The 53,415-nt window shown below is 42.7% G+C and overlaps 3 protein-coding genes across 3 annotated transcripts in view; 1 reads left to right on the forward strand and 2 right to left on the reverse strand.

Moving 5' to 3' along the window:
- Nucleotides 1–15,032: 15,032 nt before the first annotated feature.
- Nucleotides 15,033–17,919, forward strand: LOC112138385. Its single transcript, XM_024260945.2, has 3 exons — nt 15,033–15,144; nt 16,005–16,270; nt 16,350–17,919. Exons 1-3 carry the CDS (start codon nt 15,111–15,113, stop codon nt 16,533–16,535), a joined length of 486 nt encoding a protein of 161 aa, XP_024116713.2. The 5' UTR covers nt 15,033–15,110; the 3' UTR covers nt 16,536–17,919.
- Nucleotides 17,920–18,777: 858 nt separating this feature from the next.
- On the reverse strand, nt 18,778–34,362 carry cpsf3 (cleavage and polyadenylation specific factor 3). Its single transcript, XM_024260960.2, has 18 exons — nt 34,192–34,362; nt 30,470–30,533; nt 30,298–30,395; nt 30,093–30,221; nt 29,740–29,917; nt 29,559–29,648; nt 28,737–28,887; nt 28,461–28,636; nt 26,123–26,281; nt 24,695–24,841; nt 24,093–24,245; nt 23,921–24,029; nt 23,536–23,634; nt 23,358–23,452; nt 23,075–23,162; nt 22,930–22,996; nt 19,163–19,259; nt 18,778–18,961 (listed from the first exon to the last, which is right to left on the reverse strand). Exons 1-18 carry the CDS (start codon nt 34,353–34,355, stop codon nt 18,872–18,874), a joined length of 2,154 nt encoding a protein of 717 aa, XP_024116728.1. The 5' UTR covers nt 34,356–34,362; the 3' UTR covers nt 18,778–18,871.
- Nucleotides 34,363–42,568: 8,206 nt separating this feature from the next.
- asap2b (ArfGAP with SH3 domain, ankyrin repeat and PH domain 2b) overlaps nt 42,569–53,415 on the reverse strand; it is a gene marked incomplete in the record, with an annotated part of 115,929 nt that continues 105,082 nt past the window's right edge. The window contains 8 exon segments of the mRNA XM_024260961.2: nt 42,569–42,884; nt 42,968–43,087; nt 43,167–43,231; nt 50,623–50,681; nt 50,932–51,184; nt 51,257–51,599; nt 51,695–51,802; nt 52,096–52,163. Of these exon segments, the coding sequence (XP_024116729.1) occupies nt 42,810–42,884; nt 42,968–43,087; nt 43,167–43,231; nt 50,623–50,681; nt 50,932–51,184; nt 51,257–51,599; nt 51,695–51,802; nt 52,096–52,163 (1,091 nt within the window).

Below are 53,415 nucleotides of genomic sequence, written 5' to 3' on the forward strand. Positions count from 1 at the left end.
CTTTTTGCAACCCAGTGGTACTTCCTATATGGAACACGGAAGTAGGGGGGCTTGCTTTGTCCAGTTATTCTTATAAAGTCTATGGGTGCCGGTCGTGGAGAGGACCCTGCCGGGCCCAGGATCCCCGAGATTTAAGATCTAGCGGGGGATCAAACTACATCAGACCCTGGGGGTGTCCAGGTCTCTGTGGTTTGGGTTCTGGTCTTTGCTCTTGAGAACTAGTCCTAGAACTAGTCCTCTCCAAAACTCCATCAGTGGGTGTGCCTGGTCAGGCCTTGTTAACAACATTCTTCCGGGACCCCCTATTCTCTTGGGCATTTCTTTTCTGGGCGGGGGTGCCCCTGGACCTCCCGAGGCGGGGGTGGGCGGTTGTCTGAAGCGAGGGGGCATGTCTCCCTTTGAGGGCCCTGGCTCGTACCTGGGGTGTGGGGGTGCTCTGTACTGCTGGGTGGTGGTGGGCTGCTTGTCTGGGGTTGGGGGGCTCTCCGAGGGTGGGGCCTCACGCTGGCCCCCCTGGTGTAGTGGGGGGGGGCTGGGGCCTGCACTCTTTGTGTTCCTGGTTCCTGTGCCTTCCTGCTCTCGGGTGTGGGGGGCCTCTGCGGCAGCCCTGCGTGCCCTGGTCTGGGTGCTTGGCAGAATTCCCCAGCGGGCGAATTCCCTCCACGGCCTCATTGCGGGTGTGGGGGGGTCCTCGCTGCTGCTGCTGCCCCGGCGGAGGGTCTTGGTGTGGGGATGGCATTCCATCACCATCCACCTCAGCAAAACATAAACACTCACCTGAGCACAGGTGTCAGCTCACCTTAGCACTAACCGTTTGTTGACAGAATGGAAGGCTTTGCGTGTGTGGGTGTATATGCAGAAGTCTGTGCGTGAACTGTAGTTGTATTGTGTACATTTAGACTAGTTTATATGTCGAGACTATTTTAACCAACAGGTATGTTTGTAACTACTGAATGTGTGTGGAGAGGCCACGGCCATTTTAGATTTATGACCCCCCGTTACCTTCTTCTAATTTCTCTCAACACCCCTCTTTCACCTTCCTGTTGTGCCCTATATGAAATTAACAAGCATTAGTAATGTGGCATTTGGCTGCTTAAAAAGACATTTATACGCAGCCTACACATGAGTAACAAGTAAAATAAGCTGCTCCTGAAGAAATTGATTATCGTTTGTTAATCCTTAATAAAATATTTTTTAACAATTGCAAACTTCTATAACTCGAAAAATGCGCTGCCTCAGGCGGCAGCAAGTAGTTGCAGCTCCTGGCGTTTTGCCATATTTTCTGACTTTTCAAGTGTATTTTTGCTTCTTTACATCTTTTTTTTGTGCTACTTTTGGCTCACTGCATCCACGCCGAGAAGACACCTTCGATCAGCTCCTGGCTCTAAAACCACCATCCTCCGCAATCGGAGTGAAGCCTCAACTGCCGGAGGAGCTTTGGAAAAGATGCCGTGGATGCAGGGCAAGAGTTAAACGGCGCATGAAGAAGCAGCGTTTTAAACCCTGTGTTCCCGCGATCATCATGGGGAACATCAGGTCCCTGGCCAATAAGATGGACGAGCTGAAGGCGCTCACACGGACCCAGCGGGAGTACCGGGAGGCCAGTATAATCTGTTTCACTGAAACAAGGCTCAATGGACTGTTACCGGACTCTAACCTTTCTATCGCGGGATTCCACACTGTGCGAGCGGACCGAGACACCACCGCGAGCGGTAAGAAAAGAGGAGGAGGGCTTGCCATGCTCCTTAACAACAGGTGGTGCAATCCGGAGCATATCCACGTTAAGAGGAGCGTGTGCAGCCCTGACGTGGAGCTAATTGGCATCGGACTCCGCCCATATTATTTGCCGCGGGAGTTTTCAAACGTCATCACCATCAACCTGTACATTCCTCCGACTGGCAATGCAGACGCGGCATGTGACGTCATTCACTCGGTCACTGCGGATCTCCAGACTAAACACCCCGCGGCCTTCATGTTCATCACGGGGGATTTTAATCACGCCCGTCTCTCCTCCATCCTTCCCACATTCCACCAGTATATCCAGTGTACAACGAGAGACAGTAAAACCTTGGATTTGTTGTATGCTAATATCACCAATGCATACACCTCCACTGCACTCCCTCCACTGGGCAGGTCTGACCACAACCTGGTCCTGCTGTCCCCATCATATACCCCTGTGGTGAGGAAGCAACCAGTCACTGTGAGGACTGTAAGGATGTGGTCTGATGGTTCCATGGATTGCCTTCGGGATGCTCTGGAATCCACAGACTGATCTGCTCTGTATGATCCACATGGGGAGGATCTGGACGGACTTACAGACTGTGTTTCGGGTTACATGAATTTCTGTACGGACGACTCCATCCCCACCAAAAAGGTTCGCTGTTACCCTAACAACAAACCCTGGGTGACAAGTGACCTGAAGGCCCTCCTGAATGAAAAGAAGAGGGCCTTTAGAGACGGAGATTGCTCTGATCTCTGGAGGGTCCAAAAAGAACTGAAACACCGTCTGCAGGAATGCAAGGACCCCTACAGGAGGAAGCTGGAGGAGAAACAGGAAAGAAGCCGGACCAGAGACGTGTGGAGTGGAATGAGAGCCATCACTGGTTTTCAGAGGAAGGGGAAAGGAGCAGTAGTGGGAGCTGTGGACCGAGCTAACGAGTTCAACCAGTTTTTCAACAGGTTTGACTCTAGCTCCCTCTCCCACTGCTGCCCCCCCCACTCCTCCACTGAATGACCATAGCTCTCCTTCACCCCCCTCAGTCCCCCTGTCACCTCTGGAGTCTTCAGCCTCCTCCCCTCAGCTGACTTCAAGCACCTACTCCACTACACCCCCCACCCCCCTAACTGGACTATTTATCACATCCAGCCAGGTCAGGAGAGAGCTGGAGAGGCTCAACGTGGGAAAGGCTGCTGGACCCGATGGCATCAGTCCGCGGGTGCTTAAGAACTGTTCCAGCCAGCTGTGTGGAGTTCTGCAGCACCTGTTCAACCAGAGCCTTCATCTCCAGAGGATCCCAGTGCTCTGGAAGACATCCTGCCTGGTCCCAGTGCCAAAGAAAAACCATCCTGCGGCACCGAGTGACTACAGGCCAATAGCACTGACCTCCCACGTTATGAAGGTCATGGAGCGGCTGGTGCTGTCACACCTCAGACCTCTGGTGAGCCCCTTTCAAGACCCACTGCAGTTTGCATATCAGCCCAAGGTTTGAGTTGATGATGCTGTGGTACACCTGCTGCAGAGGGTTTACAGCTCCCTGGACAAACTGAACACCACCGTGCGAGTCATGTTCTTCTGCCTTCAACACCATCCAGCCGAGACTGTTGAGGGCCAAGCTGGAGAACATGCAGTTGGAGGCTCCCCTGGTTGCGTGGATTGAGGACTACCTGACAGGTCGACCTCAGTTTGTGAGACTGCAGAGCTGTGTGTCTGACACCCTGACCAGCAACACAGGAGCCCCTCAAGGAACTGTGCTGTCTCCATTCTTATTCACCACCTACACTGCTGACTTCCAGTACTGGTCTGAGTTCTGTCGCCTCCAGAAGTACTCGGATGACACAGCTATAGTCGGGTGTGTGGAGAACAGACAGGAGGATCAGTACAGTGACCTTGTGGACTGTTTCGTCAGGTGGTGCAAGGAGAATCACCTCCAGCTGAATGCGGCCAAGACAAAGGAGATGGTGGTGGACTTCAGTGGGAGTAAGCTTCCACCCTCCCCAGTCTGCATTAGTGGAAAAGATGTTGAGATCATCACATCTTACAAGTTCCTGGGTGTCCATCTTGACCATAAACTGGAGTGGTCCACGAACACTGAGGCCATTTACAAGAAGGCCATGAGCAGACTGTACTTCCTGAGGCGACTCAGGTCCTTCAACGTTTGTAACAGGATGCTCCACATGTTTTTCCAGTCTGTCATGGCAAGCACCATCTTCTTTGCTGTAGTGTTCTGGGGTGCTGGCATCAAAGCAAAGGACGCCAACAGGCTGGACAAACTCATTAAATAACTGGTTCTGTTGTTGGTTCCAAGCTAGCCAGCTTAGAGGAAGTGGCGAGAGACAGAATGTTGGCTAAACTGCTGACCATTATGGACAATCCCTCCCACCCTCTCTTTGAAACTGTGGACACACTGAGAAGCAGCTTCAGCTGTAGACTCTTGCAGCCCCGCTGCTCTAAGGAGCGGTACAGGAAGTCATTCCTGCCATCTGCCATTAGGCTATATAAGTCCTCCATGTCTAAAAGGTGAAAGGAAAACACCTTGGTGCTTTTTCTAAGGCTCTATTTACATCTTTGTACATGTTTGTATATAGTCTTTTTCTGCTGCTATGTGTGTATATTTGTTTACATTTATATTTATTCTGCTGCTATGTGTGTACATTTGTTTATTTATATTTATTCTGCTGCTATGACTACTTATTTTTATAAGTTAGTTACATTTTATTGATCATTTGAATTTTGTATTGATCTTTTAGCAGTTTTATGGTGTTTTGTGCTTTTCATTATTATTGTTGCTTCTACAACTGAATTTCCCTGCGGGGATAAATAAAGTTTATCTTGAATCTTGAATCTTTAAATACATTGCAAGTTAAAAATAAATGTATTTATTTTATTTCTGGTAACAGTTCATTGAGTGTTTTGCAGCGTTAAACATTAAGTCCACCTGCCTCAACCTCAAGACCACTCCAGAAACAGTTAAAAGGGACATTGGTAATAAATCCTCTTAATGCTGACCATGTCAGATATAATAGGCAAAGGTGGACCCCAAAATGCAATGAGTCAGGAACTTAGTTATATAAAGCAGTTTATTAGGCCTGCAGTAAGGTCCTCAAAGCAGTAGGAGGAGTCCAAGAGTTCTTCTGAGAAGAGAGTCAAAGTTAATATTGTAAATCCTCAAAGAAGCGGAGAGAAACTTGACGCTTAATCCACTTCTTTAATAAAGCGAGATCCATTAATCCATAAGAGAGAAAGGGGAACAGTCTCACCAGGGTGGCAGAAATATCCAGAGGAGCAGGCAGGGGCGGCAAGACGTGGACGAAAAAGAGGGTCGGCAACACGGAGGTCAGAGTGGATCCAAGGCGGAGGTACCGAAGGGCGAAGACGGGAGCGGGAGTCCAGAGCATGAGCAGGGTCGAGAACAAGGCAAAAACAGCAAGGCGGGCGCACTGGGAAACTTCAGGAAGTTGACCACAATCCGGTACTGAGTCTGGAGAAGAAGAGTCTTAAATAGAGGAGCATGCAGGTGTTCAGAATGAGCAATCAGACAGGTGAGGGTGGGGCAGAATCATGACAGTACCCCCCCCATCAATGATCGCCTCCAGGCGATCCATCAGGGTGATCAGGATGGTCCCGATGAAAGGAAGTGATGAGGTCAGGATCCAAGATGAACCGCGAGGGAACCCAAGAACGCTCCTCAGGGCCATAGCCCTCCCAGTCAACCAGGCATCGGAAGCCCCTGCCACGGCGCCGTGATCTGAGCAGGCGGCGGACAGTATAGGCAGGACCACCGTCGATGAACTGGGCGGGAGGAGGCTGACCGGAGGAGGGCGTCAACACGCTGTCAACCACTGGTTTGACCCGTGAAACGTGGAAGGCAGGATGAGCCCTGAGGGACCTGGGCAGACGAAGACGAACAGCAGCAGGGTTCACAACTTTCGAAATGGGAAAGGGCCCCACAAACCGTGGGGCCAACTTACGAGACTCCAGTCGTAATGGCAGGTCAGTGGAGGATAACCACAATCGTTGTCCCACGGAGTACCGGGGGCAGCTGACTGTCTCCTGTCCGCATATTTCTTGTATCCAGCCACGGTACGCAAGAGTGTCTGTCGCGCGGTCCTCCAGGCCCTATGACATCGTCTCATGGAGGCCGCAGCTGATGGAACCGAAACCTCTCTGTCCTGGGGTGCAAAAAGGGGTGGCTGATAGCCGTAAAGAACCTGGAAGGGGGAGAGAACTGTGGCAAAAGAAGGCAACGTGTTGTGGGCATACTCAGCCCAAGCGATATTCTGCGACCAGGTAGAGGGGTCTCTACTGCACAGTAGACGGAGGGTGGTTTCCAGTTGCTGGTTGAGGCACTCCATTTGGCCGTTCGACTGGGGATGAAATCCAGAAGACAAACTGACGGTGACGTCCAGCAACTCACAAAACTCAGCCCAGAATTTGGCAGTGAACTGAGGCCCCAGTCAGACACAATGTCTCTGGGCAATCCATGAATCCTGAAAACATGTTGTTTGAGGACCTCAGACATTTCTTTGGCAGTGGGCAACTTAGGCAAGGGGATGAAATGGACCATTTTGGAGAACCTGTCCACCACGGTACACACAGCGGTATAACCATTGGATTCAGGTAGGCCAGTAACAAAATCCATAGAAATGTGCGATCAGGGTCGTTTAGGAACAGCAAGAGGTGCAACAGACCTGCAGGTGTTTTGGGCATAATCCAGGCAGGCCGACACAAACTCCTTGACATCTTTCACAAGGGAGGGCCACCAGAACCGCTGTCTCACCACGTGGATGGTACGTGAACTGCCGGGATGACAGGTTAGTTTGTATGGATGACACCATTGCAACAGTCTTGTTCTCATATTGTAGGAACGTATAGCTTGTCAGGTGGACAAGCAGAGGGAGCAGGGGTGTTTCCGAGAGCCTGGGTGAGTTCAATCTCAGCTAGGCGGGCTGAGGGCGGAAGGATATAGTCAGGTTCTGGGGCTGAATCAGGTTCCTCATGGCACCGGGAGAGAGGCGTTGGCTTTTCCATTTCTGGATCCAGGTCTATAAGACATGGAAAAGTTGAATCTGGCAAAGAACAGAGCCCATCTTGCTTGTCTAGAGTTCAATCGTTTGGCAATTCTGAGGTATTCGAGATTCTTATGATCGGTAAACACCAGAAAGGGATCTTGAGTGCCCTCTAGCCAGTGTCTCCACTCCTCGATAGCGAGTTTTACGGCAAGCAGTTCGCGATCCCTGATGTTATAGTTGCGTTCTGCCGGTGATAGACGTCGGGAGAAAAAGACGCATGGATGGACCCTGTTGTCAGTGGGTTCGCGTTGTGATAGGACCGCTCCAACTTTGCAGTCAGATGCATCCACTTCAACAATGAACTGCTTGAAGGGATCGGGCATGATAAAAATAGGAGCAGAAGTGAACAACATCTTTAAACGGTTAAAAGCTTTCTCTGCAGAAGGGGGCCATGAAAATCGGGTTCTAATGGATGTCAGAGCATGAAGGGGGGACGCCACTTGACTGTAATTCCGTCTAAAACGGCGGTAGTAATTAGCAAACCCCAGAAACCGTTGAAGTTGCTTGCGATTCTGGGGAGCGGGCCACTCGGCGACTGCTGAGACCTTGCGTGGATCCATGTGGATCTTGTCAGGGGATATGACGAGCCCTAAAAAGGTGGTGGAAGAGGTATGGAACTTGCTCTTCTCAAGTTTGACAAACAGCTGATTTTGCAGCAGACGCTCCAGCACCTTACGTGCATGCTGCACGTGTTCGGTCTCAGTCTTTGTGAAGATTAGGATATCGTCAAGGTAAATAAAAACAAACTGATTTATCATGTCGCCTAGAACATCATAACCAAGTTTTGAAACATGGAAGGTGCATTTGTTAATCCGAATGGCATGACACGATATTCGAAATGTACGATAGGGGTATTAAAGGCAGTTTTCCACTCATCTCCTTCGAGGATACGAACAAGATGGTAGGCGTTCCGGAGGTCAAGTTTAGTGAAGATAGTAGAACCTTGGAGCAGTTCAAAGGCGGAGTTCATGAGGGGCAAGGGGTAACGGTTCTTCTTCGGTGGAATCCCACCAAAAATCATCAGCGCCATTCGCTGTATCTGCGATGACTCCGCAAGCTATGTCTCAACACAAGACGGAGACACGGCACCATTTACCGTGAAGACCGGAGTCTTGCAGGGCGATACACTTGCGCCTTTCTTGTTCATAATTGTTTTGGACTACGTCCTCCAAGAATCCTTGACCCCAGAGCTTGGTGTAACTTTAAAACGGCGCCAAAGCTCTCGTCATCCTGCACAGTATCTGACTGATCTCGACTATGCTGACGACATTGCACTATTATCCGACACAATCAGGAATGCACAGTCGCTTCTATCAACTCTGGAAGGTGTTGCCACGGCAGTTGGCCTTTCCATCAATCAGGCGAAAACTAAATCCGTTCTCATTAACCAAAATGCAACAAATGAAGTCCTGACGCTTTCCTCCGGACCAGTGTATTTTGTGGACGACTTCTGTTATTTGGGCTCCTGGATTTATACCACAGACAAAGACATTGCAACCCGTAAAGCCAAAGCTTGGGGAGCTGCTAACAAACTCTGGAGGATATGGAAGGCACAGAATCTTGCTGACGACTTCAAGAAGAAAATCTTCAGAGCCACCGTAGAATCCGTTCTCTTGTATGGATCCGAATGCTGGTCGTTGACGGCTGCTCAAGAACGTTTTTTAAACGGTACATACACACGGCTGCTGCAGAAGGCCCTGAATGTCTCATTTCTCTCTCACACGACCACTGTCGACTTATACGGTTCCATTCCACCCGTCAGCTTAACAATACGTTCAAGACGCCTGCGGTTCGCTGGTCATTGTGCTCACAGATCTGACCAACCAGTACATCTCGCTCTATTCTACAACCCGACTGGAACATTAAAACCTGGTGGTCATCGTCGTATGAACTACATTCGTACACTACTACGTGATACCGGGCTACCAACTGCCGATGATATCTTGCGGGCGATCAACGACCGCTACGCCTGGCAAAAGATCTGTAACAACGTGGGGGTCGACGTCGCAGCTCCAGTTCCGACGTAGAACAAAAGAAGAAAGAAGGTTCAACCCCCGATAGTCTATACAGGGGCGCAGGCTCCCATCTCTCTTCTTAACAAAGAAGAAACCAGCTCCAGCTGGGGATGAGGGGGGTCGGATTATTCCAGCAGTCAATTAGTCGTTAATGTATGTCTGCATGGCTTGACACTCAGGCGCTGATAGGGAATGGAGGCGGCCCCAAGGTGGGGAGGTACCTGGTAGCAGATCAATCCCACAGTCATATGGGCGGTGTGGAGGCAAGGATGTAGCCCGTGTTTTACTAAAAACAGCCTTAAGGTTGTGATAAACTGAGGGCACGTTGGACAGATTAGGAGACTGGTCCTTCTCTGAGATAAGAACTGGGTGTTCTGGTGCTGCGGCCAGGAGACAAGACAAAGGACAATTGGGTCCCCAATTTAGCATAGTGTTGCTTTGCCAATTGATATGAGGGTTATGATCTCTCAGCCATGTAATGCCAAGAATAACAGGTAGGACGCTAGACTGAATAACATAGAAGGAACGGTTCTCGAAGTGGTTGTCAATTTGAAGTCTGATACGTTCAGTTAAATATTGGCTAGGATGGATCAGGTGGTTGTCAATAGCATGGACATTGAGGGGCTGAGAAAGCTGAGAAAGAGTTTTAACAGGTATCTTGAGTTCTTTAACTAAGCTTTCATCAATAAAATCAGCATCGGCGCCAGAGTCAATGAAGGCAAAAAGTTTAATAGGGTGCGGTTGCACGTGAAACCTTACAGGAAGACCAATCGGAGAGGTAGAGGTTTGAGTGGCAGATCGGCTCAGCAACGGCCTCCCCTTCTGCACTGAGCCACGTCTTTTACTGGACAATCCCTGACCTGGTGTCCTTGGTTTGAACAGTAGAAACAGAGCCCTTGTCTGTAGCGTCTCTCCAGTTCTTCTGGTGTGAGGCCGGTCCTTCCGAGTTGCATGGGTTCTGCACTCTGCTCGGATCCGCTCTAAGCTGGGAGGGAAGACAGGTTAGGTGCAAATACGGTGCATTGTTTAAACAGCATTCAACACTGGCGTGTATTTTCTTTAGAAGCTGCTTTCCCACAGACAGTTACGTGAGGTGAAGTTTACAGCTGGTGAGGCACTGACGTCATCGCTCAGATTTACAAACCGATGAGTTTCATTTCAACATTTTCCTTCCATTTGCAAAGTGTAGCATAGAAACAAATTTTTACTTATAAATAAAGTTAATGCGCAGCTCCTTCTAAAGAAACATGAAAATCCTGTTTGTTGAAGTCTTCCTTTTCTTGCTTCAGTTTTAAGTCTCTGTCTCAGTGAAGATCATTTTCAGCAACGAGTCTCCACAAATTCCTGAGTTTTGACATGTAATCCCCCGTTTAGAAAAGAACGCTAAACAATATTAAAAAAAAAGACTGGACAGATGAACTTGACTTGCTATCGTAAGACCAAGATGGCGGCCCGTGAACAACGCGAGGCTCAGCGTCTCTCCAGAATCTGCTATTTAGCGGTTTTCTACCTACTCCTGACCGGATTACTTGGCCGAAACTGCTCTGCGTTGCTGTCCTACAGCAAACAGGAGCTCCTGGATTTATGGACAAATAACTTCGACAGCCGTATCAACATTCAGCTGACTCCAGATCTCCAACACCGGAGGCTGCCCACTCCTCCCGGCCGGGCGGAAGTGCACGCAGACGGCGCCGAACGTAAACAAAGGCAGGGTAAACGCGGAGGCCGATGAGCTAAGCTAAAGCTAACATCGCACCGGCTCCCACTGCCGAGCATTTTCCTCGCCAATGTCCGTTCTTTAGCGAACAAAATGGACGAAATACGGCTTTCCATCACCAACAACAGACGGATAATGGATACAAATGTCATGGTTTTTACAGAAACATGGCTTAATGACAGTCACCCAGACAATGCTATTGAGTTAGCAGGCTGTCATCTACACCGAGCCGACAGGATAGCAGACGACTCCGGCAAGACCAGAGGTGGAGGTTTGTGCATTTATGTTAACAAAACGTGGTGCATGGACTCTACTACTACCGAGAGACACTGTTCATCCAACGTGGAGTTTTTAATGGTCAAATGCAGACCTTATTACCTTCACCAAATTCACCTCCATTATAATCACTGCAGTCTATACCCCCCCGGATGCTAATGCTAAGGTGGCTATGAAAGAACTTCATGCTGCTGTTAGCAAACATCAGAAGATTCATCCTGAAGCGGTTTTCATTATTGCTGGTGACTTCAACCACACCAACTTGAAGTCAGTCCTCCCCAGATTCCACCAACATGTGTAATGTAACACCAGAGGGGACAAGATTTTGGACCATGTCTACTCCAACGTGTAGGGAGCATACAAAACAACACCTCTCCCCCACATTGGACAGTCAGACCATCTCTCCCTGTTCCTCACAAGAATGCAGACTGGGCCAGATTCAACCACACAGACCTGAACCAGTATGCTTCATCTGTGCTGGACCACATCTCCACCACTGTAGACAGCGTCACCAGCCACAAACAGATCACCATGTACCCCAACCAGAAGCCATGGATGACCCGGGACGTCCGTCTTCTGCTTAAAGCTCGGAATACCGCCTTTAGGTCAGGAGACGTGCAGGCCTACAGCGCAGCGAGGGCTGAGCTGAAAAGGGGAATCAAGAAGGCCAAGCAGGCATACAAAAGGAAGATAGAGGAACACTTCTCCAACTCCAACCCCCGACGTATGTGGCAAGGACTTCAGATCATCACTGACTACAGGACCATCAACCCCTCCCCCACCTCATCTGACGCCTCCTTCCTCAACGAGCTCAACAACTTCTATGCTCGCTTTGAGAGAGGGAATGTGACAACTGCAACCAAAGCAGCTGTGACTCCAGACCACCAACCACTGACTCTTTCAACGACAGACGTAGGAGCAGTGTTGAGCAGGATTACAGTTAACAAGGCTGCTGGTCCTGATGGGATCCCCGGACGTGTTCTAAGAGCATGTTCTGGAGAACTAGCAGGAGTACTGACGGACATATTCAATCTGTCCTTGGCCTGTGCTGTGCTTCAAATCCACCACCATTGTACCACTACCAAAGAACTCCAACCCAACAAATCTCAATGACTACCGCCCGATAGCCCTCATCCCCATCATCACAAAGTGCTTTGAGCGGCTGGTCTTAACGCACCTCAAGTCATGCCCCCCCCCCACCTTGGACCCCCACCAATTTGCATACCGGCAGAACAGGAGCACAGAGGATGCAGTATCCATAGCACTGCACTCTGTCCTCTCTCACCTGGACAACAGAAACACGTACGCCAGAATGCTGTTCCTGGACTTCAGTTCAGCCTTCAACACAGTCATCCCTTCACAACTAATGGCAAAACTCACAGACCTTGGAATTGGCTCCCTCATGTGCAACTGGTTACTGGACTTCCTGACCAGCCGCCCCCAGCATGTCCGACTGGATAACCTCTGTTCATCCACAATCACCATTAATACAGGCGTACCCCAAGGCTGCGTGATGAGCCCCTTCCTCTACTCCCTCCTCACCCACGACTGCAAACCTGTCAACAGCTCCAACGCCATCATAAAGTTTGCAGATGACACCACGGTGATCGGCCTCATCAAGGACAATGATGAAGCTGCCCACAGGGAGGAGGTGGATCGTCTGGTAGATTGGTGTGACATCAACAATCTGCTGCTCAACACAGAGAAGACCAAGGAGCTTGGACTTCAGGAAGAACGCTGACCCACACGCACCCATCCACATCAAAGGGAAGGTGGTGGAGCGTGTGGACAGCTTTAAGTTTCTTGGAGTTCACATTTCTGAGGACCTCTCCTGGACAACGGCATGCTCCAAGGTGGTAAAGAAAGCTCACCAACGCCTCTTCTTCCTGATGACTCTGAGGAGGAACCACCTGTCCACCAACATCCTGGTAAACTTTTACCGCTGCACCATCGAGAGCATCCTAACCAACTGTATTACAGTTTGGTACGGGAGCTGCTCTGCTGCAGACCGGAAGGCACTGCAGAGGGTGATGAAAATTGCCCAGCATTTCACTGGAGCACCGCTTCCTGCCATAAAGGACATCTACAAGAAGCGATGTCTGAAAAGGGCAGGAAAAATCATAAAGGACTCCAACCACCCAGCACACGGACTCTTCACTCCTCTGCCCTCTGGCAGGCGTTACAGGAGTCTGCGGACTAAAACCACCAGGTTCCGGAACAGTTTCTTCCCAACTGTTACCACACTCCTGAACTCTGCCTCCTGACAACCTAGCCACAACACCACTCTGACTGTATTTTTTTGTATTTTTTTTTATTTTCCTAAATCACTCACAATAACAATGGACTGATCACCACTACCTGCATACTACCTGCACTTTATATGTTGAATTTCACCTGTACTGTTTTCATACTGTAAATACTTGTTTATACCTCTCACTGCTATTTATTCCACTTTGCACATTGTAGATACATATTTATACCTGCTAAAGAACTCTGGATGGATGCAAACTGCATTTCGTTGCTGTGTACCTGTGACATGTGCAGTGACAATAAAGTTGAATTCTATTCTATTCTATTCTTATTCTATTATTCTTTTGCCATGGAGTCTCATTTTCCAGTTTCTACAGCGCCCTCTGCCTTGAGGCAGTTGCACTGCAGGCCTCACTTTGTGTATTTCTAAAGTGCATTTAGCACATAGAAAGCTAAATGAGTCACAAACTGACACGAATGTTTTCTGACAGATGGAGAGAAATAGAAAAGTTAAATAATAAAGCATTTTTTGACAGAAACATCCATGCGTGAGCTGGAGCTCCATCAGTGTGAGCAGAGGGGAGGCCCGGGCTGCTGCTGCCTCACCTGCTGATTTCTCCTGTATTTGATCAGGAAACTCATTATAAATTTGCTACTTTTTTTTATAAAAGATACATTGAAAACCCACACATTGAAAGTAATCCTAGAATACACGTCTACAAAATCATATTTGACTTTTATTTTTAATGATGAAAAAGTATTTTCGTCTTATTTGAATTATGTATTTTTACAGCACTTGCAAAACACTCAATAAACTGCTAACAAGGATGCAATTGATACATTTATTATTAACTTACAAGGTATTAGTAGAACATCGGAAATGTTTACAAAAATTTTTAAAGGATTAAGAAAAGCTCCTTAATTTCTTTATCAGCAGCTCAATACCACATTATTGATGCTTGTTAATGTCTTATAAGTAATTTATTGAGGAATCTTATTCTAGAGCGTTACTGAGACTCTTTCCGGTTGAGACCTACCCCAGCAGACGTGGAAGAGATCCGTATACAACAAGACGGACACACACCAAATGAACCAACAATGTTTTTGCTCGTCAGGCTCCGCCCAAGCGCCCGGCCCTAAAAGGAAGAGTGAAAGAGAGAGTGGGCTATAGGTTGATAGGGCAACTTCATAGAGCTAGCCCTCAAACTCACTTATATACACACACACACACACATAAAAACAGGATAATTGTGGGTTCCCTGGGACAGCGCTGCACCTCTCAGCTGGTCCTCAGTCCAACCGAACTGAGTAGGGGGATGATGCTGCTGTAATAAAGGACAAATTCAATGACACACAACAAACACTTTCAATAATCTGAAGTTAAGGTCAAATTTAAGTAATAAGAAAACAAAAGAAACAGCATTAAGGTAAAGGGACTAACAGACTAATTTAAACTAAACAGAAACTATTTATTTACCCAAAATACATCAGAAAGTTACATTTTTGATTAAGAAAAAAGAAAAACAAATACAACTTCAAAACTAAACAAAAAAAGAGAAAAAAAAGTTGCTCAAAAAACTACTTTAGCTTGACTGCTTGGCTTTAAAAATTAAAATGGTTGAAAATATGAAGAAAATGGCCACAATGATCTCTAAAATGTTTGCTGATACTTTTTCTGGACTAAAACATAATGTCAGCTTTGCAAATACAACTATGAGTAACTATACAAACAGAGCATTGTTTCTGACTGTAAACTAACATGTTTAATGTGACTGCAGATAAACAACCAAGTAAAGAGGATGAAGAAAATCTGCATCTCGTTCTTTCTTCTCCACGTCCTTCCTGCAGTCTACGGACATTTGGGCCTCAGACCAGCAAAATTCACACAATACAATGTTTGGATGACATGGGCAGACGCACAGGCTATCTGCCAGAGAAATAACACTGAAATGGTCACAATTTATGATGAACAGGAAAATGACTTCTTTAAAAAAGGTGGAGGCTGGATTGGACTTCGCAGAGAGGATGGCTCGCATCCATGGAAATGGTCTGAAAACAACCAGATGACAAACTATGAAAACTGGAAGAGTGGTGGTGGTAAGCTGCACTAACACCATTAACCATGTGAACCGTGTGTTCAAGTTCGTGAAGCTCTCTGGCACAGGAGGACCAAAATTTGATTGCTGCCAAATTTTTGAAAAGACTCAAGGATTGTTGCTTTTTACAGGAATAAAGGCACAAACATTTTCCTGCACAAGAACCAAATCTGAACCAAAGAGCTCCTCTTGCTGCTATTCTCTCCTCCTGGTTTGTGTCCCGAGAAACGATGGCTTCTCGAGGTCAATTGAAAGAGAAAATGTGTCGGACTGCATGGTCCTGTGGAGAGAATGACATAACTAAACACATAAACACACCTGTGCATTGTGATTCTGGTTAAATCTCAGATACTTTCTTTAAACAGCTGTGAAAAATAGAAACATCTGCTGTTCAATGCACTTTTACAAAAAGAATATGGATTCTATTCTTTTCTAATGTTCACCACCACAAACACAGAGCAGGTCTGGAAAGTTAATGGAGCAACAGTGTAAAAGCGGCTCATGTCTGGAATTCCACAGGCGTTCTGGTTCATTTGAATGAAGGGGCTAAACAAACCAGAGCTTTTAGATTTTTTGCTCTGCTTTGCCCTCATCTTCCTCAAGAATGGCTTACATGCACCTGCTGCAATGTCCTGAAAGATGCTGAAAATATCTGCTGCATACATGCTCTGGAGATCCTCTGAGATCCAGGTTCTGCTGTGAAAAAGAGTTTGTCTGATTTTGCACATCGATGGGCTTTAAGGGTGGATTTATGATTTTTCAGCAAAAAACATTTTCACAGTAGCATACATATTTAGAATACTTTGTGAAATGAATTAATGGTATGTGAATAAAATCTCCATCCATTTCCTTTTTCTTCAGAACCTCACCATGGCTGCGCATTAAAGTATCGCAATGAATCCAGATGGAGAACTGATGACTGTGACAAAGAAAATCTGTTCATGTGTTATGAGAGGTTGCTTCTAGTAAAGGACAACAAGACATGGGAGGAGGCCTTAGAGCACTGCAGATCTCTGGGGGATGAGGAGCCACCGGGCTGGAACCACAGCTACGATCTGGCCACCCTGATGACTGAAGACGACATCACCTATGCTCGTCAGAAAGCTCAGCTGGCTTCTTCCAATGAGGTGAGCTTCTTCCTGCACTGCTGCTGTTGGCAGCTTCTCCAGCGTCTAATGGTATCCAGTTTATGTTACATGTTGGCAGGTCTGGATCGGCCTGCGTTTTCTGGGTCATGCCTGGTTCTGGGTGGGTGGAGAACAGGTGCAGAACCAGGATTTTCCCAGCTGCCCAGCCTTCAGGTGTGGTGTCTTGGAAAAGGGCAGTGGTGTCTCCTTCGAGATTCGAGACTGCAGTGAAAGAAGGAACTTCTTCTGCTACAGGAGCAGCTAACTGTAACCATTTACGTTTGAGTACACACGTCTCTGAGCTTCCCCTTTAAACATTGTTGGCAAATTCACTCTGAACTGTCTAGGGGAGAACGTGGGGCTTCTCCAAGAATAAAATGACGAGAAGTTTCTATAGTTGGACGTTTTGTGTGCTGTCAGTTAGTTTGAAAATCTTTTTCTGTTTAAGATCTCTGCTGATTGCATTCATATTTCATTTTGGCCCCCAAACAAATGTTATTTATATTCCCAGAGCAGAATGCAGATTTGCTTGCTTTGATAAAAAACTAAAGTAAAATCTCAAGCTAACTTCATGTTGGATTTTAGTGTTTTCCTGCTTCACTGTATGTTGTAAAGTTGACAATAAAAACTAGACTTGTGTGTTAGTTGCTCAAACATAAAGGGATAAAATCTATGCTTAAATCTGGTGGAGCTGGATGTCTGGACAATCTACAAAGATGCCTAGCAGACATAAAATCATGGATGGAACTGAACTTCCTCAGTCTTAATGAAAGCAAGACAGAGGTTTTTGTTTTTGGTAAAACCAAGTAGCTGACAGGTTGCTGCAGTGCTGTTGGCCCCCTGAACCCGTCAGTCGCTCCTTTTATCAGAAATCTTGGGGTAAATCTTGACAGGCATTTTAAATTTGACAAGCAGGTCAATGCAGTAGTCCAGTCCAGCTTTTATCACTTGAGGCTAATCAGTAAAGTTAAGCCTTATCTTCCTCCTCATGCATTGGAAGTGATCCATGCTCTGACCTTTTCAAGACTGGACTTGTACATTTGCATTGACCAGTCTCTGCTCCGCCGTCTCCTGCTGGTCCAAAATTCAGCTGCCCGCCTGCTAACGGGGACTAGACGGTGTGAGCACATCACCCCAATTTTACGCTCTCTTCACTGGCTGCCTGTGTCTTTTAGGATTTTTTTTAAAGATTTTACTCCTTTTTTTTTTAAATGTCTGCATAGTCTGGCCCCTCATTATCTTTCTGAACTTTTACATTTTAACCGTCCGCGCCGAGTCCTCAGATCTGAAGATCAAATGTTGTTAAGGGTTCCCAGGACTCGGTTTGTGACCAGGGGAGACAGAGCCTTTTCAGTTGCTGGTCCCAAGATCTGGAATGCGCTCCCCCGTTCTGTCAGGTCGGCCAGTTCCGACAGTGATTTTAAGTCACTTTTAAAAACGTATCTTTTTAACCAGGCTTTCAACTCCAGAGTGCAGATTTATTGGGTCAGCTAGTTTTTATTGTTTGTTTTATTGTACCTCATTATGTCATTGTTTTTTTGCTTTTATTGTTTCTTTTTGTTGTTTATTGATTTTATTTCTATGTTCAGTACTTTGGCGATGTCAGCTTTTATTAGTGCTTAGCAAATAAATTGATTGATTCAATTGAATTGATATGCTTTTGTCATTTTATTGTTATGTTAAATACAAAAGACATGTAATAAGACACAATAATCAGTGGGTGAAGCTAACTTTTTCAGAAAAGCAATGTAAAAATAAAAATTTGACTAAACTGGTAAGTCCNACCTCCTACCACACACACCCCCTCACACGCATGTGTGGGCTTTAGTGCAGAGGTAGGCACGGTGGTAGTCCTCTGATCAGAAGATCGTAGGTTCGATTCTTGCCATGCAGCCCATGTGTTGAACTGTCCTTGGGCACTGAACCCGACACTGCTTCCGGTGGAAGGTTGGTGCCAGTGTTAAGCAAGGGAGCCGCCATCAGTGTGTGAATGTGACAACGGGACTGTGACTAAAGCGCTTTGGGCCTTCAAGGAGATTAGAAAAGCACTAAACAAGTATACGCCATTTACTATTTTATACACAAACATATACGTGAGACCCATTATTACCCCCTCGTGCTCTCTGATGGGGTCCAGATGACCCCACCCTTACACTGAGGTGTTAGCCCTTCCATGACAAAGGTGGACAAGACTTCATGTCTGTCACTGGACACCAGAAAAGATTGACAATAACTGAAAAAAAAGTTCAGTGCACTGTCTTGTGGGGTCAAGATGACCCCACTTTTAATGTAAACAAAGCTAAGGAGAGTGGAAGGGTTATGGTGGCAGACTCTTCTGTCACAGAAAGTAGCAGCTCATGCTCAGAGGAGGGCACCACTGAAAAGCGTCAGAATAAACTATTTTATGCACATTTCTGTCAGGAATCCAACAACGCAACACAAACGTTGCAGTTTTAAGATGTTGGAAAAAGGATGCTGGGGTTGGAGCTTCGGGAAAACAAAGCATAACACGTAAGAAAATGATTTATTTGCATTTAGTTTCACAGAATATTGGCAGAAAAAAACAACTGTCTGAATGCTGGCCAGGAGGAGGGTGGCCGGTCAAAAGGCCGGGCTGAGAGCATCGTAGAGTCGTTGGACGGCAACTTCAATCATCTCCCTCAGAGACTCGTCTTCTGCACAAATCACAACCTGCAGGCCAAAAAGATTAGATCAGCCTGGTTCCATAAACACCGCCTTCATTTCAAACGGGCGCTTATGATTACAGTTTCCTGTGATGGCTCTGTGAGGGAGGGTGTGTGGGACAGTCTATGACCTGAGAGAAGCCCTGTCCTGAGTCTTAGGTCTCTGTGTTGGCTCTCATGCAGGACTCCTCTCATGGGCTGTACTCACTCGTGTGACTGGGTTAATAGTTGCTGTGGCGCCGTCCACCATCACACTGAAGCTTTCACTGTTGCTGAAATTCAAACAGTCATCCCCGAACATGTCACTGCAATACAAGACAACGAAACACATAATTTGAAAATGTTTTGTCTAGTGTTTTCCTCTCCATGGTCACCTTTTGTTCAGTCAATGTGGGGATTACACAGAAGTGTTTTGCCCAGGCACTCTTTAACACATGGGTGGGGATGGCAAGAATCAAACCTGCAATCCTCTGATCTAAGGTTATTAAAATGATCTGGACAATGTGGTAGCATATTAGGAAGTAGGCCTGGGCGATACGGAAAAAAAAAAAAAATCACGATTTTTTTCAATTTTATTTCACGATTTTAATTTTATCACGATTTCTTTAAAATAAATTCAAATTGACAAAAATTGAATTATGATTTTAGTCGAAAGAAGTAAACACATTTTGAACATTTATTATTATTATTCAGATTAAATATTATCTAGAAAGATTAATCTGTAAATAGTGCAAGAATTGTGCATTCTACTGCTACAGGTAATGCATTGTTGTCAAATGAACATCTTCTAAATATCTGAATTTTTATTTTGCCTCTGTGCTAAAATCCATAAAACAGATCTTGTAAATGATTGTCACCCAAGACCAGAAATGAGGGAGATTGATGAAGTTTAATAGCATGAAAGACTGATAAAGTTTAGTAAAGTCCTTTCCCTATTAAAACATCTCAAAGTGCTAAATAATAATAATAATATTAATAAAAACAGCCTTTACCACATTTTCAAATGAAACTAAAACTTTTATTATTTTTGGATTACATACAGGGCGACAGTGGCTCAGGCGGTAGAGCGGGTCGGCCAATGATCGAAGGATAGGCGGTTCGATTCCGGCTCCCGCCAGCCAAGTGTCGTTGTGTCCTTGGGCAAGGCACTTAACCCAACTTGCCTCCAGTGTGGCTCCACTGGTGTTTGAATGCGTATGAATGTTCCGGTGATGGTCAGAGGGGCTGTAGGCGCGTACTGGCAGCCACGCCTCTGTCAGCCTGCCCCAGGGCAGCTGTGGCTACAGTAGTAGCTTACCGTCACCAAGTATGAATGAGGTGTGAATGAATAATGGATGCACAATGTAAGCGCTTTGAGTGTCCTGAAAAGCGCAGATAAAATCTAATCCATTATTATTACATCCTAAATAAATCTCAACTGCTTCAGAATTTACCTTCAAATAGACGATTTCATTGTACTTTGAGAAAAAGGCTCCAGCTAGCATCTTTAACTGATACAAAAAACATTTTTAAACTTAGATGATAAAATACACCTGCCAAACTGTTAAGATTCCAAACACAGATAATAGCAGTAAATGTTGTGGCAGGTTAAAGTTTACATCCACATCTCCTTCACTAACATCTGCTCTCTGCTGTGTTTATGTCACTGAGCAGAAAGCTAGCGTTAGCATTAGCGCTGTTTATTCTAGCTGGGCTTTTATTCGGTCCGTACGACCAAGAAAAAAGATCAACGGTGACGCCACGGATTAAGAAAATTATGTGGGAACTCACTTAGACTTCTTACAAAGAAAAAAAAAGTGCGACCGACAATAAGATTTAAGCTCTTAAAGTAACTAGCTACGAGCTAGCAAAACAATGCAGCACCGTGCATCTTGACCACACATTTTACGTGTTTTCAACATGAATTACCATCAGTTTTTGTGCAGGTTGAACGTGAATATGTGCGAATAACATCCGCTATGTTTTAAAACATGAAACAATAATAAAAACATACATCGAAGCACCAAACTAGCATGTCTCTCGTGAATTCTTAGCACTCACACAGTTCACAGTTCCCAGCCTGATTTCTCTCTATTAAAATGAGATTCCTGTCCTGTGATGATTCCTCTCCATCGGATTATTTTGTTGTCAAGGTTTTTGAAGTCGATTGTAAAACACTGTGTCTCCTTTTGTTACTTTTTCGGACCTCCGTCATTCATTACTCGAGAAGACTCGATCCATAATGATGGCCCATGTCTGTCACGCCGTCTGTCACGTGACTTCCAATCCAGTAATATATGTCATTGATTACAAGAAAAAACACCAGGGGAGGAGGAGGGGGAGGAGCAGCTTGGATTTAGGCCATGTCCACACGTAGGCGGGTATTTCTACAAATGCATATCTGCTGACCTCCGTTTTAAAAAAGTGTTGCGTCCACACGTGATCGTTTTAAAAATAATTGCCAGCTTGCCAGAACAGTAATTTTGCAAGTTGGAATTCCAATAATAAATTCTAGTGGAAACACCACAATTTAAAAAAAACTAATTTTTCGAAAAAAAGATTTTGTGCTTAGAGGAGGTGGTTTTTGGGGCGTATCGAAACAGACATTTTTCACAAAACTATAATGGAAAGACTTTTTTCGAAATACATGCGCCTCTTTGTCTGTCCTGAGCGCAACACAGCGGGCGGCAGGAGCGATCCAACACCTTCACAGCTCATTATAAGTTGCGTTTCATAGGGAATCGTGCAGCTCCTCCATAATAAAATCACCAAGATTTCCTCATCGCTTCATCTGCAGCTACACTTCTGCAGCTTGGAGTCTGAAGATGCTGAAGTCTCGTTTGAGGAAAAGCTCGAGTGCAGTGACAGAAAAAAGGTCCAGCAGCTTACTTGCTGGAATGGTTATTTTTTTTTTAAAACCGCTGAACAGATTTCTCACGTGCACCTGAGACTGTCAATAGACTCTGAGCGGCACACGCTCTCCAGACAGAGCTGTGACGTCACCGCAATGCTCCTTCTTTAGTGAGTCAAAAAAAAAAAAAAAACTTGTTCTCATTCATCGTCGTGTTTTTAATGACTTATCGCGTGAGTTCGTTTGTGCTTTATTGCAAAATGATGATTTAATGGAAACTGTGTCATTTTGAAACATTGCTTTTTCAAAATTCCTAGAATTTCGATAAAGTTTTGCGCAAATGTGCAATGTAAACGCAGCTAGTACTGACGTGTATGCATTAATTGTCGCAAAAAGTGATGTTTAAAAACGCAAATCACCGGTTATTCATGTCCACACTCAGACGCAAAACCGGAGTTTTCCAAAATCTTCACTTTGGCCGGAGTTTTCCAAATGCACCGTTTTCACTGACTTAAATCTTCGGTTTCATGTGGATGATAGGCCGAAACGTATAAAAATATATTCTTTTTAGCAGATACCCGCCTACGTGTGGACAAGGCCTTAAAGTCACAGGCAGGCAACAAGCTTTTGCCTTCTCGCTCTTGCAGGTTTTCGTAGAAGATTGTGATAAAACCATCTCTAAAAAATGACAGATTGTCAGCTTTGGAGATCGTAAGACGGTTTTATATCGTCATATCGCCCACCCCTATTAGGAAGTACAATCCAGTTCTTTTGTGGGCCAGTTCTGGTCTTATGAAGGTCAGCTGCAACAAGACAGAATCTGAGTGTAAATGAGAGGACCTGAGGAGGAGTGGTGAGGTTACAAGGAGCAAAGGTGGAGAAGGTGGAGGACTTTAAGGACTTGGTCAACAGTCCAGATCAACAGATAGTGTTGGAAAGAGGGGAAGAGGTGTTTGCAAACACAGCTCATGGCTTGCAAGAGGTGTTTTCTGTGGTAAGAGACTTTAAATGAGCTGGACTGAATTAAGTTACTTTAGGCCTAATTATTAAAGCTCAGTTTGATGTGTTTTGCTTCCTCCATTGTGAGTTGGTGCTTTCCAAGATACTGAATTGAATTGAATCCAGATAAGGTTCAGAGCACTCACTGTAGCATGAGCTCCAGTCGCTCCACAAACACCTCCTCGTCAAACGTTTCCCTCCGGCCCTCCAGAACTAAGACAAACAGATAAAGTTTAACTATACAATATATCTTAATGCACTGAAAAAAGATGCTGTGCTGCATTTACTGACACTTTTGAGTGTTGGGATTTGACTGAACCTCCAAGACGACAGTGGCCACGACGTCAGCATACATGTCGTTGAGGGGGCTTGAGTTCCACTGAGGAGAAACTTTGAGTAAGAAACTAGAATAAATGTAGCCAAAGTCACTGACATTTACCTTAGTGAAGACAACAAATTCCTGTCAAAGTTTAAGATGGTAGCAGCAATTTGTGATTGCACGTCAAAACTGAACACCTTCGAACACCGGTGTGTACGTGCTATTGTGAGGACTGTGTGCAGGTGTGTGTCTGACCTCCAGCAGCACCATTCCAGCTTCATGAACTAGACTGATGCTCTTAAAGATTTTCACTGTGATTTTTTCAGCTCCCTCCACCTGCTGGACATCACCTGTAACATACGAAAAGACTGTGACATATGAACACACACTGACTCACACAGACGCTGTGTGAAGCGGCTCAGGTGAGTTTTACCTGCCAGGTTCCGCAGCTGACTGACCAGCAAAGAAATGGGTCCTGTAAAGGGGATGGCCTGACTCTGAGTGACTGTGCCCACAGAGAGATCTGTATACTCTGGAGATGTAAAGAGAAGATAACCCAAAGGGTAAAAACAGTTGCTCTGAAGGAAATTATACCTGAACACAACCAGTCAGAACCCCAGAGCCATACAACTTCTGGTAAGTGGAAGGAAAGTGGCAGCTGCTGATCCAAAAAAACGGAATTCACAAAGAACATAAACTAGAGGTTAAAAAAATGTTTTGACCAGTCACCACCCACCCGAGGCCCCACCCAAGTGCAAACACACTATCCTCACGTCCCCGAACACAGACACACACAGACAATCACAGAGAGCACTAACTGCAGAGGTCGGACGGCGTCAGGATGTGGTAGTTGAAGTTCCTTTTGACTAGGATCCCAGAAACCCTCTGACCTTGAGCGCACTTTTTGTCAGCGAGTGAGCCCATCACCTGCGGGACAGCATGCAGGGAATTAGACTTCTGTCTGGCTCATGTGTGCACTTGTGTACTAACCTTAGCCAGTTTCTCTCCTCTGAAGTTCAGAGTGACAGCCTCTGTATTCCTTGGGTTGTGGACCTCGATGTGCACCTCGTCATTATCCTCGTATTCTCGGATCAGAGCCGCTTTCAGCCGGGCCATCTCATTCTGCTCTCCGTGCACCAGAATCTGAAGATCCAGAAAAACTTGGTGATCACTGGATTTGAGTAGAAGACGGTGCAGCTAAACATTTCAGAGTGGTTCAGCACTTCAACAGAGCCACACTTCACCCAGAGCTGTAAGAACCCAGAGTAGAGAGATGTTCTCCAGAGCAAAGCACAGCTTCAGTTCAACTAATTGTAGATGAAAGGCTGAAGCTGTACAGATGCACAAGGACATGGATGATCACTTGAAGCATGCAGAGTCCTCTTTCAAAGCTGGGCAAGTTTGAACAGCAGAGGTATTAGATGGAAGTTCTTTGCTGAAGCACTAGTCAGAATCAGCAGGCCAAAGTCAGCATGAATGACTGAAAGCCACTTTGACGGGATGCATCTGGGCGTTTATCTGAAGAAACACCTGCAGCAATCTTCTGTCTGATTTGCAGACATGCTTGTGAGTGTGTGTGTGTGCGAGATTACCACATGGGGAGGCTTGAGGGCTCGAATGAACTCGCTTGTCTGCTGGTAGTCTGTGTGAGCCGAGAAGGAGATGTAGTCCACAGACATCTTCAGAGGAAGCTTCTGACCCGACATGGTGGTGATCTCATCCGGCTCTGTCATGATGTGCTGAAAACAGCAAAATCAAAGCAAGACCAGAAATGTGAAGGACCTTTCTCTGTGGAAAAGCTGGACGGTGTTTTCACGTCAAGTCTCTGAACCCGATGGAGGAAAAAAAAAAAAAAAAAACAGCAATAAAGGGTGTGGACTTCTGCTCTCTCCACCAGCATCAGTTGTACTTTTCTCTGATTTAGTACAATATATTTCAGATAAATTGTTCTTCACTCTTTGGTGCCTGTTTCAGGTGGAGAAAAGTGAGCTCTCCTTAGCAGAGATTTCAGAGGGTTGCGTGTTCAAATCATGTGGGGGTCAACAAATTGTCAAGTTAACCCCTGCTAACCTCTGTGTGTTTGTTGATGAGGAAGAAAGTGATTAAAAGACTCAATTGGAATTTAGTCAATTTTTTTTTGTTTTTTTACTTGTCCTGTCCAACAACTGAGCCAACAGATGTGGGCTGAGAGCTTCTTGTGTTGGGCAGATTTTACTGTCACAACAGGGATTTATTGAGTATAAACCCCTGTTGTATTTCATACTAAACTTTATTTATATTGACTATGTTTTATTTTATTTATTTATTTATTTTTCTTTGTTGTTGGACCGGACGGAAAAAAAGAAGAGGGTGGGGGAGGGGGGGAGAACAGGATGGCAACCATCATAAACTTCATAAAACAACCAGGACTAAGTGAAAAACTAGAATGGGCGGGGCTTGTCTACACACACACTCTATAGTTACACACACACTTGTTGGCCAAAATAGTCTCTACATTTAAACTAAACATAATGTACTCAATCCAACTGTAACTGCAGCTCACACACTCCATCATACAAAATTTAGTCAATTTAATAAAAGTTGGATCAAGCCTATACAGAGATCTACGGGTCCATTTCGATACACTCCAAATACCACCTCCTCTAAGCGCAAAAACTTTTTTTTGAAAAACGTCAGTTTTTTTGAAATTGTGGTGTTTCCATTAGGAATTTTTTTTATTGAAATTCCAATTTGTGAAATTTCAGAGCTAATGGAAACACAGCTATTGATCCCGGAAGTCTGACTCTGACGCGCCGATCATAATAAGAATAAAAGAAATATCTGATACTGATCGGGGGACAACATCTGATATTGATTGAGTCATCAACCACATGATCAGCCTGATTTTAAATCACGTGATCGGATCGGGACATCCCTAGAGGAGATGGACTGATCGCTACACAAACCTCGGCATTGGGGGCTTTGACTAACCCAAGTTGAAGAGAACCCTCTGAGATGGCAGCAAATCTTGGCATGCTCACCTTGGCCAGCGTTCCTTCAACGCAGTATCCAGCAATGATGACGCCGTTCCTCTTGTCCGTACACCAGCTCTCGAACAGCTCCCGGGACAGACCGCTCTGCATCATCCCGGGGGAGGCCATCACCACGCTGGGACCAATGTCATCGAAGTGATCCATACTCTGACAGCATAACATTTAGTGAGTACCTTCTATTTTAATAGTTTCATTTATCATTATTTTTGTCGCTTAAAGTCCCCCTCCAACAAAAATCCTGTTTTTTGAGTTTTTAACATGTATGTGTGGCATTTTTCTTCTGAAAGAGAAAAAAATATTTTAAAAAATCATTTTGTGTTTACACTTCTGAGTATTTCTCCTTTTAAAGGGTTAGTAATGCCCTGGGACAAAGCTAAAATAAGTATCCAGATCTATTCCATATGTTCCAATGTATCAAAAATAACAAATAATTACCGTTGACAAACGCAGGTTTTTGTAAAATTTGACAAAATCAACGACAAATCACACTCGCATTTGGCCCTGCTTCAGAAACGGCTCGATTTGGGTCACGTGACCCGTTGACGTCATGTGGGTAAGACAGCGCCAGCAGCAGAATGCAGGCGGACCCAGGGTGTCTGCAGATACATGTATGTGTGTGCGCTGCGGCAAAGTTGAATTCTATAATCGTCGTTGTTATGGTCCGACGGAGTATTAGGGCCACAAAAAAAATAAATAAATACAATTATGATTTTTAAAGTCGTAAATTTACGAGATTTACAATGGAAATGAGCCTATTGTGAATGAACACTGTGAGCAGAACCAGACCGACTAAACTGTGAAAAGCTTCTGATTTCAACAGGTAAACTGAATGTTTAAAACATTGCACATGTTTGGAAGTTTCTTTGTTTGATTTGCAGTTTATTAATCATTGATGGTGGCTTGCAGGATCTCTGCAGATCCGTTGATGAAACCATCGACACTCGCAGCGGTCCACCAGTCATTTCTTCCTCCGTGAAAGATCAGATCTCATTCATTTCTGTGTGATGCTTTCATCTGAAGAGGAATCGTTTTCGGAATTTTCAGTGTACTTAGCTAACGTGACAGACTGTTGTCATCCCCTGTTGTTGTTGTGTGTTGAAACGGGACGATTCATGTGGAGAACGGGGCGTACGGAGAACTGTTTACATTCTCCTTTTTTTTCTGCGCACGTCAGAGACATGCAGTAAGGTGGTGAAAGAGCTTCCGGGTATGTGAATAAAGTGATTAAATAAGTAAATAAATAAATAAATAAATAAACAAACAATAATAAAGTGGCGGACGGTCCTGCAAACATGTCTCTAAGCTCTTTATTTTGCATATGAAACTCTGCATTACCGACCCGGATAGTCAGCGTCATTGATGATTTGATTTAGAGTCGCCAAAAAGTTCCGACCTGTAAATAAAGCTTCACGAGATGCTCCACGTCTTCCAGCTTCAAGCATGGCTCTGATAAACTGACAGCTTTCGTTTTCATCGGCATTGTCAGCGTCACTGTCAGTGTCATTGCCAGATTGTGAGCTCCTACGTTACGCGCTGCCGGCTCAAATTGATAGGGCTTTACAGTCCTCAAACCACAAACACCCGGCGCCTCTGAATCAGCGTCACTTTCAGAACAAATATTTCCACAATCTGAGTCTGAAAACAGAATTGTGGACCTTGAAATATTGCCGCTATCGCTAGCTCCGACACGCAAAGGGGAAGTCATCTTGCTATGTTGACCCCTGTTACGTCACACGCACCACGTGACCAAAACGGAGCTTTTCACCCGGAAGAGACAGGTTTGCCAAATTTGGCCTCAAAAATGGCGTTTTATTTCAATATTTCTTGCTCAAAACACGGCAAAACATTTGGAAATGGTAAACATAAGGCGAAATACAGTTAACACCGAAAATGACCCACAACCCCATTACTAACCCTTTAAGCTCCTGTCACTCAAAGTCCCTGAGAAAAACTCAGCTTGAATTCCTGAAACTTTTATACGTCACAGTAGCTAGCTAACCAGGATGTAGCTGTAGGGGCCGGAGAAGATCATATAACGTCCCACTTCTGTGCTGTAAAGGATTGTAATTCAGTGAAAGGCCAGACTGATGTTAGCTTTCATTATTTTGTGATCGCCTTACAGCCTGGTGAGAGGTGGGGGGTCTTGAGGATAGCAGGCTGAAGAAAGTGCCTCTTTACTTATGACTTTGTTATTCTAGCAGTAAAGTCCAAAAAGATACCCAGATATTCAGTTTTTGAATCATTATGAATGAATCATTCAAAACCTAGTTGTTAGAAATGTGGCTTTTGTTTGTGGTCTCTCTTGTTGCTGCAGTTCAGTGCTCACCTTAAGGTTACTGATGTGCTTGAAGACAAAAGGGTTGTTGATGTTGATGGCTTTGCGGATCTTGTCGTTCATGGCGTTGATGTAGGTTTGATACACAGCCATGCATTTCCTGGCCAGAGACGAAGCGTAGTAGATGGGGATGTCGTGGAGCTCTGGGTGGTTCTGCCAGTACTCGTCTGGATCACAGGCACAAACCGTTTCTGCTTTACTATCGTCCCCGGCTTCAGAATCATTGGGGCACTGCCAGAAGGAAATGATCTGTGCACATGCACTCACCCAGGATGAGCAGCAGCTCTTGAGCCCGTCCCAGAGCAAACACCGGGATCAGACAGCGACCCTCCCTGTTTACAATGTCGTGCACCGTGTTGCAGAAACGGGCCTCTCTCTCCTCCCGCTTCTCATGGATGTGTGTTCCATAAGTGGACTCCTGACACAAACAATCGAATTAAGCTGGCCATTTTTGTTCCACACCATTCTGAGGCGGGACAGAAGACTGGTGTCTGATCATAAGACAACATGAGACATACTGCAGAGCCTAGGGTGATCACTAAAGTCTCGTTTCCACTGAGCAGTCCGGTACGGTCCGGTATTTTCAGCATTTCCATTGTAAAATGGATCTATTAAACAGTACCGAACCGAACCACTTGGGGGCCCCATCAGTTGGAGGTCCATTGAAAAGTGGCCGCTGATTGGCAGAAAGTGATGACGAGATTAAAAAGCATCAATATAACCCTCATTTAAGCTAACTTTTCCAACATTTGTAGGCATTCAGGTTCTTTACGATTTCCTGTGAAGTGTGTATTGAAAATGCCTGCAAACAACAGCAAGGCCTGGTCTGCGGTGGAACTGTAAACATTTATTGCCATCCTTCGCGACGGTGTGATACAGGGTAAGCTAGTAGCACGCTAGAAGTGTACAGCACGCAAGGGGTGTGCAAACATACCGCTCAGTCGAAGCCAGGTTTAACTGAGTGGAAACGTTTGCCAGAATTAACTGGAATGTACCACTGTGTTCTGGACAGGACAGCTCAATGGAGACGAGGCTTAAGTGAAAGGCTAAATCTGATTATCAAAGAGAGGAGGTTGAGACAAAACTCACTGTGATAAGAATATCTGGTTTCACACTCGGAATCTCTGCCGCCATCAAGTGCCTGTCTTCCTGACGGGAGAAGTCTCCTGTGTACAACAACTACACAAGTACACAGACACAAGTGAGCACCAAAGCACAAACAGAAGGCTGGCGACGGGTTCAGAAAGACACACCCAAACAGAAACCTTACCTTGACTCCTGCGATCTCAATCATGAACATAGCAGCTCCAAGGACATGGCCAGCATGATAGCACCAGAATTTGATGCCGGCCACCTCCTTTACCTCGTGGAAGTTAATGGTCTCAACCTTTTCCATACTGTCTTCCAGGTCTGTCTCCGTGTAGAGCATTTCATCAGCAGAAATGTTACTATAGATACACAGACAAGTCAGAACACCAACAAATCCAAGGTCCTAACCTCAGAATATCAGCCACAGTCCCTCAAATTCTGCATTTTAGGCAATGTTATGAAAAAGGCATTAGAGAATCTGAAGCTGCTGCATTCATATGAGGTGACAGACTTTCAGTCCCACACAAGTAGCACCTGACTTTGATGTAGTCTGACAGCAGCCAACGATAAATGGCTTTGGTAGCATGTGTCATGAAGGTCCGCCCTTTAAAACTCGTCTTTTGAAGAAACCAAGGCAAAGCTCCACAGTGGTCCAGGTGGAAACTGTACAACAAGAATGGACTTTTAGCTGAAAGTTGCATGTGCGCCTCTGCAGAAGTTTACGGCTGCTTCTACTCACTGACTGATGAGCAGCAGGTCAATCTCAGCCGGATCAATCAGGTCAATGTACGGCAGTGCATCCATCCCCTCAAGACCAGGATGGATCCCACAGTCTAGCTGGAGTACCAACACAAAGACAGCTGTTAACACTGTTAACACTGGCGTGAGAAAGACAACCAAAAGAATCTTACCATAATCTTCCTCCCTTTGAACTCTAGAATGATGCAGGAGCGTCCTACCTCCTGCCCAGCCCCCCTGCTCACAACCACATCAAACGGTCACATAGTACAGAGCTGTGCTTTCTCACTAAAGTAGCAAAACTCAGTGCTTGGAATTCTATTTTGTAGCAAGGAATGCTGGCCCTTGAGAATCAACTTGATCAAAACCTCTAAGAAGCAGTCCTAAACCATTTGCACAGGTTTTTCTTGCTGTTGAGCCTTCTCCTTGTTCATCAATTTTACATTTTTGTCACTGTGGTTAAAGTCACATCACTTGATGGGATACAGAACCCTGCAGCTACCCATCACACAAGCCCCCCAAAGGAGAGAAGTTAACCTGGACTGGAGTGAGTTGCTGGGAAGGGATGCTTTCCACCCTCCTCGCGACAGTGAAACTTAACTTGGAAGCCGACAGGGACTCTAACCACGTGGTGATAACTGTCCATCTACAGAGCATCATTCAAAAGGTGCGAGACACCTTGAGTCTATCAAACAGGTCAGACTCAGCAGTCAGGTTGGATCAGTTCAGTCCAACTCAGTTTATTAGGTGCTAAAGGGAAATAGTGAAAGATAAATAGGAAATAATGCTGGTTGTAAATTAAATGGATCTCACTTTAATTTACAGAGCACTTCAGGAAAAAAATCTAACTCCACTGATGTGTCCTTGCAAAGACTGGAGCTAAAGGATTCAATTTCCCATTTTTGGTTAAAAGTATGCTCCAAAAAGTATAAGGTATAGGGGAACTACTTTGACTTAAACCGCTTACAAGCAAGTGAATAATGTAAAAGCAGTAAAAAGTCAAAATAGCAACAAAAAAGTAAAAAATAACACATGAAATTTGATATGCAAGTCTTTAACCCTTGTGCCATTTTATGGGGTCCAGATGACCCAAGCTTTACATTGATGTGTCATTTGTCCCAGGAAAAATGTGGATAAAGGTGGACAGAATTTCATGTCTGCCACAGACACCAGCGAAGATCAAAAAATCATTGGAAAAACAAATAGTTCAGCACACCGTCTTGTGGGGTCCAGATGACCCCACTTCCAACGTTAACATATCTAGGATAGCACAAGGGTTAAAATAGGTGGGTTATTGTGATACCTTGAAAATCAGTACGTAAGTAATTATTTTTTCATCCCAATAACAAAAAGAAAATCGGTTTAAATTTGCCTCGTCTCTATTGGAGAAGTGGCTTTACTGTGGACAGAGATCTAAACTCAGTTTGTTACTCCTTTTTTCCTCAAGAATGTATCCAAAGAGTGAAACTTCATCAGTTCACTTTAGTACGCCAGACCACAGTGGCACAGTTTATAATAAAGTTTTACTTCAAAGTGCAGAGTCCATTATTCTCCTTTTCTCTGTGTAGATCCGCGGGTGAAAAAAATAAAGTTGAAACTATCTTCTATAAACCTTGAATTAAATTTATTTCAATTCCAGATATGGAGTGAATGTGGTGCCACCATATTGCAAGCAAAAGTCACAGTTTTGAGATCAAAATTTTCTAAATTGCAAACACAATGTAAACTGCTAAGAAAAAAAAATTGCAAATAAAAACATTTAATATTTGCTTTCAAAAACTTTTTTTTGCTTTCAAAAAAGATTTTTCCATTTCAAACTTCTTTTTGCTTGCAAAAAATATTTTTGCAATTGCAGCACAAACAGTTTTAGATGGATTTTGTCTCATCTCGCTTTTGCCCCATTTTTGATTTTGCGTTCATATGTTTCATTTTAGCGTTATGTTCATGCCACCCCAAACAGCCTGCGGGTCTAGATTCTATCCAATCAGATGTCTCCGTGCTTGGAGGCCGAGGCAGACTTTGGATTTTGCATCGGTGCTGTTCGGTCTGAATTCTACAGTCTTTAACGATTCGGCCTGTTTCTCTTTGAGCAGAACTCAGAAGGAGCAACAAAGCCACACAAATACAACAGAGTTCTGTATTTTTTCATGTGAGTGTAGCGACCAGCGGTTAAAATGTCTGCAGCAGAAAAAAACATCTCAGGGTCGTCTCCATCCAGCTGGATGCTACATTTTAATTAGGAACATGATATATAAACGAACCATAGCATTTTCATAATAAAACGTTGAAATATTAAGGGAAAGTTGTATTTTTTTTCATAAATTTTTTTTCTTTGGACAAAAGTAAACATGAGTTGTGAAAATGTGAAAATTACCATTAAAGTTGAAAAATAACATTTCTTCCACTTATAAATTAACTCTGGTAAACCACCATTATTTTCTTACCGCTAAGCTAATCCAAAAACACTACTGTGCAAGCTTCATTTTTTTTTTTGCTTTTTTAAGCATTGTTTTACATTTCATCTAGACAAATTTGTGAATTTATGGCTAAAAATCTCCTCAAACTGTAGAATAAGCTATAATGTTTATATTCTGACATTACACTAAACGGGCCTGTGTGATCAATTAATACTTTGAGGCAAAATATTGGTAAAACGTTTCATGTTCTTTAAGATCTGTTTGTCAAAAAAAAAAAAAAATGAAGCCAATATTATCTTCTGCTGCACGACGTGTTTTTGGGTTAGTTTCACAGCATCACTAAGGAAAATAATGCCAAAGTAAACTTAATTTATAAGCAGAAGAGATGTCATTTTTTACCTTTATTAATCATTTTCATAGTGAATCTCTAAGAACTCATGTGCTTTTATCCAAAGTAAAGAAAAAATATTAATGGAAAAAAGGCATCTTTCTCATATTTTTTTTAACGTTTTATTCAAGAAAAAATAAATAGCTCGTTCATACAAATCAAAATCGTATTTTTTTGCTGCAGACATTTTAAACGCACTCGTCGCTACATTAACGCACTCGTCGCTACATTAACACGAATAAATCCAGAACTCTGTTGTATATTTGATCCTTGTTGCTCCTTCTGACTTCTGCTCAAAGAAAAACTGACCTGGATGGTTGAAGACTGTAGAACTCAGACCAAACAAAGTCCATGCAAAGTCCTAAATCCATTTCAGCTCCCAAGAATTCGATTAGATAGAAATTAGACCAATCAGTTTCGTGTGGCACAAACGTAACATTGAGAGAAAACGTTCGCATCTGAAAAATTCTGTCCTGCAATCGTAAAATATATATATATAAGGACAGAAAAGCTTATGCTGAGGGAAGTTTTTTTTATCAAAACTGGGCAGGAAATGGTAGAGTTATTAAACACAAGGCAATATGGAGAAATGTTCCTGCAAGCATTTTCTGTTTGAAATTACATCTGATGTCTTCCACAAGGATGTTTCAAGGAAAGCTGCTCCAAAATAAAACTCCAACAGTGACTTCTCTTTGTTTAGATGGGATTGGGTTTAATCCAGCTAATGAACCTTCATGATCTCCACCTTAAGGATGTTTCAGGAACACTTCCATTAATTCATGTATGATTTATGTGCTTTTTTATTCGGTTTTTTCGGATACAGCGGCTTCGTGGATGTTCAGATTCTTCACAGCTCACCACTTCAGACAAAGTTCCGGCAAAACATGGGAAACCCGCCTCTCAACAAGAATGGGAATCAAACTAATTTTCTTTAACATTGCAAATTCGCAATAAGAAACGCATTTAAAGCATATCAATCAAGCTAATGCCGTTCGGGTTTACTGGACATGCCGACGTAGCTTTGACCGTCAGTGTCCGTCGTTCCTGGGTGACGGCTCACTTGGCTGCAGAGCTCGGTTCGAACACTCACAGAGGCCGGATCAGCAGCTGGTCGCTCTCTTCAGCGGGAACCGTCGCGTCCACCCTGCGCTTGGACGCCATGTTAGCTTCTTCAACGATGCCGCGCCTGCCGGTACTTCCGGTTCTTACAGAAAACTCTCCGTGCGATACAACTCCCGTTAGTTCCGCTCCCATGACCCCAGGAATGTTGCTGTTCAAACAGCACGGTGCCCGCGGGCACCAGGTCGCCCCCAAGGACCACACAAGTCGCCCGCAGAGCTCTTCTAAAAATAGCGCAACTCACTTTTGAGCAATTGTATTCTGTTGTTGTTGTTGTTTTTTTAATCACACTTGCATTTACATAGATTTAAAAAACTAAAACATCTCAAAAATATACATGAACTTCAGATAAGTTTAGGTGACTTCGGACCTACTCCAGTTCAAAGATCAGTAAAGTGCACGTGACAAAACCAGTGCGAGCGGGGAGTACGGAAGCGGGCGCAGCGGAGTTTCTTACTCTGAAAACATAGCGGATGAAAAGAAAACCTGTTGTTTTAATAACAAATGGGAGGAGGAGTTCTTCTGCGTTTCTATTACACATAAGCGCAAAACTTTATCGAAATTCTAGAAATGCCAAAAAAAAACAGAGTTTCGCAGTGACACCTGTAGTTTATTATAGGTGTTAAACTCTTTATGTCCAATAGGTGTCGCTGTAGCTTTATGATTGTGGTGTTTCTGTGTTGTACCCATTGACTGTAAGGTTCATAGACTGTATAAGAATAACTGGACAAAGCAAGCCCCCTCCTTCCGTGTTCCATATAGGAAGGACCACTGGGTTGCAAAAAGGTCAAAGTCCCATTGACTTACATTGAGAAACAGACAGTTATTTCTCAGTCATTTTATATGTCAGAATAATCATTCTTCCTCTGCTGCTTTCTGATTAACTTCTTTTTTCTAAACCTAATTTTTTTTAAAGATTTTTTTCCATTATCACAAGTTATTAGAGTTATAAATTGACCAATCAGATGGCTCAATAAGCGTTTGTGGGTCTGACCTTGAACGTGTGGGGAGTTTGATTGACAGATGACGGGTAGCCAATGGGAGCAGACTTCATCGATGCGGTCCGTGAAGACCTTTTAACACCTACTTTACAATTCAACAATGTACCAATCATTGTCCTACTGTTGTTTTCCTCAATGGAATGTACCGATGCAGCAGTTTAAAACAACAAGAGGAGCATGCTGTCGACATTTTTAGATGAGGATTTACTCTGGAGAAATAGATTTCACTCTGAGGTTATGTGCTTTGGACTTTTTTCTTTGTTTAACGTTCGTTTTTCTTTTTTACACAGTTTTGATTGTAGCTTATAAATAATAAGTTGCGTATCATACGGAATGGTACAGCTCCTCCATAAAATCACCAACCAAAGTTTCATCCTCTTCACTTTTCCAGCTTCAGCCTGAATTAAACGCAGCCATCTGAGGAACGAGAGACAAACTTAAAAGGACCTGGTCGTATTTTCAAACAGATAAAAAGATCCAGCTGTTCACTTGTTAGGATGGTTATTTATTTTAAATACTGCTGCTTCTCACGTGCATCTGATCAGACTGTAACGTGGCAGCGCATGTGAAGTGATGAACTGCTGCGGCGCGAGGGGGGCACGCGCCACTCTGGTCCTTTTATCTCGACAAAAATGAATAAATGTAAGTAAATCCAAAAGGACCGCTGACATAATCAAATGTTAGAATGGTTCTCCCTCAAAGACTTGAACAAAGACTTGTACGATTCTCCCGAGCCGCCGTTATTAAAGTAGAAGCTGTTTACATCCGCGGTCGGTCTCGTGGTCGAGGCGTGGAAAGAGGCAGACGGTTGCAATAAACTCACTCCAGATTGGCGACAGTACTTCCTGTAGATTCCATGACTCAGCTATGACTCAGACCAATTGCTGAAGTTAGGTTGCAAATGGCGATATCCATTTCAGGAATTGACGGTGAAAGCGGCGGCCTACTTTCGCGAGGAGAGGAAGTAATGCATTTCCAATGGGGGACCTCATTGCTCGCTCGGTCCATTATTTTTACAGTCTATGGTTGTACCGGACGGCAGAATACACATGGTAGACTATGGTATTAAATACTATAGATCAGTTTTAGAAAAAATATTTAAATACAACAGGGGTTTATACTCAATAAACTCCTGTTGTGACAGTAAAATCTGCCCAACACAAGAAGCTCTCAGCCCACATCTGTTGGCTCAGCTGTTGGACAGGACAAGTTTAAAGAAAAAAAAGAAAAGAAAAAAAAAGAAAAAATATTTAAAGGTGAAAATTCGTGAAGAAAGAGACTGAAATAGTTCTTTGTTGAATATTTATTGAGTTGATTATTTACTTTGGTATCAAATAAATCATAGCCATTCACCAGAAGCAGGGGAGTTTTTGATTTATATAATTTTTTGAAAGGTTTTCGACCAATTGAATTACAGGTTGGGGAATAGCTTTATAAACCTTTTATACTGGTTTCTGTCTGCAATATCAAATTTTGTACTAAATTCTTTGAAAGAAAGTAAATCACCATTAATTGTGTTACAGACCAAATTCCTTTTATAAACCAATTTTCTAAGAATAAAGATTTATGATTATGTAAGATATATCTACAATTCCAAATTGGGATATTGTGAGGACTGAAATTGTGTTTATAAATCATTTTCAAATAGAACAAAACGTGTTGGTGAAATAATGAAAGTTTAAATGGGAGTTTTTTTTTAGATAATAGTCACATCTGAGTAAAAATTATATGCCGCTTAATTTTATAAATATTTCATGTTAAACCAAATTTGTTGTCTACGTTTTAGAAATGGTCTTAACCAATTAATCTTGATAGTACCATCAATACATTCAAAGTCTATCGCCTTTATTCCGCCTTCTTCATATGTTTGGATCATTGAGCTCTTTTTTATATAATGTGCTTTACCCTTCCAGATGAAGTTGAAATTTGTTTGGTTGATTATTTTTATTGCTTTTTTGGGAAATGGTAATGATTGAGCCGGATAGATAAGCCGAGAAATGCTTTCAATTTTTGTAAGTCATGTTCGACCAATGATTCTCTTTCAGACCAAATATTAAGTTGGGTTTTACTTTTCTCAAAGTTTCTCCAAATGTTCAGGTTGGCTAACTGCTCCATGTTCATTGTAATGTGCGTACCCAGATATTTAACTGTTGTCTTTACAGGGATGGAATGAATGGCTGACAGAGTACACTCCTGAATGGGAAGGAGTTCACATTTATTAAGATTCAATCTCAGACCAGAAGCTTTAGAGAAAAATTCTATTATTTCGATAATTTTAGGAAGTTGTTCACTGTTTTTCATAAATATTGTTAGCTTGTCAAAGTTAGATTTTTTGATGAGAATTGATAACATCTCTGCTGCTAAGATAAATAATAATGGGGAGATTGGACAACCCTGGGCTGCACGGTGGAGCAGTGGTTAGCGCTCTTGCCTCACAGCGAGAAGGCCCCGGTTCGACTCCCGGCTGGGACCTTTCTGTGTGGAGTTTGCATGTTCTCCCCGTGCATGCGTGGGTTTTCACCGGGGACTCCGGCTTCCTCCCACCGTCCAAAAACATGCTTCATAGGTTGATTGGTGACTCTAAATTGCCCCTAGGTGTGAGTGTGTGTGATTGTGGCCCTGCGACGGACTGGCGACCTGTCCAGGGTGTACCCCGCCTTCGCCCATCAGTAGCCGGGATAGGCTCCGGCACCCCCGTGACTCCGAAAGGGAAAGAGCGGTCAAGAAGATGGATGGATGGATGGATGGATGGATGGACAACCCTGTTTTCCTCCCGTCTTAGTGAAGAACCTTGGGGATGTTGCATGTGGTAAAATAACTGAGCTATTAGCATCTTTATAAATTTGTTTAACCATATTTATGAAATGTTTGCCAAATCCAAAAAGCTCTAGTATACGGAAAATAAATGTCTGTCTAACCGTATCAAATGCTTTAAAAAAGTCGAGAAATAAAATGAAACCGTTGTCTTCTATAAGGTAATTATATTCAAGCAAATCAATAATAAACCTTATATTATTATGTATTGAACGACCCTTAATAAAACCAGATTGAGTCTCCGAAATAATGTCATGAATCCCTGTTTTAAGTCGATCAGCAAAAATATGTGTTAAAATCTTGTAATCATTGTTAAGAAGGGTTATGGGTGTGAGATTGTCAATTATCTTAGGGTCTTTACCGGATTTGGGTATTAGAGTGATGACTCCTTGTTTCATTGTAGTTGGTAAAACAGACGTCTCATATATTTCTTTGAGCATGTTTAATAAAGATCTTCTAAATTAGGCCAGAAAGTGTTTATAGAAAGTGCTTATTAAACCGTCGGAACCTGGGGATTTGTCTAATTCAACTATTTAGGGATTTCTCCACCTCTTCCATTTGTATTTCTGAATAACATGTTTTTCTAAAACACTCATCAATCTTAGGAACCAATTACTTAATATCCTCAAATAACTAAGCTTCTTTTAGAATTGGCTAATGTTGTAAAAGATTTATCGAAAATATACATAATCCATGACACTTTGATTGGAGGAGATTTTAATGCTGTAATGGATGAATGGCTGGATAGATGCCCCACAAGATTTCTGGATCATCACTACAATGCTCCTTTATTTGAATTTTGCAATTCACTCAAATTAACAGACATTCATCGTGATTTAAATCCAGACACCCAAATATTTACATGGTTTAAACCTGATGGATCGACCAAATCTAGAATTGATTACTGGCTTGTTTCTGAAATTAGACCTCAATCTGAAGTAAATTCCATAATCTCGACAGCTCCTCTTACAGATCATTCTTTAGTTAAACTTCATTTTAAACCAACACATTTGCAGCAAAGAAATAAAGGATACTAGAAATTTAACTCAAATCTTCTTCAAAATGATCTTTTTTGTAAAAAAATTAATGAAATGATTAATAGTATTGCTGAAGATACGTCATTCACAAGTTATAGTGCTAAGTGGGAATATTTAAAGTATAAAATTCACCAAACCTCCATGTCTTTCAGCACACTCTTAAATAAAACTAGTAAGCAAAAGGAAATCGATATTATAAACGAAATTCACAAAATCTGCAACATATCTTTATTAAATGAAGAAGAAAAAAAAAATCTATTTACACACATCATTGGATAATATTTATATTAATAAGGCTAAAGGAGCGCATATTTGATCGAGAGCTAAATGGATTGAGGATGGAGAGAGGAGTTCAGCATATTTCTGTCGTTTAGAAAAACGGAGACAGGAAAGAAATGCAGTGAAAACACTAAAAATTGATGACCAGGAATGTGATGATCCCACTAAAATATCCAAAGCAATATTTCCCTTTTATAGTCGTTTATACATTTCCTCTTATCCACAAACAGATTCAGAAAAGTCATTTGAGGATATTAGGTAATTCTCTCTTTGTAACAGGCTGTCTGTTAAATAGGAGAGGAGGAAGTAGTAATTGAACTTAGAATAAATTTGAGGTTAATTGGATCAACATCTGAGGAAGGGCTTTGATCACAGCATCATTTTGTTTCCAATCCGACAACTGGAATTTGGAGTAAAAGTCCTCAAAGGTCAAAATATCTCCAGAATTATCCAGTAAATGCAGGACAGAGCACACCCCTTTAGTCAGCCAGTCCTTGAAAACAAGGATTTGTTTCTTCACACCACATATCGGCAGTTCCAGAGAGGCTTGATGTGTGGACTAAAATTGTGTTTCTAGATGAGTTTCCAGTACAATAAAACTTGTTGATGAAGGGAAGAAAGTTTGATTGGCAGTTTCTTCGGGTCATAGTCACATTTCAGCAGGAAGTTGATTCCACCAACATCACTGAATATCTTAGAGGGAAATTGAAACCAGAAACCCTTTTTTAAAGAAGGATCTCAGCCAGTTGATTTCAAATGTACTATCTAAACATTCAACATCTATAGCTTTAAGTTCTCTCTCTTCATATTCTGTTAGCATCACACTTTTTCTGATATAATGAGTTTTGTATTTACAAATGTAGTTCAAATTATCTTGATTTATGGCTTTAATTGCTGGTTTGGGGAAGGATAAAGAGTGTGCTGGGTAGATTACTCTCGATAGGGATTCCATCTTTACCAGAAAAACTCTACCCAGAATAGAAATATCACGTTTAGACCACAAATTTAGGTTTAATTTGTACTTAGAGTTTTCCAAAAGTTCAGATCCTCTAATATTTTGGTGTATTTGGTTAAGTGGACACCCAAATACTTAACTTTGTATTTAACAGGAATGTTATTAAGTGTTGTTAGAGTGAGGTCTTTTATCGGCAATAACTCACATTTTTTTAGAGTGTCAAACCAGAAGTTCTGGTGAAAAAATCTATTAAATCTAGAATCATAGGAACCTGAATGCTGTCTCTCATAAAAATGGCTGTCTTCATAGTTTGTAGTTTCTCTTTTTTATATAAAATGGATAACATTTTATCTGGAGTGATGAAGACTAAAGGAGAGATAGGACAACCCTGTTTAACTCCTTTGTTAGTTTCGAGGGCGAGCAGGGACACACAAATCCCCTCTGATAAAAGATGGATTTTCGACGTGGCCTTTATCATCACTGACCTGCTCAACAATTTGATACGGGGTAAGACAACTGTCAAAAAGAAACATATTCATAAATAATATTTTGTTTTCAAAACAAGAAATTCATATTTATAAATACAAAGTAGTGCAAACGTTTATATTTTGCGCACAATTTTGCAGAAAAAATATGAATGCAACATTCAGTTTTACGTTTAGCATGTCTCTTTTGAATACGACTTTTCTTTGTCTTGAATACAAATTCCTCCTTCTTAACAAGGTCCCTTTGGGAGGGACTATTAATTTTTGGCCGCCATGTTTTTTTCTCTGTAGCCAGATTCTGTTGACTTTTCTTGCAACTTTTCACAAAAGCTGCTGCAACATCAGGTGTTTTAGGCTGTAACAATCACAAATATCTGCTGGGAAATCCTGGAGGGTCTGTGTTTGACAGAAAACGTGTCGTTTGTTTTTGTGGAACCTCTTTCTTTGCTTTCTTTTTTGTCCTAATCCCTGTAGTTTATGTGGCCTTAGAGTAGTGATAATGATAATAATGCACACAATTTCATTTGACGTTTTTTCTCAAGGAAACTTTGCACGCATCCCTAGCATGAAAGAAGTGACTCTGGTGGTGGGGAGGTTGCAGGAATATGGAGAACTTCTCAGCAACTTTAATAAAGAGTTTGACTCATGCTTTGTGGATTTGAATAAGTGTAATTCAGAGCTAAAAAGAAAATTTGTATTGCTATCCCTGAGGGATTTTTTCCAGATGTGTTGCTGCAAAGATACCCACAGATGAGAAAAAATGCACAGGTAATGCTATCTCTGTTTGGCAGCACCTACATTTGTGAGCAAACATTTAGTCTCATGAACCTGAACAAGATCAAACTCAGGGTACCGTCACAGACTCACACTTGCAAGATATATTAACACTATCAGTGAGTGAGCTACAGCCCAACATTGAGTCACAGATAAAGTCAAAATACCAGCTCCACGTCTCTCATTAGGATTTCAGTTTGCTGTTTTCATTAGAAGAAAGTTTGCTTGCTTGCTCTTGTTCTTCAATTAAAAATGACCAGTGAGGCCTGGCTGTTATAGGTTTCAAAGACCCATCAGTTAAATGAATTCCTAATAAAAAACAACTGCTATGATGTCTTCCAGTCCGACTTCAGACAGAACCACAGCACTGAAACGGCTCTGACCAAAGTGACTAATGACATACGTTTGAATACAGACAGTGGAAATATGTCAGTGCTAGTTTTACTGGATCTCAGTGATGATGATCTCAACCAGACAGGAACTGCAGGAACATAGGCCCACAGGACTAGTATATTAGGTGCCCAAGGATTCAATTTACCGATCTGCCACTTAGAAATGAGGCAAAGGGGACAAACACCCCAACAAATAGAGACCAAACCAATGTTTAACTCTTATGCTATCCTAGGCATGTTTACATTAAAAGTGGGGTTATCTGGACCCCATAAGACATGGCACTGAACTTTTTTTTTTCAAGGATCTTTTATCTTTCTCTGGTGTCTGTGGCAGACATGAAATTCTTTCCACCTTTGTCAACCTTTGTCATGGGAGGTTGGGTCATCTGGACCCCATTAGAGAGAACAAGGGTTGAGAGACAAACTGTAGCCAGATGTAGAGTACCTCTGTCCACAAACCCAGGGATTTTTGATACCCCCGGTTTAGATGTGAATTTGAATAGAGCTCAATATCTCTGTGATCCCCTTCACCATTTAGAGAAAGGGCAACTCCATCCGACCCCACAATGTCTACTGAATGAAGGATGGCGAAAGGAACTGAAGACAGCAGATCAGAGCACATGTTTTTATTCAAGGTTTAATGTACAGTTTAAATCCTAAACATCTTTGTTGAAGGGGCTGGCATTTGACCTACATAACTTTATTATCCTCTGCAAAAAACAGGTCAAGCGAAAGCAGGCACAGGTTCTTAGTCTGAAGAAGGCACAAAGGTGCTGTGAGGATGCAGGCGGCATGCTAATTACACATTTAGTGGGTAAGTCTCCTTGCTGGTCCAGGATGTGGAGAGATTAATCACTCTGAGATGAAGTGAACAAAGGTGACAGGAAACACACCTCGCCTGCCTGGATCTCCTTCCACATGTCCAATCTGAAACAAAACGGCACTGGCCTTCAGACAGTTTCACACACCATAAGTCTCTTCATCCTCACAGTGCAGCAGCTCAAACTCACCCACCACTCGTGGTCTTCCTCCCCCTCCACCACAATTACCTCCCCCTCCTTAAATGTTAGCTCATCCGGTTGGTCGGCAGAACAGTTGTAGATTGCCTTCACCCTTTTAGGCTTCTGCTGCTGCATTTTAATACAAAACATTTTGTTGGTTATATTGATGAATGCTAGCCACTCAGAATTTAAACAGGTTAGAACTCACAGAGAGGTTTTTTCTGGGTTTGGGTAATGGAGGAGCTGGACTGTGTGGGGATTTAGACTGAATACCTGCAAAAAACGCAAGACAAAATCTTACAGTAGGAAATACAACAATGCAGTTCTCTGAGGCCTACAGCTCCCTTAACCTGGGGGTTAAGGATATTAATGGCAGAACAAAGTCTATCCTTGTACAGAGCACTAAGAAGCTTAATAAAGCAGGAGAGTACACCATGGCATATCAAGGTTCAAGGTTCAAGGTTTTTTATTTGCCATGTATGCAGCAACGTACATCGAAGCAAATTGGAATTCTTGTGCTGAGCTCTAAGAGTCACTGTTTGGGTTAAAGAATAGAGTTTCTGTACAAGTTTAATAGTGTAGAGATTACGAAATATGTTCATCGGAAAAAATAACAATAAAAGTACAAAAGGTTTAAAAAATAGAATAATAAAAAGTACAAAGAGTATAAAATAGAGTGATAAAAGTACAAAAAGCGCAATTTAGAGTGTCTGAAATATTGCACGTTGACCAATTTGGCAAGACTCATTGCACATATATTTTTAGTGATGTAGTTTTTTTTTTTGGTTACATTTTCAATAATTGTTTTTTGCCATCAGTCTGACTGTAGCAGGGAAGAAGCGAGTTCTGTGGGTGATGATGCTGTCCGCTCTGCTGTGTCTCAGGCTATGTGAGCCGGGTGGAGCGGGTCTCTGAGAATTCCCTCTCCTCTTCTTCTGCAGCGCTGCTAGTAGATGGAGTCCATGGAAGGAGTTTTGTCCTGGGTATGCTCTCTGCCGTTTTTATCATTTGTCGTAGAGCCTTCCTCTCTGCCTGTGTGGTGTTTCTGTACCACACAGTGATCCCTGCGGTGAGGACGCTCTCGATGAGCCCTCTGTAGGCCTAAGTGAGGGGGCTTTGTTGCAGTCCTGCCTTCCTGATCAGCCTGTGGAAATAAAGCCTTCGCTGTGCTTTTTTCACCACGGCTTTGGTGTTGGTGGTCCAGCTTAGGTCAGCAGAGACTTGCAGTCATAGGAATTATGGGTGACTGGCCTCTCCACTTCAGTCCCTCTCATGAGTAGAGGCTGCAGGGGGGGGAGGATTTTTCCTGAAGTCCAGTATTATTTCCACCATCTTGTCTGCGTTTAGTATGAGGTCGTTTTTCCTCACTGTAGACCAGAACGTCATCCACCAGAGTCCTGTATGCTGTGTTCAGCCTATCAAACCTGGCATAGAAAGCGTTCAGGCTGTCTGGAAGGCTGTCAGATTGAATTAATACTTTCTTTCCATCAAACTCAAACTTTTTTGTACAGCAGCATAATCGCTCTTACAGTCTCCCTATGACATTTTTTTTTATTTATGTTCTCAGTAGTGTTTTAATTATGATTATGAAGTTTTTAACCAAAATCCCACAACCTAAATGTCTTAAAAAGCTATTTTTTATGCTCATCTGAAACTTCAGTCCGAAAAATATCCTCTGGGGGGGGGGACTTTTTGGCTTTTTGTCTTGATAGTGTAAATGCTGGATGTCAGCTCGGATAAGAAAGGTAAGAGCTTCGCAGACCAAACTTTCACCGATCCTTTCCAACTGCGGTCAAATGAGCCGCCATTCACATTTCCGTGGTCACATCAAGAAGCTCCGTGGAGTCTGGTGGAGATTTTCCAGCGTTCTCAGTCCTGCTACCGTAAGTATTGGATGAAACTCACACAAAAAATCCAGTGATGCTGATTTGACCACAGAAATGTGAACGGCGGCTCATTCTTTATTGGAAAGGTTGAGAAGATTAGGGCTGGGAATCACTGAGTACCTCACGATACGATACGATCCACGATACATGGCTCACGGTATTGATAATATCGCAATACTGTGATAATTGGTACAAAATTCTCTCTAATAACTAGCATTATATAGAAGAACATGCTTTTTGGGGAAAATATATCCCCATTTATCTTTTTTAGCTTTAACACAATCTTGATTAACAACTTTTCTTATTTTGTGCGACAAATTATAGACACTTCAACATTGCTGAAATCAGTAATACTATGTCTTTGACAAGCATTGACAACAACTGAATTGGAATTATCTGTCAGATCCAATGTTATCAATAGTAAAGATGAACAGCAGTGACACTACTTAGTGCAGAATTGTTGTAAACAACAGAACAAAAAATTAAATAATGCAAGTGGTGACAGCTATCTACCTCCAAAAGAACGTCACACCAAAGGATGATGAATATAATGTTTTACTGCCCCTCTCAAAAATGACCTAATTTTTTGTGCACTTTTCTCTCATTTGAAAAGGTCTGAGCATCCAGAAATGAAGGCTGATTTACTCAGACTGTCACTTGAGATTATTTTTCCAATCTCTATCTATTTTCCATTTGGTCAGTCAGCAGTCAATAGGTAAAACTCCTAAAACACACATAATAATGGCAATAAATATATGTTTAAGTGCTTCAATTAATAGGCAACCTCCCTAATTTTACAGTGAATTTAAGTACTTTATTTTAAATACATTTTTATTTAAGTTCAAACATCAAATCCTGCATTTTTTATTTAAGAATTACTTTAAAATAACATTGGCAAAAAGTAATTACATTGTTTGAAAACATCACATTATAAATTTACCAAAGTTACACCGTACACCAGCAGGTTAAACACTGAAGTGCATGAAAACGATGGTACCTGAAGTACACACAAACAATTGCGTAGCACGCGCCCAGTTTCCACAGTGCACCGGAAGTACAGGATGGCTGACATTCTAGCGCTCAGATGAAGTCACTTCTTACCAGCTGCCTCTCCCACAGATTTATGATAAATGCTGACAGGTAGACATGCTTCACACACGCGCTACAGAGCCTGAATCTCACCGGAGCTTCTCCCGAGTGAGCGCGTGCATCGCTATTAAAAGTCCGACGTAGCGCGCCCATCTACTCAACAGTTCCGCTCCGCGACTCAGATGCTCGGCGCAACAGCCTCTTCAAATGAAAATATAATATCGATACTTGGTCAGAACCCATCGAGAATCGATCGCAGGACTAAGTATCGTGATATATCGCCATATCGATATTTTGGCACACCCCTAGAGAACAGCTGTCTTTGATAGGTTTGATCCTGTGAGTCTATCTTGTCTCGAAGATGTTGTTAGCCATATGAAGCCGTCAGGTTCTCCCCTGGAAGCTCTTTAATGGAGAGAAAATAGACTCACTCCGATTTGTGGTTGCATAATTCTTGATTTGCGCATAATTTAGGATTTGTGTAAGTCCATCAGTTCTGGCTCAATACAAGTCTGTCTTCTGGTGTGGCACCTCTTTATTCTAAACTCATCATAGTTCAGCCCCTGCTTAAGAAACCAAACCTCGATAACACAGTAATAGATCATTTCAGGCCCATGTCCAAACTCCCTTTTTTATCCAAACTCCTAGAGAAAACAGTACACACAACTGCATTCTTCCCTGGTCAGACACAATGTGTTGGAGGTCTTCCAATCAGGTTTCAAGAGTTTGCACAGTACAGAATCTGCTCTGCTGAAGGTCTTTAATGACATTCTCAGAGTAACCGACATGGGAGATCATGTGATCCTTGTTTTATTGGATCTATCTGCTGCTTTTGACACAGTAGATCACGAGATCCTGCTGTCAAGGCTCCAGAACCATGAGTGTGAATCTTTCTAGATTTACCTCAGACACAGCTCCACTGTCCTTTGGTGTCCCACAGGGCTCAATTTTAGGACCGCTTCTGTTTTCCCTCTATCTTCTTCCCCTGGAGTCTATCATACAGAAACATGGAGTGTCTTTTCATTTCTATGCTGATGATAGCCAGATCTACCTCCCAATCAAGAAGAACGGCTCCTCCCTAAAACAGTTAATGTCATGTTTAAACGAAATCCGAACATGGCTGGAGAGCAGCTTCTTGAGTTTTAATGAGAAGAAAACTGAGGTGTTGGTAATTGGCCCAAGCAACCACTGTGACCCTTCCAGTCTGGACCTGGGCCCCCTGGATCCACATTTTAAACACTCTGTCAGAAATTTGGGTTTCTTCTATTTTCTTCTATTCTATTCTTCTATTTTGGTTTTATTCTGGATAGTGATTTTAAGCTTGACCATCACATCACTTCTGTAGTGAAGCAGAGCTTTTTCCATGTGAGGCGGTTATCTGCAGTAAAACCATTTTGAACTGTGCAGGACTTTGAGACAGTGATCCATGCTTTTATTACATCTCGGCTGGATTATTGTAATTCTCTTTTATTCAGGGTTAGCCAGTCCTCTCTTTCACAGTTGCAGCTGGTTCAAAACGCTGCTGCTCGTATGTTGGTTGGAGCACGAAAGAGAGAACACGTGACACCCATCCTGGCTTCCCTCCACTGGCTGCCTGATTGTTTTAGGGTTCAGTTTAAGATTCTTTTAGTTGTTTTTAAATCTTTGAATAGCCTGGTCCCGCCTAACCTCTCAGAGCTTCTCTCTTCCTACTCTCCTTCCCGTTGTGATCAGCTTCTCCTGGAGGTACAAAAGGCTAAGAGGAAGTGGAGAGGGGACAGAGCCTTTTCCATCTGTGCCCTGAAGCTCTGGAACGCTCTGCGTTTTAACATTCGTGATGCGTCGTCTCTGTCCATTTTTAAAACTAATCTTAAAACCCATTATTACAACCAAGCTTTTAATTTTCCATGAGATTCTGTTTTTACTTTGTTTTTACTCTGTTTTAAATCTGTTTTAACTGTCCGTTTTTAGTTGCTTTATGCTTATATTTTATCTATTACTGTTCTTGGTGTTTTAATGTACAGCGCTTTGTAGTAGTCTGGCTGTGTTAAAGTGCTTTATAAATAAAGTTGATTTGATTTAATTTGACTGCAGCCAACGGAAAGATTCTCTTCTCTTCTCCGGAACCCGAGCTCGGCACGCTTGCTGGGCCAGATGAGGAGCTTGTGCATGTGCAGCAGAGCAATCGTGACATATTAACTGCTCAGTAATTCAAACAGAGATTTTCTGTGACAGTTTGATTGACAGAGATTTAAAAGAAGAAATACTCAGAAATGCAAAAGCGAAATGACTTCTTATTACATCTGTTCTCTTTCCTAAGAAAAATGCCACACATAGATGTTAAAGAGTAAAAAAAAAACATGATTTTCATCAGAGAGGGACTTTAAAGAATCAGTGAGACTGCAGAAGGTGAGCTATGATGAAGAAGAAGAACCTTGTATTCTGTTCTATTTGACAGGGATTTGGAGATGTTCTGATAACACTGTATTTGAGAGGCTGTTTTAGTCGTTTTTAATTGTGTTTTCACATCGAACCCAAATTGTCAATTATCTTCCAATATGGGCACCCTACACAACCAACTTCATGATTGTGTAGGCTATTACAGTATTCTATACTAATAGTAGGCTTCATAGTTGTGAAAAAAGTAATTAATAAGCATGCCCATATTTTTAGCTTCCCACAACTTACCTTTGGTTGGTGAATTTTCTCAAGACTGATGTCCAAAAATGGCTATTCAGCGTGAAGTGATCTTTGTAGACAGGAATAAGATGGTGCTACATCTCTGACCCTTCTTATGAGAATCTACTGCTTGAAAAAGGTTTCAAGGTAATCATTGAAAGTAAATTGACAAGGGAGGAAGAAATATGGATGATATTTTGGGTGGATTTTGAGCCAAACTGGTTTGATGCAAAAACACATCAACAGTTAGCATTAAGGGGTCACACTTTAGATTAGGTGCTGCAAAACACTCAATTACTTATTAACAAAGAAAGTTTATAAAGCATCTTATTAACACTATCAGCTATCTTTAAAAGCAGCCTATTAACACATAAGGTATTTGTAAGACATTAACTAATGATAACAAATGCCTCATCAAGGCCTTAACAGTGCTTGTTAATGTTTTATAAATAGTTGGCTAAGGAATCTAATTTTCAAGTGTTACCAATGAATTAAAATAGACTTTCTCTTTTATCTAAAATGTATTTTTAAGTTGATAAACCAACAAATCAGCATGGGACAAAATATTTATGTTCTCCATGGTCCCTCCCTCAGACGAGGCTTTAAGAAAGTGGAAGAAGCCAGGATAAATTCTGGCTTCCAGAAACAAAGGATGAAGACGGCGCCAACATTCATCTGCAGCAAGTGCAGAAAAGACTGGAATTCTAGAGTTAGGCTGTGCAGTAAATCTTAAAATACAGATAGATGAATTTCATTCATGGAAGTGACACCATCATCCTTCCATCTTATGCAGAGTGAGAAATTCCTGGGACAATAAAGGTGTAAACTTAGGAGTAGACTACAGAGGACACTAAAGCATGCCTTAAATCACAAACGCTTCCATCCTCCATATCACTTACTCCCTTTTGGGGTAAAAGTATTTTAAGAAGCAATATCATTTACCAGGATCTGCCATCATTCCAACCTAATGAAGCTTTCAACATATTTATTTTAGGGCTGTCAGATTTGTCGTGTTAAAAACGCATTAATCTGACACGTGCTTGACGCCGACAATTTTTTTGACGCATTAATCGCGGACTTTCTCATACGTGCCTTTCCATACCGCGCGGGCGGGTCTCCAAACACCGAGCTGCGAGCTAAAACCGGCCGGCGCTAGGACCTGGAGAGCTCCTGCACCCTAACCCGGCTCCGGTTCGCGTCCAGTACCACGTCTGGTGGTACCGGCTCGCGTCCGGCGCCGCGTCCCGAGAGCTGTGGACCCCCGACGTTCCGAACAGCAAGCGCACCGGGGGACGTTTTAAATGTTCTGGAGGTTTAAGCGTGATCCAACCAGGGCATAGCTCTCTGTCTGGCGACATATTCATAGCTTGAGCTCCGCTGGACACGTCGCTGCATCGAGCTGCAGTCAGAGAACGCGACAGCAGTAACAGACTGTCAAACTATCCACAGTGTATCCCGCTTTTCTCAGTCTTTAATGTTTTAAAAAACAAAAGTTAATTGGAAATGATAAATCTCTATTTCATTTATTACTGTAGTTCAGCAGAGGAGGAAAAGATTTGGTCCTGACAAAAAATGAACATGAAAGTGTTATGGAAATTTCATTTTTGATGTTTTTCATTTTATTTTACTGAATGTTGATTGAAGTTTAGAATTTAAAATGCCCTTCACTTGCACTTGGGCTTTTGTTAGGCATTTTATATTACAGCCTTTTATTGTTAAGAAAGTTTATCTCAATACAATGCTACAAAATAAAGTATTTCTTATGAAAACTATTAACCTTGTCATTCTTGTTTTCATAATTAATGTAGAACTACTAAATTCCACGAACCACACATTTTTTTTCCTTAAAAAAAGGCCACATGTAAATTTGCGATTAATCGTGAGTTAACTCGGGAAATGCGATTAATCGCAATTAAAAATTGTAATCGCCTGACAGCTCTAATTTATTTTTAAAAGTAACGGGTGCAGTTTTAGCTCAAGCATCACAGTGAACCTCCTTATTTGTGTGGATGCACATGCAAGAGTGTTTACCTGATTTTCCCACGGATCCAGATCTAACAGGGGGTCTCGGGGGAGGCTCCTTCACTAATCTGCCAAAGAAACATTTAAAACAAAAAGACTGTCCAATTAGGACTCAGAAAAAAAGATAACAATCTGTAAGACCACAAAAGGTGAAGTGCAACACATTGCAAACACAGTTTAGTCTGTTGTTGCTGTGACCAGTAGTGGTCACTTATGACTAGTAGAACTAAGTTTGGACAGTAAGGACCAGTTCTGATCAAGACATCTGTACAGACAGAAGGTCATTGATACTGCTACAGACTTTGGTTCAGTACTCACCCAGGGGAGGGCATCGGGGGCTTGGGTGCGGGTGGTCCGAAAGGTCTGCTGATTTTGTAGTTTGGTACATGTGGGGGGAGGGGAGGTGGTTTGTGTATGGGAGGTGGAGGAAGTGAAGGAGCTGGTGGGACAGGGGGTGGTCCTGCTGGCGGGGAGGGAACTGGGGGGAGGGGATTATTCTTTGCTGACAGAGTTTTTGTTTCCAGTAAGATTGATCCTGAGTTGATTGGGAGAGGCGGGGCAACTGGTAGCACTGTGGAGATGAGCAGAGGGGATCAGAGTTAATATGTCCCCAAAATCTGCAGCAAAAAAACATGTCACTCACCAAGGGCAGAGGAGTTCTTCTCTGTGGTGGGCGCATTGGGGGGGTCAGACAAAGAACGCTGTCTCCCCACTTCTGGTTTACCGATGGCTACTCCTGATGCAGCCCCACCTTTATTCAGACCTCTGTAAGGCAGGGGAGGAGGGCTTGGTCCCAGTGGTGGCAAACTCAGGTCAATGGCAGTGCCATAAGTTTCATTGCTAATCATTGAGCTGGGGATGGGAGGTCTCTGTTTGTCCCGCACCATGGAGGCAGCATCTCGAGCCAGGGCTGCCAGGCTGGGCTGAAGGGCACCACTGGCCACAAAGCAGCTAACGGGACGCTCGTCCCGGCGACTTGGAATGGGCTGCATATAAACACATAAATGAGACTAAGGCAAAAAAAAAAAACAAAAAAAAAACCAGAAGAAACAAAGGTAAAAAGAAGAAGAAGAAGGCTGACTTTATCTTCCATTTCATCGTCACTCTCATCCAGCTCCTCGTTTTGTAGGCGCCACTGATACTCAACATGAACATGTACGTTGAATTTTCCTGTCTGAACCTGAGTAAGCTGCAAATAAAAAAAGAAAAACACAAAGATCAATCCACAAACCAGAAAAAAATGCTCATGTTTCTTATTTCTAGTTGAACCAGTAGTTCACTCCAATGAGAGGGTTCTCTAATACAAAACAGTATAACATAAGCAGAACTGAACTGCTTACATAATAACATGCTAATCATCAGTGAGGTTTTCTCAACCCTTAAAGTCAGCAAACACTAAATATTTGTTATTTTGACTATTCAGCTGTGCAGAAAAACACTTTTTACTATCAGCGTTGGCAGGAAATGTCAGGAAATTCTCACCAACTCCTCGCACAAAGAGTGCTGCAGTCGCTTTGCAATGTCCAGAGGAGTTTCTCCGGCTTCATTTGCTATGAAAAAAAACACAGTTAGACTCCACCTTTTGAGCAACGTGTTTTTTCTTTTCTGTTTTATCCTCCACGTTCGTTATCAGTTGTGCATGGTCAAATTGGGTACTTGTTACCAATCATTTCTGTGTTGAGGGGTATTCTGACGTCCACAACAAATATTGGTCGGTGTGCGTACATTTCCTGTATATTTTTGCCTGTATATTTTTCCTTGTTTGTTGTATCAGTGATGTTTATATCCAGAAAGTTAGTTGAAGTGTCTTTTTCCTCTTCATGTTAATCAAGATGTCGTCCACGTAGCGTTTCCAACGGGTAGGACGGCAATGCTCTGGTGCAGATTTTATTGCTTTGTTTCATAGATCTTGGATGAAAAAACTGCACATGATGGCTGATAGTAGGTCCCCATGGCAAAGCCTTCCTTTTGCCTGTAAATCGTGTTGTGGAATTGAAAGTAAGTGGAAGTGGCGATCAGATGGAGTAGTTGTGAAATGTCGCGTGCTGCGAGCTTTGTTCTTTTTAGATATTGTTTTGTTTTTGATAAGATTTTATCAAAATTGCTTATTCATCCAGTATCTTATCCGTATTCTTATCGATATTTTTCTGTGTGAAAAATAATAAAAAATAAAACATGTTGCATTTTAATTAATTTGATGTCAAATAATTTATTATTATTATTATTATTATTATTTTATCAATCAATCAAGTTTATTGGTGTAGTTCCCATTTGTACAATTCACACGATATACAATAAAAAAAAACAACTAATAAAAAAAGGAATAGGCACAAGCTTATTAAGCTTATTCAATGCCTTTCCTAGAAAACTAAACAATATATGCTGATCAAAAAAGAAATAAATATGAAAGAAAAAACAATTTACAAATACAAGTCACATATGTATGTTGTAGTCATTCAAACATTTACGTTTTAAACTTTTTTTAAACTGCAAAAGTGAAGAACTTAATTTTAATTCATCACTTAATTGATTCCATAATTTTACTCCAAGAACTGAAACACATCTCATCTTAGCATTGGTTCGAGCTTTAACCTGTTCAAAACAATAAAGACCTCTTAAATTATACTTACTAACCCTTAAAGTAAATAGCTTCTGTATATTTTTTGAAACCAAATTATGTTTTACTCTATATACAATTTACAATTTACTCTATATCAAAACCCCTTTATGAGAAACAACACGAAAGATTCCGCTACGTCGCCCGGATTGGCGTCACCGGGGCCCCACCCTGGAGCCAGGCCT

Source organism: Oryzias melastigma, unplaced genomic scaffold (genome assembly GCF_002922805.2).
Source record: "Oryzias melastigma strain HK-1 unplaced genomic scaffold, ASM292280v2 sc00160, whole genome shotgun sequence".
Lineage (NCBI taxonomy): Eukaryota > Metazoa > Chordata > Actinopteri > Beloniformes > Adrianichthyidae > Oryzias > Oryzias melastigma.

What these genes read in the sequence shown, in the direction of transcription:
- LOC112138385 (XM_024260945.2), top strand. Translation starts at nt 15,111, where the DNA reads ATGACAAACTATGAAAACTGGAAGAGTGGTGGTG. An exon ending in AAACTGGAAGAGTGGTGGTG is followed by an intron (nt 15,145 to 16,004) that starts GTAAGCTGCACT and finishes CTTTTTCTTCAG; the next exon opens with AACCTCACCATGGCTGCGCA. An exon ending in AGCTGGCTTCTTCCAATGAG is followed by an intron (nt 16,271 to 16,349) that starts GTGAGCTTCTTC and finishes ACATGTTGGCAG; the next exon opens with GTCTGGATCGGCCTGCGTTT.
- cpsf3 (XM_024260960.2), bottom strand. Translation starts at nt 34,355, where the DNA reads ATGGGAGCGGAACTAACGGGAGTTGTATCGCACGGAGAGTTTTCTGTA. An exon ending in AGAGCTGCTGCTCATCCTGG is followed by an intron (nt 28,637 to 28,736) that starts GTGAGTGCATGT and finishes CCTGTGATCCAG; the next exon opens with ACGAGTACTGGCAGAACCAC. An exon ending in GAGGAGAGAAACTGGCTAAG is followed by an intron (nt 24,030 to 24,092) that starts GTTAGTACACAA and finishes GCTGTCCCGCAG; the next exon opens with GTGATGGGCTCACTCGCTGA.